At 44.0% G+C, this 72,089-nt stretch overlaps 1 protein-coding gene across 4 annotated transcripts; it reads left to right on the top strand.

Annotated features, from left to right (window-relative positions):
* Positions 1 to 33,469: 33,469 nt before the first annotated feature.
* LOC138768941 (galactoside alpha-(1,2)-fucosyltransferase 2-like) lies at positions 33,470 to 66,293 on the top strand. Of its 4 annotated transcripts, none has more exons than XR_011359185.1 (2): positions 33,470 to 33,706; positions 44,955 to 45,037. XR_011359185.1 is itself a non-coding variant. In XM_069947019.1 (2 exons), the coding sequence occupies exon 2, from the start codon at positions 63,038 to 63,040 to the stop codon at positions 64,178 to 64,180; it is 1,143 nt and encodes a 380-aa protein (XP_069803120.1). In that variant the 5' UTR covers positions 33,470 to 33,654; positions 63,021 to 63,037; the 3' UTR covers positions 64,181 to 66,293. The 4 variants fall into 4 exon arrangements, 3 of the variants coding, with proteins under 3 accessions (XP_069803120.1, XP_069803118.1, XP_069803117.1); XM_069947019.1 differs by lacking the exon at positions 44,955 to 45,037 and adding an exon at positions 63,021 to 66,293 and having other exon boundaries at positions 33,470 to 33,654; XM_069947017.1 differs by lacking the exon at positions 44,955 to 45,037 and adding an exon at positions 63,021 to 66,293.
* Positions 66,294 to 72,089: the final 5,796 nt, after the last annotated feature.

The following is a 72,089-nucleotide window of genomic DNA, read 5'->3' as shown; positions in this document are numbered from 1 at the left end:
CCACCTAGAAACCCACATGACCCCTTATTTCTTGCGTCACTAATTGTACTTTGCAATTACAGGCTGAATTTTTGCATAAAGTACACTGCGAAACCAGAAAAAAATTCAAAGTGTGGTGAAATTGAAAAAAAAAACGCATTTCTTTTATTTGGGGGAAATGTGTTTTTACGCCATTCGCCCTGGGGTAAAACTGACTTGTTATGCATGTTCCTCAAGTCGTTACGATTAAAACGATATATAACATGTATAACTTATATTGTATCTGATGGCCTGTAAAAAATTCAAACCGTTGTTAACCAATATACATTCCTTAAAATCGCTCCATTCCCAGGCTTATAGCGCTTTTATCCTTTGGTCTATGGGGCTGTGCGAGGTGTCATTTTTTGCGCCATGATGTGATCTTTCTATCGGTACCTTGATTGCGCATATACGACTTTTTGATCGCTTTTTATTACATTTTTTCTGGATTTGATGCGACCAAAAATGCGCAATTTTGCACTTTGGGATTTTTTTGCGCTGACGCCGTTTACCGTACGAGATCAGGAATGTGATTAATTAATAGTTCGGGCGATTACGCACGCGGCGATACCAAACATGTTTATTTATTTATTTATTTGTTTACTTTTATTTAAAACCTGGGAAAAGGGGGGTGATTCAGACTTTTATTAGGGGAGGGGGATTTTTACTATTAACAACACGTTTTTTTTTTTTTTTACACATATACTAGAAGTCCCCCAGGGGGGCTTCTAGTATATACACTTGGATCTCTCATTGAGATCTCTGCAGCATAGATATGCTGCAGAGATCCATGAGATCGGCACTCGTTTACTTTCGGCTGCTGCAGCCGGAAACAAACGAGTGCCGAGCCGAGGACGGCGCCATCTTGGACGCGTCCCCGGCCGGCATCAGTAACAGAGATCGCTCCTCCGGGACAAGGTCCCGGAGGAGCGATCTCCCCCACTAGACACCAGGGAAACGTTGCCTCCGGTAATCGGAGGCAGCTGTCAACTTTGACAGCTGCCTCCGATTAGCTAATTAGCGGGCACGGCGCGCGGCCCCGCTTTGAAGTGCTAATGAGGACATAGGACGTACCGGTACGTCCTATGTCCTTAAGAGGTTAAAGAGAACCAATCATGAGCAAAAATGAATTTTTTTTTTGCTAATTAGATGTCAATTGTGATTTTATTAATATTTGTAAATATAATTAATCATTTTTATTGCTTCGTTTTTGTACTGTACTCTTTTTCATTTCCTGTCTCGAGCCGGCTCTTTTCAAAAGAGGCGGCTCGAGACAGGAAACTCCCGGCATGCCAAGTGGCGGGAAGGGCTCCCATGAGCCTTTGCCCGCCGCTCTGTGAATACACAGTGATCTCACGCTATACAGCGTGAGATCGCTGTGTATGTCTGTCCTGACTCACCCTGTTAGTGTAACTATGAAGATACAGACTGCCTTTGCAGTCTGTATCTTATACTTTACCTGATCTTCTTGTTCGCTGCAGTAAGGTCGGCGCCGCCATCTTGATTACGTCACTTGCTTTCCAGCGGTGGAACGCAAGTATTGTAATCAAGATGGCGGCGCCGGCCTTACTGCCGCGAACAACAGGATCAGGTAAAGTATAGGATACAGACTGCAAAGGCAGTCTGTATCTTCATAGATACACAAAATGAAGTGACGTAATCAAGATGGCGGTGCCTGGCCTTGCTGCACCGAAAACCAGGAATTGGGTAAAGTATAAGATACAGACTGCAAAGGCAGCCTGTATCTTCATAGATAGACTTAGGAAGAGATGTACTTTGATAATAGGGAAAGTGATTTTTAGGTGATAGGTTCTCTTTAATTTACTAGATCAGGGATACTTCGATTTCTCAGAAATACCGTGACTTCACGAACCAGGGTGTAATTGACTTCTGTATATAGTGCGCCCCTGCTGGACACTCTATTGATTTAATGGATGTGTATGTAAAAATGTTATGTACAGTGCGTTTTTTGATTGAATACATTTATGGAATACTTTGGGGAGCAAGTGTCCTTGCTCCCCAAAGTAATCCATAAATGTATTCAATCAGTACATTTGGAGGGCACCGAGCAGGGAGGGAGAGAGGTGCCTGTGCATCTACCTCCCCCCTCCCCCTCTGCTCGGTGCTGGACACATATACACAGTTTTACTCCTCCCAGCATCTGCTGATAGTATGAACAGATGATGGGGGAGTAGTACATGTGCTATCCCCATCACCAGCACCCCCTGCCGCGCCGCTCCTTACACAAGGGCTTCAGCATGCTCCCTCCACCGCTCCCCCTCCTTCTCCCAGCTTCAAACATCAAACTATCCCGCCGCCGACTCGCGCCCGGCCGCACTGACCGACTCGCCGCCCGGCCACACTGAGCCACTCACCACCCAGCTGCACTGACCCACTCACCGCCCGGCCGCACTGACCCACTCACCGCCCAACCGCCGCTCTCTGCTTACATGCATGCCAGCCGGGGACACCGGAAAGCATCGGGAGCGTCAGCCCTCCCCCACCCCGCAGGAAGCACGGCGCTTCCGATGCTTTCCGGTGTCCCCATCCAGCATGCATGTAAGCAGAGAGTGGCGGCCGGGCGGTGAGTGGGGCTGGGCGCGAGTCGTCGTCGGGATAATTTGAAGTTTAAAGCTGGGAGGAGGGGGAGCGGCGCAGGGGACATGCTGAAGCCCTTGTGTAAGGAGCGGTTACACCCTGGTTCATGACGTCACCATATTTCAGAGAATTTGAAGTCGATGATCTACTAAATTAAGGGAAGTAGCAGTATATGTGCATTTCCCATAATTAATGTACATTAGAAATTTGTCTAACTTTCCATAAGTAATAACATATTAAAAAATACTTTTGGCCAGAGTTGTCCTTTAAGCAGGTGTGTAGGAGAGGCCGGACACAGGGCTTTGTCTGGTGGTCCCTAGAAGAGTACTGTAAGCAGAGATGCCCTGGGGGTCATCCTCTTTGCCACCTAATGGGAAGACTGGAGAAGTTCTGCCCCTCTATGCCATCATAGGAAAGGGTCTTGTCATGACTTGACATTTTTGGGCTGTTCAGCAATTGTTTGATGTGGAAAAGTTGACAGGGCGACAGGAGACAAACAGCCCAAATAGGAACCAGTAGAACAAGAACTGTCAGTAGAACAAAAATCGGCTGCTTGCAATTTAACTAAACTGCAATTCCAACTATGTAATTTACTTAATAGAATGCACTTACAGTTTACAATGTTTATATTACATGGTTACAGAAAAGACTTTATAAACATGGGTGGTTTGCCCCGGGTGATCCGGTGCTCAACCGCCGGGATGATGTTATGTCGGTGGTTGAAATATGGCTCAGCCAGTTAAGATGTAGTCGTGACTAGGGATGAGCGAACCAGCCAAGGTTCGGGTTCGTTTGAACCTGAACTATGAATTTTTGATTCCCGCTTTCCAGGGGCGTAACTAGGATTCATGGGGCCCCATAGCAAAAAACTGTATGGGGCCCCCCAACATATTACCTGTACCAGTGATATGGTGCTGTCCCCCCTTCAGCTGCTCTCAGATGCTGTGTCCTGGGGTTGGGGTTGAGGAGTAGCAGGCTGCTTGGAGTTTATGGGCTGCTCTGAGTCCTGGGGTGGGGTGGGACAAGTTGCTAGGAAAGCTGGGTGACCTCCAGATACCAACTACTAAACAAGATGCTGGGAAAGCTGGGTGACCGCCATTATACTGACTACTATACAAGATGCTAGGAAAGCTGGGTGACCTCCATATACTGACTACTATACAAGATGCTAGGAAAGCTGGGTGACCGCTATTACACTGACTACAAGATGCTGAGAAAGCTTGGTGACCGCCATTGTACTGCCTACTATACAAGATGCTGGGAAAGCTGAGTGACCGCCATTATACTGACTACTATACAAGATGCAAGGAAAGCTGAGTGACCCCATTATACAGGATGCTAGGGAAGCTGAGTGACCCCGTTATACAGGATGCAAGGAAAGCTGAGTGACCCCATTATACAAGATGCTAGGAAGGCGGAGTGACCCCATTATACAGGATGCAAGGAAAGCTGAGTAACCCCAGGGCCGGTTTTAGACAAAATGTGGCCCTGGGCAAAGTTGAAGGTGGGTCCCCAAATGCTAAAACATTGTAGCAGCAATTTCAGGTCCCCATACACTTTATTTTTTGTCAGCGGTTGGCGCGCTGCTCGAGGTGGGGTGATCTTCTGTGACCTTAAATAAGACCCCTCTGTGCCCCATATAGTAGGTAGGTCCCTCTGTGCCTCCATAGTACATATAGTCGTTATCCCTCTGTAGGTAATTCCCCTGGTAGTTACCTCCACCACCCAGTATGTAGTATCCACCAATATAGGAGGCATCTCACTGTAGGTTATACACCTGTTAGCTAGCCCCCCCCCCCCCCAGTACATAGCATCTCCCCAGCTAGTTACCTCCCCAGCAGATAGCATCTCCCCTCATAGTTACCCCCCCAGCACATAACATCACCCCTGATAGTTACCCCCTCAGCAGATAGCAGCTCCCCTGATAGTTATACCCCAGTACATAGCCTCTCCCCTGATAGTTACCTCCCCAGCGCATAGCATCTCCCCTGATAGTCACCCCCCAGCACATAACATCACCCCTGATAGTTACCCCCTTAGAAGATAGCAGCTCCCCTGATAGTTACACCACCCCCAGCACATAGCATCTCAACTGATAGTTACCTCCCCAGCGCATAGCATCTCCCCTGATAGTTATACCCCAGCACATAGCATCTCCCCAGCTAGTTACCTCCCCAGCAGATAGCATCTCCCCTAATAGTTACCCCCCCCAGCACATAACATCACCCCTGATAGTTACCCCCTCAGCAGATAGCAGCTCCCCTGATAGTTATACCCCAGCACATAGCATCTCCCCAGCTAGTTACCTCCCCAGCAGATAGCATCTCCCCTCATAGTTACCCCCCCCCCAGCACATAACATCACCCTGATAGTTACCCCCTCAGCAGATAGCAGCTCCCCTGATAGTTACACCCCCCCCCCTCCCAGCACATAGCATCTCAACTGATAGTTACCCCCCAGCACATAGCATCTTCTAAGGCTGGAGCGATATGGGCAAAAAATTTAATCTCTTTTTTTCTCAATTTTTTTTTAATTTATTTTTTGCTAGTTAGGATGGGTGTAGTAGTATATGCATAGTGGGTAAGTGGTGTAGTAACAGTAGAAGCATAGAAGATGAGGGGTGTAGTAGTAGATAAGGGGAGTAGCAGTTTTGGGAGTAGTAGTATCAGGAGTGGGGGTAATAGTAGCAATGGTAGTGAGAGCAGTATTGGGGGTAGTAGAGCAGTATTAGGAGTAGTATTGGGGGTAGTAGTAGTGCAATATTGAAGGTGGTAATAGAGCAGTATTGGGGTAATAGTAGAGCAGTATTAGGAGTAGTATTGGGGGTAGTAGAGCAGTATTAGGAGTAGTATTGGGGGTAGTAGAGCAGTATTAGGAGTAGTATTGGGGGTAGTAGAGCAGTATTAGGAGTAGTATTGGGGGTAGTAGAGCAGTATTAGGAGTAGTATTGGGGGTAGTAGAGCAGTATTAGGAGTAGTATTGGGGATAGTAGTAGAGCAGTATTGGGGTAGTAGAAGAGCAGTATTAGGGGGTAGTAGTAGAGCTGTATTGGGGGTAGTAGTAGAGCAGTATTAGGAGTAGTATTGGGGATAGTAGTAGAGCAGTATGGGGGTAGTAGTAGAGCAGTATTGGGGGTAGTAGTAGAGCAGTATTAGGAGTAGTATTGGGGACAGTAGTAGAGCAGTATGGGGGCAGTAGTAGAGCAGTTTTGGGGGTAGTAGTAGAGCAGTATTAGGAGTAGTATTGGGGACAGTAGTAGAGCAGTATGGGGGTAGTAGTAGAGCAGTTTTGGGGGTAGTAGTAGAGCAGTATTAGGAGTAGTATTGGGGATAGTAGTAGAGCAGTATTGGGGTAGTAGAAGAGCAGTATTGGGGTAGTAGTAGATCTGTATTGGGGGTAGTAGTAGAGCAGTATTAGGAGTAGTATTGGGGATAGTAGTAGAGCAGTATTGGGGTAGTAGTAGAGCAGTATTGGGGGTAGAAGTAGAGCAGTATTAGGAGTAGTATTGGGGATAGTAGTAGAGCAGTATGGGGGTAGTAGTAGAGCAGTATTGGGGGTAGTAGTAGAGCAGTATTAGGAGTAGTATTGGGGACAGTAGTAGAGCAGTATGGGGGTAGTAGTAGAGCAGTTTTGGGGGTAGTAGTAGAGCAGTATTAGGAGTAGTATTGGGGATAGTAGTAGAGCAGTATTGGGGTAGTAGAAGAGCAGTATTGGGGTAGTAGTAGATCTGTATTGGGGGTAGTAGTAGAGCAGTATTAGGAGTAGTATTGGGGATAGTAGTAGAGCAGTATTGGGGTAGTAGTAGAGCAGTATTGGGGGTAGAAGTAGAGCAGTATTAGGAGTAGTATTGGGGATAGTAGTAGAGCAGTATGGGGGTAGTAGTAGAGCAGTATTGGGGGTAGTAGTAGAGCAGTATTAGGAGTAGTATTGGGGACAGTAGTAGAGCAGTATGGGGGTAGTAGTAGAGCAGTTTTGGGGGTAGTAGTAGAGCAGTATTAGGAGTAGTATTGGGGATAGTAGTAGAGCAGTATTGGGGTAGTAGAAGAGCAGTATTGGGGTAGTAGTAGAGCTGTATTGGGGGTAGTAGTAGAGCAGTATTAGGAGTAGTATTGGGGATAGTAGTAGAGCTGTATGGGGGTAGTAGTAGAGCAGTATTGGGGGTAGTAGTAGAGCAGTATTAGGAGTAGTATTGGGGATAGTAGTAGAGCAGTATTGGGGGTAGAAGTAGAGCAGTATTAGGAGTAGTATTGGGGGTAGTAGTAGAGCAGTATTAGGAGTAGTATTGGGGGTAGTAGTAGATCAGTATGGGGGGCAGTAGTAGAGCAGTATTGGGGTGGTAGTAGAGCAGTATTGGGGGTAGTAGTAGAGCAGTATTAGGAGTAGTATTGGGGTAATAGTAGAGCAGTATTAGGAGTAGTATTGGGGGTAGTAGTAGAGCAGTAATGGGTTAGTATTAGGAGTAGTATTGGGGGTAGTAGTAGAATAGTATTGGGGGTAGTAGTAGAGCAGTATTGGGGGTAGTAGTAGAGTAGTATTAGGAGTAGTATTGGGGTAGTAGTAGAGCAGTATTAGGAGTAGTATTGGGGGTAGTAGTAGAGCAGTATTAGGAGTAGTATTGGGGTAGTAGAGCAGTATTAGGAGTAGTATTGGGGGTAGTAGTAGAGTAGTATTAGGAGTAGTATTGGGGTAGTAGTAGAGCAGTATTAGGAGTAATATTGGGGATAGTAGTAGAGCAGTATTGGGGATAGTAGAAGAGCAGTATTGTGGTAGTAGTAGAGCAGTATTAGGAGTAGTATTAGGGGTTGTAGTAGAGCAGTATTAGGGGTAGTATTGGGGGTAGTAGACCAGTATTGGGGTAGTAGTAGAGCAGTATTGGGGGTATTAGGACAGCAGTATTAGAAGTAGTATTAAGGGTAGTAGAGCAGTATTGGGGTAGTAGTAGAGCAGTATTAGAAATAGTATTGGGGGTAGTAGTAGAGCAGTATTGGGGGTAGTAGTAGAGCAGTATTAGGAGTAGTATTGGGGGTAGTAGTAGAGCAGTATTAGGAGTAGTATTGGGGGTAGTAGTAGAGCAGTATTAGGAGTAGTATTGGGGGTAGTAGTAGATCAGTATGGGGGGCAGTAGTAGAGCAGTATTGGGGTGGTAGTAGAGCAGTATTGGGGGTAGTAGTAGAGCAGTATTAGGAGTAGTATTGGGGTAATAGTAGAGCAGTATTAGGAGTAGTATTGGGGGTAGTAGTAGAGCAGTAATGGGTTAGTATTAGGAGTAGTATTGGGGGTAGTAGTAGAATAGTATTGGGGGTAGTAGTAGAGCAGTATTGGGGGTAGTAGTAGAGTAGTATTAGGAGTAGTATTGGGGTAGTAGTAGAGCAGTATTAGGAGTAGTATTGGGGGTAGTAGTAGAGCAGTATTAGGAGTAGTATTGGGGTAGTAGAGCAGTATTAGGAGTAGTATTGGGGGTAGTAGTAGAGTAGTATTAGGAGTAGTATTGGGGTAGTTTGAGCAGTATTAGGAGTAATATTGGGGATAGTAGTAGAGCAGTATTGGGGATAGTAGAAGAACAGTATTGTGGTAGTAGTAGAGCAGTATTAGGAGTAGTATTAGGGGTAGTAGTAGAGCAGTATTAGGGGTAGTATTGGGGGTAGTAGACCAGTATTGGGGTAGTAGTAGAGCAGTATTGGGGGTATTAGGACAGCAGTATTAGAAGTAGTATTAAGGGTAGTAGAGCAGTATTGGGGTAGTAGTAGAGCAGTATTAGAAATAGTATTGGGGGTAGTAGTAGAGCAGTATTGGGGGTAGTAGTAGAGCTGTATTAGGAGTAGTATTGGGGGTGGTAGTAGAGCAGTATTAGGAGTAGTATTGGGGGTAGTAGTAGAGCAGTATTAGGAGTAGTATTGGGGGTAGTAGTAGAGCAGTATTAGGAGTAGTATTGGGGGTAGTAGTAGGGCAGTATTAGTAGTAGTATTGGGGATAGTAGTAGAGCAGGGGAGAGATGTGGGGGTACTGTATCATACAGAATCCCCTCCCCATATACTGTTCACTAGGCCCTGAATGGGGGAGAAGATCCTGTGGGATTCAGCAACCACCTCCATCATGTACTGCGTACTGCTCAGGGCCTGGTGCCCATAGATACAGAGGGAGTAGGGCCCTGAACAGTGTATGGTTGAAGGGGGGACTGCACCATACAAGATCCCCTGTCCCCTTCCTGTATACTGTTCGCTAGGCTCTAAAGAGTATATGGGGATGGGGTTACTGTTTTATAAAGACCCCCGAGGCTCTGCCCACCCACTACCGTAAGATCCGCCCCTTGGTCGCAAGTCCCGCCCCCAGCCTCCGCAACCCTCTACCCCCCAAACACACCCCCGCCTTTTTTTCTTTACCTGGGATTGCCGTTCCTCCTCTTCTCTAGGGCACAGTCAGCCCTGCAAGAGGGGTGGTCCGTCTTCTCCCTCTTCCTCTGTGGTCCTCACAGCTCAGCTCATTCGTTCATTAGTGGAGCAGGGGAGCTGCTTGTGCTGCTCTGCTTCCTGCTCAACTAATGAAGGAAGGAGCTAGGGGGCCCCAGGGGGATGGGGGCCCAGGGCAAGTGCCCAGTTTGCCCCCCCTAACGCTGGCCCTGATTGACCCCATTATACAGGAAGCCAGGGAAGCTGAGTGACCCCATTATCCAGGATGCAGGGAAGCTGGGTGACCCCATTATACAGGATGCCTGGGAAACTGGTGACCCCATTATACAGGATGCCAGGGAAGCTGGTGACCCCATTATACAGGATGCTAGGGAGGCTGAGTGACCCCATTATACAGGATGCCTGGGAAGGTGTATGACCTCTAGCTGGCACGGATAGTTACCATCCTTTCTGCTGTCCATGGCTCTCTCCTCAGGCCCTCTGCACTCTGACCAGAATCACCCAAACGCTCAAGGGGCGGGGCTTGCCGTGATGGGGCCGGGCTTACCTGACATACCAGCAACTAAGGAGAGGGAACATCCCTGCCAGTGGCTGTCGGACAATGTGTCCGAGGGAGGTGTGGGGACTTGAGGGGGGATTGCCGCTGCTCCCTTCAGGCCTCTGGCGAACAGCGTGTGTGGAGGAGAGGAAGGAGGGAGGAGGAGGAGGGTGGGGGCTCGGACAGTACTGACAGTGCTGTAGCACCATGGAGACAGGCCACGCTTTGCCAGGGCCCCATAGCAACTGCCTTCCCTGCCTCCATGGTATCTACGCCACTTCCACTGTCTGCCCGCTCCGTGGAGAGGGTGGATACAACCTTGAGGACCGCCTGGAAAACTGGGATACAGCCATAGCCATAGGCTGTATCCCAGTTTTCTAGGCGGTCCTTAGGTTGTATCCACCCTCTCCACAGAGCGGGCAGACAGCGGGAATCAGAAGCCGAACCTCGGCCGGTTTGCTCATCCCTAGTCGTGACGCCAGTGCTAACTCAGCACACAGGTGTGATGTTATACCTGCTTTTAGTGTGTGGCTGCCTATATTGATCCCCAATTGTCGGTGACCTGGCGGGCTGTGATGGGTCCCTTGGGCTCTTATCACGGTGGTCCAGAGTGGGGAGATGACCCACCCAGACTGTCGGTACTGCCACCCACAGAAAGGGGAAAATGACCCCCACAGAAAGGGGAAAATGACCCAAGGACAGTGTAGCCTGTGTATGTAGGTGCTGGTGCAATTATCAATGAGTCCCAGTATAATAAAAAAGCTGATCTTTACTGACTCTCTTGCAATACAGGATAATAAGGCAACGAGTGACTCCCAAGATACAAACTTAAGTTTACTGAATCTGTGCTGAGAGATGCTGACTTGCTGAGGTAGAATTAGAGAGTTCTGGTTCAGTTGAGTGCTGAGTAAAAAAGAAGAGTTCAGAGAAGTGGAAAGGAGTTTGTTGGGATAGCTCCAACCCAGTATAGTACTGTGCTCTGCTGGAACTTTGTGAGAAGAAATACTTGAGAGAAAAATACTTGTGCCCTTGTGTCGACCTGAGTGTCGCTAAACCACCTTCTGCCCTGCAGTGTCCGGTTACCTGTCCTACGAGAGTGACACAAGCCCCAGTCTTGGTGTCCGAGCATGCCCGGTGTCACCTGCACTGCAAGATAGAGTACGTAGGCCTTGGACACGGCTGCTTTGCTCTATTCAGGTCAGTTCCTCTGCTTTAGGATACCTCCCTGCACTGTATAGAAAGGTTCACGTGGTTGGGTTGTTCTCTGACTTGTCCTCCTTAAATGTTAAGCACTGCATCTTGACTGAAAGTGTAGCTGTTAGAAAAAGAGTCTCTGTGTTCTCCATACATGTGTCCACTATCACAGCTGGTCTGGCCCGGACAGGGAACCGGGCAGAGCCAGGCTCCTGGCTATGTACAGCAGGGATGCCTGATCTGTGTGTGTCCTGCTCCACTGAGAATCAGAGAAGAACTAACTAAAGGTGACCTTACACTTCTCCTCATGTAGAACAGTCCCTGTGAGTGGTGGAGAAGAGAGTGTACAGAAGAAAAGAAAATAGAGATAGGTAGGAAGAAAAGAGCATCTTTCATTGGTGCACAGAATTACATAAGACAGTAACCCTTGACTACAGATTTACAATACATACAAAGTGATACATAGTGACATCTAATGGCGAAACTTACATACTCCATCATCACCACATTACTCTAAAGAACAAGGCTTTTGTGACAGGGACACCAAAAGGGTTAAATACAGTGTTTCAAGGCACTGCACTATGGTTCAGATAGGGATTGTAAATGTATATTGCAGGTTGCTAGTACTGTGCCATGTTTATGAAACTACACTGCAGGGAGGATCCTTATGACTTCTAGCTATGAGACAGACCATCGCTTTCTCTTAAGACAACTATAATAAAAAATAAACAACTTTTTGGGTGTCAAAATGGCCACAGCTTCAGGCCTGAAACAATCACAGAAGTCAGAAGAGAATACTGTGAGATCCCCAGCTGTCTGAAATCCATGGATTTCCATGACCCTATAGAGTTTACCTTAACAGTGTCCTATAATATTAAAAAGGTTTTACAATCCAGGGTGGTGGACATATCATGATGGTTATAACATGTATGTAGTAGTGGAGTCGCGGCACTATCTCCCCACTTGCAGCAGTCAAATGGATGCGGCTCACCTGGACACGTGTGATGGACTCCGCGGTGCTCAGCATCAATGAAAGGATAGATTTCCAGCGAATATCAGTGAGAGGAAATACGATGCGGCACTCGCTCCAATTCCACTGTACTTTATTAAGCCAAACACATAACACTGATGCACATGATACTAGTAGGCGACGATCGTTTCACGCTTTACAGTGCTTCGTCACAGCCCTACGTCCTTTCCTTCACCTGGTCCATTTATACAGACCTCTTAAAGATATATACACCCATTTGTTGCGTGCAATTTTAAAAACAACTGTATACATTTCAAATTTGTGACACAAGGATCAACATAAACTGATCCACCAATCTCCTCCAATAGGGTGTTTTTACAGATTTTTTAACTACATGAGCAGTACAGTCAAATCTACACTTTAATTTATAACATTTATATCAGACCTTTCATTAAGACCTAATGGTCCGATTGCCCCCGTTGTTATGATGAGCTCTGTTTCTTTCTGCAAAAGTAGTCTATGTTAATCTCACCCTTTCCTTGATGGTTCTATCTTGTACAATCCCATAAATTCCATGACGGATACATCCCCAGCATGGGTTGTCTGAATGTGATTTATGAGTCGCGGGCACCCCTTGCCTGTTCTAATAGATCGCCGGTGTTCTACAAATCTTCTCCCCATCGGTCTTATGGTCTTCTCTATATAGAAAAAACCACATGTGCAATTTAGTGCATACACCACATATGCCGTTCTACAGGTAATGACTCCTTTTACAATGATTTCACAATTCCCTAGGCGTATCCATTTCACATTTTGAAGATAATTACAATATTTACAGCAACCACATTTATAATTACCTGGTGGGAGACTATCACTGAGCCACGTCTCTCTACTTACTTGCGCCTCTACCATGTACCAACTGATCCCGCAGGTTAGTACATCTCTTAAAGGTAACTAGAGGACGTTCATGTGTAAACTGATTTAATATGTCATCATTTTGCAGTATGTGCCAGTTCTTATTAAGAGCAATTTTCAACATCTGATTAATTGGACTATGTTTGAAACTGAACACAAATCTATCCGTATTTTTCTTCTTCCTATTTGGACCTATCAGACTCTGTCTTGTAAGGTTCCTAGCTCTTTCTAGGGCTCTGTTCACATTCTCCGGCAGGTAATCTCTTGCTAATAATCACTTAGGTCCCTGGCTTGTATCTCAAACTGATTAGTACTATTGATTCTCCGTAACCGGACAAACTGTCCGTACGGAACCGCATCTTTTATATGTTGAGGGTGATAGCTACTGTAACTGAGTAATGAATTTGTTGCTGTGGATTTCCTGAAGGCACTAGTTCTCAAAGAATAATTTATCACTTCTCATTTCACATCTAAAAATTCTAGCCTAGACCCACCAAACACGTGGGTAAAACGCATGTTGTGTGAATTAGTATTGAGATGTTCTACAAACTGCAAAAAACTGTCTTCATCACCTGACCAAACAATTAAAATATCGTCTATGTACCTTAAAAACAGGAAAATGTTGTTTGCAAACGGATTGTCACTACTGAAAACTTTTTCATCTTCCAAGTCTGCCAAAAAAATATTAGAAAAAGTTGGTGCCACTGGTGTCCCCATTGCAGTCCCAGCTCGCTGGCAATACCATCTGCCAGCGAACTGGAACGCATTATGGGATATGAGCGCTTGACCATCATGCAGGATTAGTGACAATTTTTTTTAAAAATTGCACGCAACAAATGGGTGTATATATCTTTAAGAGGTGAACCAGGTGAAGGAAATGACGTAGGGCTGTGACGAAGCGCTGTGACAAAGTGTGAAACAATGGTCGCCTACTAGTATCATGTGCATCGGTGTTATGTGTTTGGCTTAATAAAGTACAGTGGAATTGGAGCGAGTGCCGCATCGTATTTCTTTTCACTGATATTCATGATGGATATTTGCACGCGAGGGAGCCATAACTGAGGGTGAATAGACAATGAACAAAACACATACCAGGTCCCGCCTATAATTTTTTTTTATGCTGTTATAGATGTAGAGGACCCCCCTATAATGAGTCTAAATCAGAACTTTTGGATGCGTTTCCATGTGGCTTCTTCCTAATGAAATCAATGAAAACATAAAGTGGATCTGTAACCACTCACCCATCCCCCTCCAAAAACACTGCCACGATTGCCGTCCTCAAACTATGTCCTGTCCTGGGGTCTGTTTGGGTGCTGTTACGGTTATTTGCATAAAACATATTTTCATTACAACAGCACAGGGTCAAAGAGGCGGGGCCTAGAGCTTCTGTGACCTATGCCTAAAGCTCCTCTCCAGTCTTTCTTCCTGTCCTCCTTCCCTCTAGCGATGCCCAATGGGCAGGATTATCCTCTCTGGCTCTGACACAACCAGACAACCAGAAAGTTGCACCTTTGGGCTTCGGCATAGAAGCTCTAGGCAACGCCTTGACACTACACTGCCGGAATAAAAGCCAAAAACGGCGTCAGCAGCCTAATAGACCCCGGGACAGGACATGGATTGAGGACGGCTATGCAATGGTATCAGCAGTTTGGGGGTAGCGGGTGCATTCAAATTCACTTTAAGTTCTTATTGATTTTAGTAGGAAAAAAAAACATGGAAACCCATCCAAAAGTTCTGCTTTGGCCTCCCCATCTACAACAGCATAAAATTAGCTTAGTGGAGCTTAACATGTAATTTTATAGGCAGGACCTGGTATGTGTTCCATTCATTGTCTATTCACACTACTAATGTCACTTTCATCTCTCAAAATGAACTTCTTTTCATCCTGCCTCAGGACCCTACAGGCATGTTACAGCTTAGCCACCAACGTGCGTTGTTGTGTAGCCGCCGGCAAGCATCATGGAAACTACAGAAACCAGTCTGCGTCTGTTATTTGGCTGGTATTTTTTGTGCCCTAATAGTCTCCTGTTGCTATGACTGTCAATTCCTCCTGTCATTATCCTCCTCATCTTAGTTGTCATGCTTCAGAATGTTAAGAGACTAATAATAATCCAAGTTAACAAAAAAACTGGACGTACAGTATTAGAGCACTAGAAGACAAGATCGGAGAATAATTATTTGACAGCCCCCTATTTGTATTCTCTTCATTTACCCAATATAAATTTCATTTCAGCTTTTTGTTTTTTTTTAATTGTTTTATGTCCCTTTTCTTTTTTATTTATTTTTTTGAACAATCACATTTTTTGTAGTTTCTTTTCCATATATATTTTTTTATATATATTATTTTTATTGCTATGCTGTGTTGCACCTTTTGAATGTCTTGAATTTTGAGAATAAACCACTAAGCTTTTTCACTTGATTGGTATGCCACGGATCATTTACCCTATTATTTTTATTCAAAATATGCAAATGCTAATTACTACAATCTTCCTGGATCCACTGACTGCTTGGGTCCCCACCTTGGCAGAAATCCACACCCCTCAGAGAACCAGGCACCTTAATTGCAGGATAGCCCTTACATTTTAGTATTACCATCACACTTGTTTTAATACTAGGATCTCTGCTTTTATTTCCTTTATTCTTGTTTTACATTTTTCTTCCAAAAATGGGACTAACTCACCAACATTACGTCTCATAAAATACTTCCAGGGAATGGCATATAATGCAATGTGTCTGGGTCCCTAGAGCAGTAGTATTTACAGATTGAGGTGTCAGTAAAGTTCATCCCGGCCGATACTGCAGTGCCAGCTGGATGAACTTCATTTCTTTAGTTTTGGAATGAGGATGTGTTCCGATGTGCCCGCATCTCAAATCACCATAGCCGGAGCCGCACTTTACATTGTCTGAACTGTCAGTGTTGTGTGGCCACTATTAAATGAATAGCGGTCACACAAAAATGACACATCAGTTTTTTGTGCAGCCGCTTGGAATCAAGGCCAGAGTGTATACAGAGTGTGTATACTCCGGACGGGATTCCATAGACTTTAATGTGATCGGTAATGTAACTAAATACCGTAGATGGTTACAAAACTGCAACTACAGCCGTTGTTTAATGAAATTATACGTTGTGTGAACTTAGCCTGAGGACATGTGAACTGTGGCAACATCCTTACTAGAGATGAGCGAACCGGTTCGCCGGTATGGGATCCGGTTCGGATTTTCCCAAAAATCCGAGTCCGATCGGATTCAGATTTTTGGAAATCCGCTCCGATTTTGTTTTTTCTTGTTTTCTAAAATGGCAGCCTCCATTCTAGAAAGCAGGAAGTGTTCTGGGCGGGAAAAGCGCTTTCCCATGATGCCCGGAACACATCCAATCAGCAGGGATCTTGTACTAGCCCACCCCCTGTGTGACGTCGGTATTGCTTTAAGAGGAGCGGTCACATGACCGCACCACGCAGTGTGTAGAGGGATAGAGAGAGGAAGCAAGCTGCTGTTTTGTACTACAGACTACTGAGAAGATATTGTGGGAAAGGAAAGATTAGGAAAGCGGAGAGGAGAAACATCTAGCGATTGAGAGAGAAATATAGAGAGGGTGAAAGATAGATTAGGCATTGGACAGAAAAGGGTGCACGGAACCAAAACGTGCAGTACAGATATACAAGTCCTATACTTCTGATAGTGTGTATATCACATCCGTCTTATCCTGAGAGACTAAAATACCTGGTTCATGGGTGTAGCATTGTATCTTAAAAAAAGTGCTATATACCCAATTTCTATACTTGGACCCTTCTGAATGAAAGTGTGTATATCACATCCGTCTTATCCTGAGAGACTAAAATACCTGGTTCAGGTGTATAGCATTATATCTTTAAAAAAGTGCTATATACCCAGTTGTTGACTACTGTTGCTCCTGCCTGGCCTCCATGTTGGCTACTGCTGATCCTGCCTGCCCTCTATGTTGGCTACTGCTGCTCCTGCCTGGCCTCCATGTTGGCTACTACTGCTCCTGCCTGGCCTCCATGTTGACTACTGCTGCTCCTGTACTGGCCTCAAGTGACTATTGCTGGACCTCCACTGGCCTCCAATGACTACTGCTGCTTCTTCACTGCATTTGTGACCTTTTCCCTGCATAGACCCTGTAATGGTGAATTTCCTGCATAGACCCTGTGATGGTGAGTTTCCTGCATAGACCCTGTAATAGTGAATTTCCTGCATAGACCCTGTAATGGTGAGTTTCCTGCATAGACCCTGTAATAGTGAATATTGTCTTAAAAAAAAATTGACTTTGAGATATCGAAAAGATAATGATGTTACTGACTTGTAAAGTCCTAAATTCAACCAAATACACTACCCCCGTATCATATAGATGCTTTAAACTATGAAATCCGAAGAAATCCGAAAATTCGGTCGGACAGAACTTTCCGAAAAAATCTGAAAGTCGGGTCATCTCTAATCCTTACCCATACATTTACTACACTTCCCAGATTCATGTAACTTCATATAATATAACTTGATGTATAATGTGTTCTATAAATAATGAATAGTTGGGATATCCTGTGATTCAGCACTGCACTGTGTCCCAGTCAATTCTCTCACTTCCTAAGTCCCTCTCCCACTTTTAACCAGTTGATCATTAGCCCTGAATATGTACCAAATTCTTCTATGAGTTTATCTGTTTGCTTTTGTTTTTATATATATCTTATATCCCTATTGCAAAATGTGCTCCATGCTTGACATTACGGTCTAATTCACATTTTGTGCAATCCTTGAACAACCGTTTGAGGGTGCATACCATCGAGTGAGATGTATGCATGTTGCTGGTTTAGAAGCCCAGATACCGGATCTAAATGAGCCACTGGAAAGGAGTTTTCTGCTCACAGAGCAAACGGAGGGTGATAGTATGGAGGTGAAGGAGTATGGGGCAGCTAGTTGGGTGACAGAAGACAGGGTAGAGGAAACAGTGCCAGGGAGGCTAGTCCTCATCTGGGTCACCCAAACAAGTTTGCCAAGTTGGCAGAAGAGGGGATGTTTGCTCAGGAGTGGCACTTCTGCAGCAGGACACTGCCTCTGACAGCCAGAGGGGTGTCTGCTAAAGTAAGGTGGGGAATAGGAGTGCAGGGCAGGCCAGGTACTCAAGTTCATTACATTGCGGATCTGATTGGTAGATTACTGGGAGGGGCTGGCAAAGACACAAATCACTGCCAACAATGATGTCAAATTTCCACCTCTAAACAAGTCACAGAAACAGAGATTAAAACATAACATTAACAATAACCATAAAAAGCCGACTTACATCAGTAGTCCTACCCAAACCAAATACGATTAAAAAGCAGTGTCAACAATAAACATGTCACATACTACCAGCAAATGGTGATATGTGTAATGCAGCAACCTACACTCAATGGACCATAATAGCATAAACCTAAAATGTGTGTGGTCAGGGGCGCAGGGTGGGGGCAGTAGGGGGTATATAGGGGGTTGCCTACCTGTCGCTCAAGTTTGTCACATTGCGGATCGGGTTGACAGATTACTGGGAGGGGCTGGCGAAGACCCAGTGGTCATGGTGCACCAATGATAAAACTAGAGGTAGGTCGAGGGTCCTTGAAGGGAATCTGTCAGCTCCCGGGCACTACCTAAGGTGCTGACAGTGTGCTGTAGCTGGCAGTCCCCCAGTAAGCATGGTGCCTTTTTGGTAATTTTCCGTGCAGCGGATTATGTACAATCTTATGTCTCCTACTGTCACAGAGCTGTTGTTCGTGCCACACTTGTCATGCATCCTCCTCCCTCTTCATGAATAATCAATGCTGCCCGGCCTCCTGCTGGCTCAGCTGTTAGATTGCAGATCAGTGCTCTGTAGGCAGGTTATGTTATGAAAGAATCTTTCCTCTGTAATGTGTTGGAGCTGTGGTCTAGGGGTAACTCACCTGTCTAGAGACCTGACAGCAGTTCATTCTCTGGTTTGAATCCCCTGATGGAAATTAAATAGATATCTTTTTTTTTTTTTTTCCTCATTATTGTATCATTTTTAAGGCTATGTTCACACACACAGTATTTTTGCTCAGTATTTTGGTCAGTATTTTGCAACCAAAACCAGAAGTGGATTGAAAACACTGGAAGGCTATGTTCACACACTGTTGAAATTGAGTGGATGGCTGTCATTTAATGGCAAATAATTACTGTTTTTTTTAAAACAATGTCCGATATTTGCCATTAAATGATGGCCATCCGCTCAATTTAACAGTGTAAGAACATAGCCTTTCTGTGTTCTCAATCCACTCCTGGTTTTGGTTGCAAAATACTGCCCAAAATACTGTGCAAAAATACTGTGTGTGAACATAGCCTTAAAAATTATACAATAATGAGAAAAAAACAGAGAATGAACTGCTGGCAGGTCTCTAGACAGGTGAGTTACCCCTAGACCACAGCTCCAACACATTAGGGAGGAGAGATTCTTTCAGAGATAACCTGCCTACAGAGGACTGATCTGCAATCTGACAGCCAAGCGAGAAGGAGGCCAGCCAGCATAGATTATTCATGAAGAGGGAGGAGGATGCATGACAAGTGTGGCACGAACAACAGCTCTGTGACAGTAGGAGACATAAGATTGTACATAATCCGCTGCACGGAAAATTACCAAAAAGGCACCATGCTCACTGGGGGACTGCCAGCTACAGCCCACTGTCAACACCTTAGGTAGTGCCCGGGAGCTGACGGATTCCCTTTAAAACGATTTCAGGAGGCTAGACAAATCTGAGGAGTAAGGTATGTCTCTTACCTTCCCCCACAGCACTGTTCAGTGTAATCCTAGGTCCAGAGCCCCGTTAGGGGCACCGCCCCGACCCCAGAGCTTGAGATGGCCTGCCAGCTTCATTGAGTATCATTAGAGGGAGCAGGTTGGCTCACTCTATGGGGGCGGGGCAGTGCTCCTAGTGGTGCTCCGGACCTAGGATTACACTGAACAGTGCTGAGGGGGAAGGTAAGAGACATACCTTATGCTCAGAGCCCTATGCGCAATAAGGGGATATCAGCAGGTTAGATTTGTCTAACCTCCTGATAGTTCCCCTTTAAAGGACAACTCCCACGGGACCCCCCCAAAAAAGACAAAACACAGACACACACAGACACCATACTCACCATCCCTCCGGTGACGATCGCCACTCCATTCGCCCGCCGTCCGCCTCACCGTCACCTGCGTCCGCCGTCCAGCGATGTCTCTTACTTCCGGGTCCATGGGAGAGAAAAGGCTGCCAGTGCACTTGCGCACCGGCAGCCTTTTCATTGGCTGGAGCGCATCACATGGCTTCCAGCAAGCTCAGCCAATCAGGGCTGAGCAAGCTGAAAGCCATGTGATGCGCTCCAGCCAATGAAAAGGCTGCTGGTGCGCATGTGCACCATCAGCCTTTTCTCCCCTATTCACTTTCAATGAAGACGCCGAGGAGGAAGAAGACCCGGACCGCCCCCCAGCTCTGACGTCGTCGTCACCAGATGCTGTAAACCACAATGGACAATAAAAGGATATGTCAAGAAGTCAATAGCCATGATAGCCATGATATTACCTCATGTCACCTGCATGTGCAGATACCCCCAAGGTGCGTTTCGCCCTTGCTTGTTCAAGCATGAAGTCCATACTGTACATTGAGAAGTAGTCATAGTTAAGAATTGTCACCTACTCGACATGTACAGACTATATAAGAGCTAACAGAAATGTCACTTAAAGGAAGTAGGAACACCTCAAAAATGGATATTTATATCACCAAGAGGAAAAAGAGCTGTTTTGAGCAGAGAGACTGAACTGTTCAGGTTCTGCAACATTTTTCGAACCTGAACACTTGGCAATTGACTCCCTGCGGGTAGCCCTGAAATGCATGGATACAGCCTATGGCCCCTCTGCTCAACACTAAAGAAGAGTTATTTTGCCCTGTATACCATGGGGGAGATTTATAAAACATAGGGGGACATGTATCATCTGGCGTTCCAGGGATTTTCAGTGGAAATTGCCGATTTGCTCAATATTTTATTTGCAAATGGCCCATTTGCAAATAAAATATTCGCAAATGGGCACTTTCCGATGGGTATGATAGGGGGCAGGGAGGGGGTGTGAAGGGGGCGGAACGGAGGGCGTGATTCACCATCCGTTCCGCAAAAAGATACGCCGAAAACCTACTCCAGTCCTCAGCTAGCGTAGGTTTTCGGCAGTGCGCACCAGAGCGCACGGGATTTATGTAGAGGCAGTCCGCCTCTACATAAATCCCCGTAGCGCCGGAGATGCGGGGACATTTATAAGTCCGTCATAAAAAACGCCAGACTTAATAAATGTCCCCCATAGTGTAAAGTGAAACTGCCTCAGTTGCCCCTAGCAACCAATCAGATTCCACCTTCTAATTTTCAAAGAGTCTGTGAGAAATGAAAAGTGGAATCTGATTGGTTGCTAGGGGGAACTGAGCCAGTTTCACGTCACACTATGTTTGATAAATCTTCCCCAATGTGTTCTTTACCACTTTCTTCATTATACCTGTCAGTATCAAATGGCCCATGCCATTGACTAAAGTGGGCCAGCCACAGATTAGCCAACAAATCTACTTGGAGGTCAAAAGGAGAGACAACAAGGACATGACCCCAATATACAATCAACCTGAATAATCTAGGAATGGATTCTGCACCAAGCAAGGACACTGTGAAGTCAGATGTGGTTGGAGATTATTGGCAAAGATTGATGGCTCATAATACCTAGCGCAAACTAAGTCCATTCCATGTCGGGTCATCATTACCATTTGTGCTGAGCTTAAAACAATACATTGCTATAGTGCGTGCCGGCATGTAAGCACCAATGACTGTAGTTAAACATATAAACTACACTCTTTACTACATGGTTTAAATGAGGATAACCATGCCAACAATGTACTGTACATGTAAAATAAATAACAGCGGTTCAACCAGTGGCGTAGCTGCCATAGAGGCAGGGTAGGCAGTTGCTATGGGGCCCGTGCAGGAGGGGGGCCCAGGGGAGTAGATAAAAACCTGTGTCCTTCTGCTTAACCCCTTATGTACTGCAGTGTGTAACAAGCAGAGGACAGAGATATCTGCTTCACTATATGTATATATATATATATATATATATATATATATATATATATATATATATATACACACACACGCACACACACACACACATAGGGCTTTGTGTAGAAGAGGGGGGCCCCTTAGAAATTTTTGCTATGGGGCCCCGGGAATCCAAGCTTCGCCCGTTCAACAGTTGTTGAAGGGTTGGGGAAACATGGCTGCTTTCTTTCAAAAGCAGCGCCACCCCTGTCCTCAGGTTTTGTGTAGTGTTAGAACTCAGCTCCATTGCCTCTAATGGAACTAAGCTGCAAAACCACACCCAAACTGAGGACAAAGTGCTGCTGTTTTTAGAAGAAGGCAGCTATGTTTTCTATTCCTATTCTATTCAAAAGCCAGTAGACCAAAGCATTATCCTTCCCTGTCAGTGTTACAGCTTTTTTGTTAGGCCACTGACGGCCATGTGCTGACAGGTGATAGAGGAAGCTTCCTCTGTCAAGTCCCTTACATGCTGCAGTCACTTTGGACTTTGGCATATAAGGGTTTAAAGTCCTAGAAATGGACTCTCCACTCCTGGCAGGTATAGCAGGGTCATGACTGTGTAGGCCATGTTGTCCTCTGCTATAACATGCCTTTCTGCATCTACCTTTGCTACATTTTATCGTTCTTGTACTATTTAAAGGGCCCTTTACAGTTCACACTATCACCCCTGAGGAAGCCACATTCTTCTTGGTGAAAGGCGTGTGAGAATAGAGATTGGACTCATCCACATTATTGGTGATGAGTCCAATAATTGGTGCAGTCTTTTTCTCTGTTACAGATACTATGCACTGATATTGCACTTTGTATAGGTGTATTGATACCTTGGCAAATTCACTCAGCAGAAAATGGTGGACACACAGAGGGCTGTGACGAAGCACGCTGTGATGTGTGAAACAGCTGTTGCCTATTGCTCATCCGCTACCCATGTGTGTTGCCTGATGATGGAATTAAAAGAAATTCATATTTGGCTAAAATCGGTGAGTGCCTCAGCTATTTTCTGCTGAGTGGATTTGCTGACGACATTGTCTCATCTTGTAGGGGAGCACCTCCGGTGGCAACAGGTCAAAGAGATGGTACGGGATACACATATATATGGTCGAGTTCAGACCAAGGGGAGTGCCGAGGTAAATCTCTATGTGGAAGTATTGGTACCTTGTATGCACTTTATCTTGTTGTTTCTTGCATACTCTTTGGAGTAAGTCTTCCCATTGCTTAGCCACCTGTTTTCTTTTACATATTTCTAGGGTCCTGGCTATGTTCACACAACATTTTTTCTTTCTTTTATTTTTTAAAATTACGTCTGCCATTTTAAGATCCAAATGACGTTATTTTGCATTTTAGGCACCCATCATTACAATGACGGCTGTTGTTACATTATCCTAGTTCAGGGCATTGCGGGTTTAATTGAAAAGTCCATTAAATTTAATAGTAAAGACGATGAAAGGATGGTGAAAAAAGAAAAAAATTGTCTGAACAACTAAAAAAGAACGTCTGCTGTTTGCAAAAGATGTCCGCAAATAATTGACATGATCATTATTTTGACGTCTACACATACAATATCCGTTATTTAATAACACTGTGTGCATTAGGCGGCCATCATTCCATTGACTTCAATGCATTCCAATGAGATCAATTGAAATGCTGTAATAATGGATTTCTTAAAAAAAAAAAAAAAAAGAGGATGTCTTTTCTTTCTCTTTTTCTTACTTAGTGTAAACATAGCCTTTTACTGTGCGTATCCTGTTACTCAATCAGAGCATATCAGGTTGGTCAGTGACAGTCAGTCAATCTGTCACACTTTTTACTTTTAAAGAGTTAAGGCCCTATTACACAAAATTATTATCGGCCGTTTTTGTGTAGTAGAAGACAACAATCAGCCGACTTCAACGATGTTGGCTGATTGTTGTCTGTCGTTTTTTTTCAACATGTTTAAAGACAAATGAATAAGATATTAACCATCTGCTGCTGTTGCACTGTGCCATAGGAGCGGCGGCAGCAAACCACTGCTATCTTTTATGTGCTGTCCAGACAACCTAGCGATCACCCAGGCAGCTTCCTGTGGCCCCCCGGCTTTTACCCACTCGCTGCCCGAGTGTGTAATAGCGCCAGCAGCAAGCGGAGAACGAGGAGCAAGCGAGTGCTGACAGCACTCGTTTGCTCCTCTGCATCGCCCCGTGTTTAGGCTATGTTCACATACCATCAAAATGACGGCTGTTTTTATTGGGCGCCCATCATTTAACAGCAGTCATTTTGAGCGCCATTCATATAATAATAAAATAATGCCTGTTATTTGCCGTTACATGACAGACGTAAAATAAAACAGCCATCATTTTAACGGTGTGTGAACATAGCCTTAAACTGCTGGCTTTGGACTTTACACCTACTTAGGGCCAGTTCACAAGGAGTAAAACTGGCGAAATTCCGCGGTGGAATCCTGCCAGCCTTCTTTCTCCACGTGGAAGAAATGACATGTCAGACAAGCAGAAAGGCATGGAGAGAGGAGGCGTGCGAGCCCTCCCATAGACTGCCGGTATGACATGGAGGCTGTCGGGATTCCGCCGTGGAATTACGCCAGTTTTACTACGTGTAAACTGGCCCTTACAATGGGAATTCTGCCACCTGATTGTGACAGTGATCATGAGACTGATCCCAAGATTTGCTCAAGCTGAATTATTAAAGGGGAACTCCGGATAAGAAAAACTAGTTTTCTATTAAAAGTACATTAAAAGTTAAATATATGTGTCTATACAATTTATTACCATATCTGTGCGGTTCTGCCACACTGGTAGCTGATAGAAATCCAGGAAGTGAAAAAAATTACCTCTGTGCAAATCCACATTGTCTCCTGCTCCCACTGCTCTCCCCCCTTAGGAGACAAATCTTCCATGCCTCTGTCTCACATTGTGTGTGTTTGCTGAGATCAGGCTGATGATGCAGACAGGGGACAGAGCGTGATGTCACAGGAGGCTTGGCTGGATCCCCCGATCCCCTGAGTGATTCACCATCTCTGACCATCCAGAAGCAGGTGCAGCACTGATTTCTCTAATTGTGCAGAAGTGTGCAGTGAAATTAGGGCTGTGTTCACATATGTTGGAGTGTCATTGCAGTACTGCTGCTTATTCACAAAAATGATACAGTAACACAAGTAAATGATGCTAAACGGCAGAGAGGATCAGGGCCTTAGTGTGGGGCTCAAGTTCAAAGATAAAAGATGCTTGATCATAATATGTGCGAGGAAATGAAAAGAAAAAAAAACGTAAAGAAGTTCTTTACTTTATTCCAATATCAGCGTCACAGGTAGAGAATACAGCGTGCTGTGAGGTGTTACAGGTAGAGAATACAGCGTGCTGTGTGGTGTTACAAGTAGAGAATACAGCGTGCTGTGTGGTGTTACAGGTAGAGAATACAGCGTGCTGTGTGGTGTTACAGGTAGAGAATACAGTGTGCTGTGTGGTGTTACAGGTAGAGAATACAGTGCTGTGTGGTGTTACAGGTAGAGAATACAGCGTGCTGTGTGGTGTTACAGGTAGAGAATACAGTGTGCTGTGTGGTGTTACAGGTAGAGAATACAGCACTGTGTGGTGTTACAGGTAGAGAATACAGCGTACTGTGTGGTGTTACAGGTAGAGAATACAGCGTGCTGTGTGGTGTTACAGGTAGAGAATACAGCGTGCTTTGTGGTGTTACAGGTAAAGAATACAGTGTGCTGTGTGGTGTTACAGGTAGAGAATACAATGTGCTGTGTGGTGTTACACGTAGAGAATACAGCGTGCTGTGTGGTGTTACAGGTAGAGAATACAGCGTGCTGTGTGGTGTCACAGGTAGAGAATACAGCGTGCTGTGTGGTGTTACAGGTAGAGAATACAGTGCTGTGTGGTGTCACAGATAGAGAATACAGTGCTGCGTGGTGTTACAGGTAGAGAATACAGTGTGCTGTGTTGTGTTACAGGTAGAGAATACAGTGTGCTGTGTGGTGTTACAGGTAGAGAATACAGCGTGCTGTGTGGTGTTACAGGTAGAGAATACAGCGTGCTGTGTGGTGTTACAGGAAGAGAATACAGTGTGCTGTGTGGTGTTACAGGTAGAGAATACAGTCTGCTGTGTGGTGTTACAGGAAGAGAATACAGTGTGCTGTTTGGTGTTACAGGAAGAGAATACAGTGTGCTGTGTGGTGTTACAGGTAGAGAATACAGCGTGCTGTGTGGTGTTAAAGGAAGAGAATACAGTGCGCTGTTTGGTGTTACAGGTAGAGAATACAGTGTGCTGTGTGGTGTTAAAGGAAGAGAATACAGTGTGCTGTGTGGTGTTACAGGTAGAGAATACAGTGTGCTGTGTGGTGTTACAGGAAGAGAATACAGTGTGCTGTGTGGTGTTACAGTTAGAGAATACAGTGTGCTGTGTGGTGTTACAGGAAGAGAATACAGTGTGCTGTGTGGTGTTACAGGTAGAGAATACAGCATGCTGTGTGGTGTTACAGGTAAAGAATACAGCGTGCTGTGTGGTGTTACAGGTAGAGAATACAGCGTGCTGTGTGGTGTTACAGGTAGAGAATACAGTGTGCTGTGTGGTGTTACAGGTAGAGAATACAGTGCTGTGTGGTGTTACAGATAGAGAATACAGCGTGCTGTGTGGTGTTACAAGTAGAGAATACAGCGTGCTGTGTGGTGTTACAGGTAGAGAATACAGCGTGCTGTGAGGTGTTACAGGTAGAGAATACAGCGTGCTGTGTGGTGTTACAGGTAGAGAATACAGCGTGCTGTGTGGTGTTACAGGTAGAGAATACAGGGTGCTGTGTGGTGTTACAGGTAGAGAATACAGTGTGCTGTGTGGTGTTACAGGTAGAGAATACAGTGTGCTGTGTGGTGTTACAGGTAGAGAATACAGCGTGCTGTGTGGTGTTACAGGTAGAGAATACAGTGTGCTGTGTGGTGTTACAGGTAGAGAATACCTAAGTGATTTTTGTTTTGTGCTTTTTGTTTTTGTTGTTATGTTATGGTAGCATACATTTTGCATAATAACCTATGTCCAGGTTACCACATGGTAATCATATTTCAAAAATTTTGCTTTAATAAAATCAGAGTAGTCATGAAGAGAAGTATAGAATGGGCTCAGAAGCTGAGTCTGCTCTAAACCCCTGCTATCTTTACGTCACACCTAGTGTCTGCAACCAACTGTTTGTTTAACCCCTAAATAACCCCTTCTATATTGACTGTGCATCCAGAGAATTAGAACAGGTGTCATCCCTCTATGGTTTTTAAAGGTTGGGCAGACAGCGCAGGGCCCAGGGTGCGTTTAATCCTCCACTGACTGCAACAGGTACAGTACTTGTATAAGTGCCCTTGGGGAACTAAGAATGTTTAATTTTTCTAATTTTTTAACATAATAAAGAATCTTTTCCTAATAAAAATTCAAATTAAGCCTACCTTCCAATAGTTTTTTTAATACAAAATTCTAAAATAAAAAACACTACAAAACATGAAAAATTTGATATGAGCGCAAATTGAGCATGCTCGAGTCCGATCGTTTGGCATTTGAATACAAGTGGCTGAAGAAGCCATAGGCTGTATCCATGATTTCCAGGACTCCCTAGGTCTGCATCCATCCTCAGCAATTGCAGGGAGTCAAATGCAGAGCGTTCAGCTTCAGGGTAGCTTCACACATCCCGGATCTGCAGCGGATTTCACGCTGCGAGTTTGCAGCGAAATCCGCTGCGGATCCCGTACTGTGAGGCTGAATGGGTCCCATACATGCAGCACACCCGCTGCGTTCATGGGACCCGGCCCCTTTAACCCCCCCCCCCCCCCGCCCACAGCCCCGAGCATACATTACCTGCTTGGCGCTGCGGCTGTGTGAAGCTCCCGGCTCCCCTGCGTCTATGGGACCCATTCAGCATTACACGTACTGAATCCGCAGCGGATTTCACTGCAAGCTCACAGCGTGAAATCCGCTGCGGATCCAGTACGTGTGAAGCTACCCTCAGTTTGGCTTCTCTGATTAACACTACCAACAGATGTGCACATGTAAATATACCCTAAGGGTTGTATTACATGCAGGCCTGTATTTAGAGTTCATGCCACCCTAGGCACTTTGCACGCAGAGGCGCCCCCCCCCCCCCCCCCCCCGCCATTACTGTACATGCATGGTATATACCCTGGCACTTGGGTGCCGCTCTGCTTGATGCCCGCTGTTCTCATCAAACAGATGTGATGGAGGAAGGAAGTAGGCCGGGGACGTCTTAGTTTGGGGACTGGTTCTGTCCAGTGTTGGACTGGAGTTCCTGGAGCCCACCAATATAGAACCAGTGAGACACGACATGCTGACCCGCTCCTTTCCTTAATTCATCTGTATCTGTGACAAATCTCAGAACACCCTCCATTTATACAGCTCTCAGGCTATGCTGGGAGTTGTAGTCTCTGAGAGGACAACCCTGTAATAAATCACTGTGTGCAGAGGCTCCTGGTGGCTGCAATCTGTGGGTGACAACCATCAGCCCTGAAGGTCCAGTAATACATCTGTCTACAGCGGCAGTTATCAGAGGATTGTACTACTGTACTACAACTCCCAGCATATCCTGAGGGCTGCAGACTGTCAGTACATGCTGGGAGTTGTAGTGCCTGCAGCTGTTGTAGTTGGGTCCTATACGCTGAATGCTTTGTGGCATATAAGAATACATAGATCTGTGGGGGCTCAGTGCAGGGAAGTGACCCCAGAACAGCACTAATAGGGGATAGAACAAAAACATCTCCCCCTATCCTCTATTAGTACTGTTCTGGGGTCACTTCCCTGCACTGAGCCCCCACAGATCTATGTATACTTATATGCCATAAAGCATCCAGTGTATGATGCACCTAGGACCCAACTACAACAGCTGCATGCACTACAACTCCCAGCATATCCTGAGGGCTGCAGACTGTTCTGGGAGTTGTAGTGCCTGCAGCTGTTGTAGTTGGGTCCTGGAGGCGTTGTGGGAGATCAGAATACATAGATCTGTGGGGGCTCAGTGCAGGGACGTGACCCCAGAACATCACTAATAGGGATAGGAGGAGATGTTTTTGTTCTATCCCCTATTAGTGATGTTCTGGGGTCACTTCCACACACTGAGCCCCCACAGATCTCTGTATTCTGATCTCCCACAAAGCCTCCAGTGTATAATGCACCTAGGACCCAACTACAACAGCTGCAGGCACTACAACTCCCAGCATTTACTGACAGTCTGCAGCCCTCAGGATATGCTGGGAGTTGTAGTGCCTGCAGCTCTTGTAGTTGGGTCCTAGTTTAAAAGTTTGCGCTAGTGTACTGTAGTGACCGCAGGGCTGTGTCAGTACACTACCGCAAACAATACACTGACCCATTGAGACCCCAATGGTACACAGGCTCTGCACACTATAGAAGTGATTACAGTGCAGTTACTAATGCGGTAGGGGGGCGGGGGAGAGGCTGGGGGCAGGGGGAGAGGCTGGGGGCAGGGGGAGAGGCTGGGGGTCAGAGGGAGAAGCTGGGGGTCGGGGAGGGGCTGGGAGGCAGGGGAGCAGCTGAGAATGCAGGGGAGAGAGGCTGGGGCAGGGGAGAGGCTGGGGACCAGGGGAGAGGCTGGGGGTCAGGGGGAGAGGCTAAGGGGCAGGGGAGACGCTGGGGTCAGGGGAGACGCTGGGGGGCAGGGAAGAGGCTGAGGGTTAGGGGGAGAAGCTGAGGGTTAGGGGGAGAGGCTGGGGGGCAGGGGAGAGGCTGGGGGGGAGGCTCGGGGGCAGGGGAGAGGCTGGGGCTCAGGGGGAGAGGCTGGGGTCAGGGGAGACGCTGGGGGGCAGGGGAGAGGCTGAGGGTTACGGGGAGAGGCTGAGAGTTAGGGGGAGAGGCTGGGGGCAGGGGAGAGTCTGGGGGGCAGGGGAGAGTCTGGGGGGGCAGGGGAGAGTCTGGGGGGGCAGGGGGAGAGTCTGGGGGGCAGAGGGAGAGGCTGGGGGTAGGGGGAGAGTCTGGGGGGGGTAGGGGGAGAGTCTGGGGGGCAGGGGAGAGTCTGGGGGGGCAGGGGAGAGTCTGGGGGGCAGGGAGGAGGCTGGGGGTAGGGGGAGAGTCTGGGGGGGTAGGGGGAGAGTCTGGGGGGGGGCAGGGGAGAGGCTGGGGGGCAGGGGAGACCTTGTTATAGGTCCCTAGGGCTAGGATCACACTGTGTTTTGTGTATAAATGTATATTAAATCAATGCTGCTGCTTGTTATACAGCAGGATCCATTTTCCTTTGACTTACATTATAAGGCAATGTTCCAACTTTGTAAGTCAGAGATCATCCCCACCGGTACTGTAGTACCTGCCAGATAATCTTCATTCCTGATTTATTGGGATGCGGGCGTATATGTGCACGCCCGCATCACAATTCACTGCCGCACGCTCCATATTAATTGAATAGCGGCTGCAGAAAGCTGACATGTCTTTTTTTTGCGGCCCACTAGGGATCCCGGCTGGAGTGTATACTATGTGTATACACTCCGGAAAGGATTCCATAGACGGCAGCACTACGTAAGTTTCGTAGTAATCACATCCGTTATTGCAAATCGGCAACAACAGCCATGAATATTACGTAACTTATGTAGTGTGAACATAGCCTAAAGAAGCAAACGTCCTTTTTTTATTTGCTGGATACAAGAACATGGTCAGTCACATTTTTGTATACAGCTAAAAGAAAAACTTATTAAGGGTGCGTTTACACTTCAAGGATCCGTAGCAGATTTGACATCAATATAACTGAACACAGCATCAAATCTGCTGCAGATCCTGTAGATGTGAATGCACCCTAAGGCTATGTTCACACAACGTCAAAAATTGAGAAAAGGCGCCCGATTTGATATTTTAAAAAACGTCAGTTTTTGGCGCGATCTAACTGACTGCAATGGCAGTGCATTGAAGTCAATGGGAAGACGGACGTCCAATGCACACAGTGTATTAAATAACTGACGTTTTTACCGCGGACGTCAAAATAATATACATGATCATTATTTTTGGACGTCTTTTGCCAAAAGCGGACGTTTTTTATTAGTTGTTCACACACAGTTTTTGTTTTGTCACCGTTCTTTTTTTCACTGGACCTTTCAATTAATCCACACCCAAAGTCCAATTAGTAACCCAAACTAGAATAATGTACAAACACCAGTCATTGCAGGGGAGGCCAGGTTGCTAAATGACGTCCGTTATTTTAGATTCAACATGATGGATGTTATTTTAAACAGAGCTGAAAAAACGTTGTGTGAACGTAGCCTAAGGGGCCTATTCCACGGAGCGATAATTGGCTAAATCGGCCCGATTCGGCCGATTATCACTCCATGGAATAAAGAGAACGATCAGCCGATGATTGTGTCATCGGCTGATCGTTTATTTAGGTTTAAATCTAAAATCATCGGTCGCCACCCGCGCATCGCTACGTGGGCGGGGCGCGGTGGGCGACCAACGATTTCACAAACATCATACATTACCTGTCCAGGCTGCAGGTCTTCTCCTTCTCTCCGGGTCCCGCGCGGCAGCATCAGCTTCGGAGCGGCCTGTCTGAGCTGACAGAGTGCTCAGCCAATCACTGTTCAGGACCGCCGTGGCCAGTGATTCGCTGAGCGTTCTGTCAGTTCAGTCAGGCCGCTCCAAAGCTGATGCTGCCGCACGAGACCAGGAGAAGGAGAAGACCTGCGCCTGGACAGGTAATGTATGAAACAAGGGCTGCAAGGACATCATTAACGATGTCCCTGCAGCCCTCGCTAATGATTGTCGGGCCGTGGAATAGGCCCAGTAAACGAGCGCCGATCTAGCAGATCGGCGCTCGTTTACATCTTTGATTGGGCCCTGCTCGGCCCGTGGAATAGGACACTAAGGGTACGTTCATACATACAGGATCCGCAGCAGATTTGAGGTCAATGTAGCTACATAACACTCCATCACATCTGCACCATCAGATCTGCTGCGGATCCTGTATGTGTGAATGCGCCCTAAAGCTCATATGACAGGTAGCGACTATGGTTTAACGAGTCGCTATACCGATTGATCGCTAGTGAAAATGATTTTGATGCGAACGATTCTGAGGTTATTACATTCACTGATTACTGTTATGAACAATTGTTTTCACGCTGTTTAATGGTCATAAATTGTTTCTCAGGACAGCCCACACAACATGTTTTATTGGCAAACGACTTATTACACAAACAGTGCGAGTTCACAAAAACACAGTGTGAACTAAGCCTTATGCTAGATTCACACAGGACAGATCCGCAGCAGACTTTAAGCTGCGTATTCGCAGCGAAATCCGCTGCGGATCCTATGCTGATGACTTTCAATGAGCATACATACTCGAAGTGGAATTTACTCCACTGCGAGTATGTACGTGACAGCGCCATTAACCCCCCGCCGGTGCATAAATTACTTGCTCCATGCTCCGGTTTGCTTCGAGGGCTCCCGGCATCTTCACGTCCCGCTCAGCCAATCAGTGGCTGCGCCGGGGCAGCGCACTGATTGGCTGAGCGGGATGTCAAGCTGAGAACCCCCAGCAAGCTGGAGCGTGGAGCAGGTAATGTATGCTCAGGCCGGCGGGAGGGTTTATGGCGCTGTCACGTACATACTCGCAGTGGGATGTAAATGTATTCTCATTGAAAATCATCGCCGTAATATCCGCTGCAGATCCGACCAGTGTGAATCTAGCCTCAGTGTTTTTCTGTTCTGCCTTTGTTCCAGCACTCCACCCTTTTAGCCCAGACATTTTTAATTAGCTGGAGACTGTATAAGGGTTAATACTAAGCTTCTCTCAGTCTCCAGGTAGTGAACACACAAAAAGGTGAGTTAGGGGACCTGTTCACACTGCTGTGGTGGTGGTGTGTGTGCTGGCAGCCATTGTTTCTGCCGTATAGTGGCATGGCCCAAAGCCAGGGAACTTGATCTGGTGACAGCGCGGTCGTCACGCTATGGGCGCTGGTATTGTGGTGATGGTGGTTGCCACTCACGCCATTTAACTACAGTTGGATAAAGATGTATACTAGCTACCTGGTGCTAGCTGACATTTTGTTGAGAGGCAGTAGTGATAAGCGAATCGCCCGTCTAAACGAAACGCTTTGTTTGATCAGCAAGCAGCTTATCAGCCTGCTGCCTTTCAACTCTGTTCCGCTCACTGCCGCTCCTTCCCAGGTGCTGGGAAAAGATGGATCCAGTCCTAGGAAACTTCTCCCAGTTTCCCCCCCATCACTGGATCCAGCTTTTCCCAGCAGCCAGGGAGGAGCAGCATTCAGTTATAAGGCAGCTGGATTTCAGAGGTAACAAAGCGCTTTGTTTCCCTATTACTGTAAGTTTGCTCATCTCCACAATGTACAATGTATAGTGTATGGAACCATGGCCATTTCTTCCTTTTTTTTAAATGTGTAATCTAAATAATAATTTCTATAAGGTATATAATAGAATGCATTTATACTTGAATATAAAATAAAATAAAGGGGGCCATTAACCAACTTTAAGTTAACCAACAAGATGTCTGAATGTCAGACTGTTGTTTTATGGGGAGTTAATTTCCCTCTATTTCCCTACACCTTGCCTCTTTCAGGGTGCTGTCTCCTTAAAAGCCTAGTATCTGTATGTGTTTTTGCTTACGCCCTGTCTATGAATCAAACTGAAACCTGCTTTTCCAGAACTTGGCCCTGGGGCTCCAGAATTGTTTTTTTTTTTTTTTTTTTACTCCCTCTCTGTGCACACTTGTCTAATCAGGTAACTGAATACATGACTATCAGTAAGTGTTGGCTGAAGTGGTGGGCAAGGACAAGTGGTGTCGTCCTCGTGTGGGGAGGGTGTAGCATCAAACACCTGAAGCCGCCCCTAATGCCATAGCCAGGTTCCCTGTGTCTCGTGAGCTCACACCCTGGGAAGGTGACAATGATGTTGAGCTGCAGGGGATTCACTCTTACCGTGTAAGTGTTTTATCAGTAGAGGAGATAAACCGAGAGCAATCTCTACCAACAGGTAAGTCCATACGTCTGTGCTAAGCCTCTGTACTATTATTTATATACTGATTTATAGAAAGGTAATGGGATTGCGTTTGTTTGTACGTCTATCACTACGTATAACATGCGACTACAGGCAGGTTATCTTTAGATACCTGTTTAGAACCTGTAAGGGAGAAGTTATAAGAAGGGGGTCCCCATTCAGGACCCTCAACTAGAGATGGACTGCAAAGAGTATCTCTAGCTCTGGAGGACCCACCTCACCTATGCGTTACACTCAGCCCATTGATGTCGGTAATATGAGTAGAATTCAAAACATTTCCTCTTCCTCACCTTTTTACATCTGCAGAGGGCTCCATATGAGGGTGTCCTATTTTTTTATTTTTTTTTTGTGGGACCAGCTGTACTTTGTAATGACACCCTTCTTTTTACCATAGAATACACTGTAAACTGAAATAAGCATGAGCATTTGAGGGTTTGGGGTGGGTTTACCATCCAATAAAACTGACATGTTATCTGTACTCTTCAGGTCAGTACGATTACAATGATGTCCAACTTGTATATTTATATTTATTTCATATGCTTCTTCATGTGTGTTTTTTTTTTTAGTTGATTGTATTCATGGTATTTCCATCAAACTGATAGGGCTGTATGGTGAGCGTTCACCGGAGTTGGCGTGTGTCTCATCTGCCGCACAATGTTTCAGTGGAGGAGCCCCCCACTCATGCACACTATACATCCCTATCTGTTTGATAGATACCATGAATACAATTAATTAAAAAAAATAATAACCGTGAGTCTGTCTCTGGTCTGTTTGTATATGGTATACTGTGATACATTGTAGGGCTCCAGCTAAATGTTGTGAAGCAAGTTACAGAGCGGCAAGTGGAAGCCGTGCAGCTGTACAGCATGTGAGCATCGTCAAGACTGTGAATTAATCACAAACAAAAAAATACTGAATTGTTTTTAGAATATTTTTATTTATGTTTCACAACTTTTACAAAATTTGAAAACTTTAAAAAAAAAAGTATCTATTCTGATATAACTTTTTTCCCCCCTCATGTGTGGAGCTCACTTTTTGCACCAGGATCTGTAGTTATCAGTATTTATTTTTGCACCTCTGGGCCTTGTATGAGAAATGAACTGCTTATACAATTCAGTGCAATACAATTGCTTTGCATTAAATTGTCTAATCTACCTACGGTAGAGGCCTCCGTACACTTTAGGGTGCCTTTACACAGAAAGATTTATCTGATAGATTTTTGAAGCCAAAGCCAGGAATGGATTTGAAAAGAGGAGATTTCACTCGTTCCTTTATGGCCTGTTCTCTGTTTATAGTCTGTTCCTGGCTTTGGCTTCAAAAATCAGTCAAATCGCTCTGTGTAAGGGTGGGTGAATCGTGAATGCACTGGCAATGTCAGAGCAGTGTGCGTTGTAGCCAGCCCTCCCCCATAGTCTCTTGTATAGTAGCCAGCCCTCTCCCATAGTCTCACATTTAGTAGCCAGTCCTCCCCAACAATCTCATATAGTAGCCAGTCCTCCCCAATGGTCCCATATAGTAGCCAGCCCTCCCCTATAGTCTCTTATATAGTAGCCAGCCCTCCCCAATAGTCTTATATATAGTAGCCAGCCCTCCGCCATAGTCTCTTACATAGCAGCCATGACGGGCCAGATGTAATTAAAACTCTGAATTGCCTGGCGGGCCAAAAATTATTGCATCACGGGCCAGATTTGGCCCGCGGGCCAGAGTTTGACATGACTGCTCTATACGGAGAACAAACCCTCTTTGGCACTGCTCAGAAACGTCTGTAACTAGAAACCTGCCAACAGTATGTTCTAAGCCAAGGAGGTTTATTGAGATTAATGATAATGGCTAAGAATGTTATTAGATCTCCGGTAACATAAATAGTGACAAAGGGGTTGAATCGCTCTACAGTCTTTTAATTCTGTAAATCAATGGAGTTGAAGACTTCGCCCATGCCGCCTTCTCTCCAGGGATGTTTCTACAGTAGATGCTGCCCTAGGCACTGGAAAAAAGAGCCATTACAATTTAACCTTAACAATATGATACACAATACGACACGGGCCAGAAAGCCAAAAAAAAAAAAAATCACCAACAGCTTACTAAAGCTGAAGCATTCTTGTTTGTGTCTATGCTGTGTTTGGCATTAAAGCGAACCTGTCACCTACTGAGCTGGTGACACTGCAGAACATACAGAACATACTTTTGTAGGCTGTGTCTAAATTTTAATTTTCTTTAAAAAAAAAAACAACAAAACTTCAGGCTGTGAATAGTTAACAAAAGAGCGTCATAAATAATAAAATATTATCCCACTCAACAATTGCAAAACCTCCAAAAAAGAAAAAAAGTGTTTCAAGGGATAGTAATAATTTTATTAAAATCAACAATTTAAAGGGGGAACTATCAGCAGGTTAGACAAACCTAACCTGCTGATAGCCCCTATTTTGCACGGGGTGCCGAGGAGGAAGGTATGTGTCTTATCGTCCTCCTTGGCACCGTCCCTGTGCTGTAAGAAGTGTAATCCTCATTCCGCAGCGCTATTGCACAACCCATTCAATGGAGCAGGTGGGCCAGATCGGCACTTTGGGCCCGTACGCAATAGGCAGGTTACATTTGTCTAACATGCTGATATCCTTTAAGAAACAAAAATGACAATGCACCCACTGTATACAACAAAACGTATGATGCCTGGTGCTCACAACACAGTACAGAAAACGGGACTCACACGGTAGCAAACCCCTGTGTAGAAATGACTTGCTGTACGTGTGCAGAGAGGGTTGCAGTAGGTAACACTGTCTCACACTGATTATGCCTAGAGATAAGTGAATTTACAGAATTAGGGTGCGTTCACAGCACGTACAGAATCTGCATAAGATTTGATGCATGCGCCCTCTCCTTCACTTACTGTAGGGCACTGAGCACAGAGGGATTGCGCCATATTTGCTCAGTGTGAACATACCCTAATACAGGGCTGGCCCAGACGGGTAAAAGAGGTGTGTGTGTGTTGTGTTTTTTGTTTTTTTTTTTTTTTTTTTTTTTTCACAGTGCCATATCTTTCTTCTTTTTTTCCCCCCAAACGCCTGCAGCTTGCTCTGCCCTTCATACGGTCGCCGCATATGGCAGAGACGTGGACGTCTTTTTTAGCACTCCCGTCCCACTGTATGCAGCGACCGCAGATTCTCTAGTCCGGTTCCAAAGTTTTTCAGCACCCACCCTATAAGATGACACCCGGTGAATAAGACGACCTCTGACTCCTGAGAAGATTTCCCTGGGTTAAAAAGTAGTCTTATGCGGTAATAAATAATATGGTAATAAAAATAAAAGGTATAGAGCAATTAACTTTAAAAAATCGCAAGTATCAATTTATTCCTAAGTGGAACATAAAAATATTGCATCATGAAGTAGTACAAAGATAAATTAAATACATTTCATTCCTACACTTTATTCCGACTAATATAAAACCATCAATATATTTATGTAGACAATAGATCAATGTGGTTTCTGAATTGTCCCTGTAGAAAAAAGCAGGAAAAAGGATGGAGTATCTTGGTTCTGAATGTGACTAAATGGGGCACCGGGGGATCAATACCGGAGTCCGTCATCACACTGATGGCAGCCTTGCAGATGACGAACTGTGGAAAAGGTCCCCAGGGCTGAGGTCTATACAAAGCCAAAAATTTTGAGCTCTTCATTGAGGCCTCAAGGAGCTATGGACAGAAAATTATAGATAAATCTTGATTCCGCTCTTGACATTGTTGAGATCTAATCGCCACCTCTCCAACAACGTCTGATAAATTGTAGGGCAGTGAATGTGATGCCAGAAGTACTCTTATTATGAAATTACTTGAAATGTGTGGAGAGCGGGTGTTTTTTGTTACCCTTCTTGATGTTATAGAAGTGTTCTTGGAGTCGGCAAAGAAACAAAAGTACCAGCAGCACCAGACAAAAAATAAATATATGTATGTGCGGGTGCATGTCTCAGCAAATCGGGTAGTATAGTAATCCAAAAAAGTACATAGGAGACCGCACTTCCTAACAAATCTACACTTTTTTTTTAACTTTTTTTTAATCGCAAATTTAGTTGTGAATAATCAATCAAGTAATACCGAAAATTTAAACAAAGTAAATATACAGCCATCAAACATACAACTGTGGTAACAACATATGCATAGCATAAGTATAGTGAATACATATCAGTGGTCATCCTATGTGCTCTAATATTTTATGAACTAGTAAGACATGTCCCTACATAATGAGGCATGACAAAGTGCCTCTAAAACTCAAGTGGATCTAATTACAATAAAAACATATAAACAAGGCACAACCCATAAGGTAATACATACATATCGTCATAGCTGGAGAATCCATATGGAGAGTGACATGTCTGGCATCGCCCACCGATGACGTCACACGCTGGGCATGCATCGGAGGAGCCATCAGCCAAGTCACATGACCAGGCCTGCATCACGTGACAGCGGTCCCTCCGAATGTATGCGCCGCACGGCCACCTAGCTGACAGTGACGCAGACATTACCGATACAGTCCTGAGTAAGACATCGCCATGATGTTTAAGGGCAAAGTTGCCCTCACATCATGTTAAGTCCCTCGATGTACAGATTAACATATAATAGGGGGCAAAAATACATGATTCTGGGTAAGTTTAGGGGCAAAGAAAATAATTTAGCACAAACATGATTATGTAAAAGTATAAGGACAAAGAAAGTAATAATAAAAGGAGGCACAAAGAATGTGCCATTTCATGGCATACATATGTGTGGTGTCCCACCACATGTGTTGCTATTGGTTACACCCTTCGCAAAAGTCTGTACTTCTAAGTGTAAGTGGCAATGTAGAAGTACCTGAATTTTGCCACTAGATGTCGTTGTTATAGGTGTGTATGTCTAGATATTGCACAGCTGTAGAAGCTTAAAGCGTAACTGTCATTTCAGGGCCATTTTTCTGAAAACATTAAATATCAACAGTACAAGCGATTTTTAAGAAACTCTGTAATAGGTTTTATGTACTAAAAGAGTTTCCTTCTGTAGTGAAAAAGCAATCTCCCAGCCTCCCCCCTCGCATCAAATGAAGCAGGATTTCTGTCTCCATTATGTGGCTATGGAGAGGGGAGGGGCTGTGAGGAGTGACTGAGCACGGAGCAGTCCTGCACAGCACAACACCCTGCAATCTTCTCTCAGTAAGTTCATAGATAAGCACTGACCTTTCTGAAACCTGAATCCAGCGTTTTAGGTGCCCAGAGAGTCTACAAACAGCTGTCCTTCATGTCACCTCTTCCTGCTCCCTCATCTCCCTCAGCCCCTCCCCCCTTCATAGGCTTACAATGGAGAGAGCAGAGCCCGTCTTCACTGGCTTCTCTGTAATGAAGACGTGTTTGCCTGATAATGCACAGATAAGAAGTCAGGGGGGGAGGCTGGGAGATTGCTTCTTGAGTACAGAAGGAGGCTTTTTTGGTTGATGAAACCTATTACAGAGTTTCTTAAAATCGCTTTTACTACTGATTTCTGCAATAAAAAAAAAAAAACATGACGGTTACGCTTTAAGGGTTGTTGTTTCTCTTATGTGCCACATTGATCTGTACACCAATGAGAGTTCTTTCTTTTTCTCTCCTATCATCTTTCTCTTTACATCTTTCACACGCACTCCTCTCACCCACTCACAGCACAGCTTACATGCGCTGTAGGAAGGAAGTCTCATGGGTAGAGGAAATGTAAAGGTCTTTGACTTTGGATTCTGTAGAGGAAGGACACAAGCTAGGACACTCCCTACAGCTCTCAAGTTGGGACCTGGCTCCTGCCAGGCCCCCAGTGTGTGTGGTCTAGAAGTTGAGCAGAGCACATGTACTGTATATGCAAGACCTAGACACAGTTTTCCCTCAATCAACACTATTAAACACTATGCACTAAGTCACTACTAAAAAGGATAAGTCAGGGATCATCCCAGCCCACGCTGAGAACCAGGAACACAGTGCAGGACAGTATCCATAGGAAGTAAAGAAACTGATCTTGATAGAGCAAAGTTGCCGACACTGGTGGGCAATAATTTGTGCAAAGACCAAAGAGTCAAAACACAGGCACAAGTATTCTCCCTACTTTCAAGTATTCTACTTATTCTATCTCTAAAGTTCCAGCAGAGCACAGTACTACTTGGGTTGGGACTCTCGACATCCTCCTCTCTACGCTTCTGAACTTTTTTTACTTCTCAGCACGCAACCCAGCCAGCACAGCAGTATCACCTTCTTCATTGGGTCATCTCCCCTTTCTGTGGATGACAGTACCAATAGTCCGGGTGGGTCACTATTCCACTCCGGACCACTGTGATACTTGCCCGAGGGACCCTCAAACAGCCCGGTAGGTCACTGTTCCCAGAGGAAAAGGCGTAGCCAGCCCGCCTAAAATAAAAGAAGGTGTTCTAGCATAACTGTGTGCCCAACCGCCACTGGCGTCACGACAAACCATCATCAGGCAGGGCAGCGTACAACACCACCGGCTGCATCACCACATATGAATTCTATAAATGCTTAAAGCACTAGAGTAGGATACTGGTCTTTAGCTACTAGAGGTATACAAGGCACATTCAGATGCCTATAATGTGTACCTATAGAGTGAGTCCATGACTCCTGGGCATGAGTTAGAGAGCGAACACTGAACCTATAGATGTACCACCTAGATGTACTAGGGTACCAGCTTCAGGAAAACCACACAATGTGCATGTGTTCTGGGTCAGTATTATGGCTAAATCCACATCTGACCTCTTAACATAATGCAACCATGGCACTGGCCCATCACCATTCTCTATGGTATTGACCTAAGGCGCCCTACAGTGTGTAGCAGAAACCACAAAGTAAAGTGTAACAATGGCACTAGACAAAGACAACAGGCATCCAAACAAAAAAAAAAAGGGAAGAGGTGGTAAACGGGAACAATTTCATGTCTAGACTCATGTCTGCAGCAGCTTGATTCTGGGTTATGTTCCATATTCATCCAGAAAAGATTATTTTATTCTGAAAAAGATGCAGGAGAAATGAGTGTGTATTAATACGTAAATTCCAAATAAAACAAGTTTCATATAGATAATAACATATTACAAGAATGATTATAGAGTAAAACACATAATAACCTGCATCTCAAGCTATGATGATATGTATGTATTACCTGATGGGTTCTGCCTTGTTTATATATATTGATTGTAATTAGATCCACCTGAGGTTTAGTTACACTTTGTCATGCCTCATTATGTAGGGACATGTCTTACTAGTTCATAAAATATTAGGGCACATAGGGTGACCACTGATATGTATTCACTATACACCAGGGGCGTAGCTAGGGGTTCAGCCTAGGGGGGGCGAGCAAGTCTGAGTGGGCCCCCAACCGATTATGTTACCCAAAGGGAAACTCGCTTGACAACAATGCTTTCTAAATAATAAAGGGTATATTCTGCTCCATTACTCATAGTGAATTAACAGCAGTGTTAGAGGCTTCTACATTTACATATATAGACACATAAAATGAAACAGTGACTTACAAGGGGTGTCTTCTCATCGGAGTCGCTCACTATCCCAATGTCATGGATGTATGGGCAGTATAACAGGTTCACCTGAGATCTGTAGTTTAGGCTGGGTTCACACACAGTATATTTCAGGCAGTATTTGGTCCTCATGTCAGGTCCTCATAGCAACCAAAACCAGGAGTGGATTGAAAACACAGAAAGGATCTGTTCACACAATGTTGAAATTGAGTGGATGGCCGCCATATAACAGTAAATAACGGCCATTATTTCAATACCACAGCCGTTGTTTTAAAATAACAGCAAATATTTGCCATTAAATGACGGCCATCCACTCAATTACAACATTATGTGAACAGAGACTTTCTGTGTTTTCAATCCACTCCTGGTTTTGGTTGCTATACAGCCTCACAAATACAGCCTCAAATATACATAGTGTGAACCCAGCCTAAAACTGTAAAAAAAAGTTAAATCCATTATGCAAAGACTATTATTTTCCCTATACACTGACTGACCCATATACCATAGAGGTAGATAATTTGCATTCTGCCTAAGACAGGTGCATCACTCGCAGGGAGGTACCGCAGGCTCAATCACTAGCTAACTCGGGCAGCCACTACAATAGAGCTCAGGCTGCTGCACCCTGCTCTCTGTGATCCGAATCACAGCTTTCTGATTTAAACATACTTGTCCCTTATCCTGTAAGAGACTGGGGTGGGGGGGTCGGACCTCTGCCCCCATTCCCCCCAGGATCTCCAGATCAGCCCCCAGCTCCTCTATGAAGCTGCCAGAGAGAACTGGGCCAAATAGGGTTAAATCAGAAAACCACTGTTTTCCACATGTCCAGCTCCCCCTGTTTTCCACATGTCCAGCTCCCCCTGGTTTCCACATGTCCAGCTCCCCCTGGTTTCCACATGTCCAGCTCCCCCTGTTTACCAGCTCCCTCCTCTGTTTCCACATGTCCAGCTCCCCCTGTTTCCACATGTCCAGCTCCCCATGGTTTCCACATGTCCAGCTCCCCCTGTTTCCACATGTCCAGCTCCCCCTGTTTCCACATGTCCAGCTCCCCCTGTTTCTACATGTCCAGCTCCCCCTGTTTCTACATGTCCAGCTCCCCCTGTTTCCACATGTCCAGCTCCCCCTGTGTCCACATGTCCAGCTCCCCCTGTTTCTACATGTCCAGCTCCCCCTGTTTCTACATGTCCAGCTCCCCCTGTTTCTACATGTCCAGCTCCCCCTGTTTCCACATGTCCAGCTCCCCCTGTTTCTACATGTCCAGCTCCCCCTGTTTCCACATGTCCAGCTCCCCCTGTTTCCACATGTCCAGCTCCCCCTGTTTCCACATGTCCAGCTCCCCCTGTTTCTACATGTCCAGCTCCCCCTGTTTCTACATGTCCAGCTCCCCCTGTTTCTACATGTCCAGCTCCCCCTGTTTCTACATGTCCAGCTCCCCCTGCGTCCACACGTCCAGCTCCCCCTGTTTACCAGCTCCCCCTGCGTCCACACGTCCAGCTCCCCCTGCGTCCACACGTCCAGCTCCCCCTGCGTCCACACGTCCAGCTCCCCCTGCGTCCACACGTCCAGCTCCCCCTGTCCAGGTCGGCCTGTTTACCAGCTGGGTTGTCTGTGTGCGGCCGTCCGGCACTGACCTGGTGCGAGCGCGGGAGACGGAACAGCGCGGCGCCAGAGGTGATTGGCAGGTGGGCGGGCCAGGGCGGCGCACGCACCAGCAGCGGTGCGCTGAGGCGGCCGTACGCATCAGATTAAGATGGCGGCGGCCGGGGGAGCTGTGGCAGCAGTGCAGCACTTAAGATGGCGGGCGGCTGAAAAAAATTCAATAGCGATCTGAGTGGGCCCCTGCCAGAGTGGGCCCGGGGGCGGCTGCCCCCCCTGCCCCCCATCAAATTTCGCTACTGCTATACACTATACTTATGCTATGAATATGTTATCAGTTATATATTAGATGACTATATTTACTTTGTTTTTGTTATTGTTATTACTTGATTGATTATTTACAATTCTATACACATGTATTTATACTGAGGTGGTGTGAGTGTATGGTATCAATTATTGTATGTGTGTATATATATATATATATATATATATATATATATATATATATATATATATATATATATATATATATATATATATATATATATATATATATATATAATATATATCTATCCCCTCTTACTGGGTCTAGATTCGAGGTTGGGCCAGTAAATGAAATACGAGAGCGAGTGTAAAATAAATCACATATTGTCAGAGTGGAATTTTGCCTTTATTTGTTAAACAATAATTACAAACGATAACACAACAATAATTACAAAAATACAATACAAATCAACAATAACTGAATGAACATTACATCAATTCCAACAACAGAAATTTTAGGCATAGTTACCACACACTATGAGCTCTTACCCACAGAGGTCTCCATTTCCTTCAGGTCTGGTCTCCCCTTCCTTACCTCCTCCTTCCTCTCTCCCCCAACGAGCCGTACATGGTGCTTTAATACCAACATGGCCATTGTTACCCCTGTTCTCGCAGACATCCCGTCTCTACTTCGTTGTCCCAGAACCCTTTGATCATGGCAGGGGCATACTATCATTTGATATCACGTTGTTATCTTGTATATATAAACACTCTATCAAGTGACCATCTAATGGGAGAAACTAGGCAAACAATGGGTATTTCCCATGCATGTTTGGGGAAAAATGCAACAATATACATATAGATGTAGCCTGTGTTAGCTTGATCACAATGACACGTTTAATTAAACTAATTGACTTAACAAAGCTCTCTTTTTATTTGACCTATATACTGTTTGGAACAAGGGCATTGTATTAAGTGGTGCGTATGACTCCTTTACTTTGGCACGTATGTCATTTTGTTGATGGACCATGCGTAGTCATTTGACAGTAGTAGGTTTTTTTTTTATTTTTCTCTTAGTACTCTTTTCTACAAAAAAAGTTTAGACATGGCGAGGTTTTGCACATTTGAGTTTTGAATGATATTCTCAGGATACTTTTTAATTTGAATTGTTCTCATAGTTCTTGTACTTCCTGGATTAAGGCTTCTTCTGTTTGTACAGTTTCCGAATGGACTAGTGGGCATGTTTAAAAGCCAACGTGGTAGATGACAACTAGCGGATAAAATAAATAATGTATATTCTGTTACAAGAAACCAACTGGCAATTGGTTCCTTGTATGTTTTGGCAAATTTAGTCTATTCTCTTGTGAAGTGATGTATAAATAAAAAAAAAAAAAACTGATATGGTGAGAAGTTTTGAGATTGTATTGGTTAACATTGAGTTTGGACACGTATACTTCTAAATCTGTATTGGAGCTTTGCCAAATGAGGATGTCATCAATGTATCGTTTCCAACAGAGTAGTTTTTTTCCTAAATGTGTTATAGTGGTGTTTTCCCAGTAGGCCATGAACAAGTTTGCATAGCTAGGTGCAAATCTAGTGCCCATGCCCGTCCTGGAAATTTGGTTGTAATATTCACCTTCAAAACAGTTGTGTGTCAAGATGAAGTGGATAGCTTGGAGGTTGAAATCTATTTGTTCTGTTGGCATCTGTGTGTTGACGAAAGTGGCGGCCCCGTGGCTGATACGTGCCGCGAGCTGCACACCAGCTTTATACTGTGTTCCAGGGAACCAAATCAGTGCAATTGGGCAATTGATATTATTATTTTTTTTGTCTTTATCTATTTTAGGACTTGTGTGATAGTTGTAGATATGATAGTTCCAAAAATATGGAAACTTTAGAAAGGTTCTCAAACCTCCCTGTATGTGGCCCGCAGAGGGAGCAGTGCTCCACAGGACATGTTTGGTACTTGTTTCCTGGAAGCTCATGTGTACAGACTTCACAGACTGCATGGCCGTTCATTACGTGAGAATTACCACACCTGTTGGACCTGAAGAGATGGCTACCAAACCACGTGAGTGATCAATTATATAAAGACCTCATGCAGTGTTATACAGGGAACAGTGCAGGGCTTGATGTGTCCATACAGGGCAGGGTTTTCTTCTGCAGCAGTCAAAGTAAGAGGGGCTTTGGGCAAGGATACATCATTATTGTGTTTAAAGGATATACCCAGCTCAACTAATATAGTTTTATGTTTATAGGGGATGTCACATTAAAGATTTTTAACATACATTCATTCAGCAAAGGTGCCTCCTTCTATTGATCTGCTGCTCTTTCCCTCCCATTGTTAACAGCTCGTTGCCTAGGTCAGTGCTTCGAGCTGTAATAATACCTAATACACTGAGTATAATATAACCTGTGGAATACTAAGGAAATCCTCAAAACTTGACCTGTTGGTGGGCCATGAGGACTGGAATTGAGAAGCAGTGGTCTAGCTTACAGACCACCACTCTGCTCTAAAAGCCGTGGTCTGGCTGTCAGAGAAGAGAAAAACTTGAGTTCAGTTGTTTGGCATTTAAATACTGGTGGCTGAAGAAGTTGGATGCAGCACTAGGAAACAATCATACTCTAGTGTGCGCACATCGCTAGCTGTCATCAAAGGGGGGGGGGGAGAACGGCAATATTGGGAGAAGGCAAATTTACTAAGCGAATGCATTAACAAAAATATTTAAGTCTTAACAAAAATATTTAAGTCTATCTTATAAGTTTAACTATATTAGTTGAGATGGGATTGACCCTTAAACAGATGGTTCTGATCTTTTGGAACCTTCTTAACTTAAGTCACTCATAAGTGATCTAAGTACCTTTAAATGCAGCTCTTCTCCCATGTACGGTAGATAGTTGGGTAAGCTGCTGTATCCTTCAGTACTTCATGGTGGATTTAAGTCTGTGTGCAGCCTGGCTGGTGGTGCTACTTGTGGATGGATATTTTGAAGTTTAGTTGAATCTTCTTAGTGGCTACGGGTGTATTCACATGTACCGTATCGCTGTGGTATCCTGTAATGTTATGGCCTATGGCTCTGCATTCTTGCAGCTGATTTTCATTCCACTGAGAGAATTTAGCCACTAACTATTTGGCTGCTAGGTTTTAAAGGGAATGTGTCATCAGAAAATAACCTAATGTTTTTTTTTTTTTTTTACAAGTTTTTGGTGAATTTTTTATTTTTTTTTTTATTTTAGATTTTTCTATCAATATTATAAAATAATCCTGAAATCTTGCAGTTTTCATTCTCACCGCTAGGACAATTAAGCTGAAACTTCCTGTTGCTTCTGTGGTGATAGGAGGAGAGGGGAGTCTCCGGCTCACATCAAATACACAATTCTTTATTATAAATTCATTTAAAAGGCCGACATGTTTCGGCGTAGTCGTCCTTAATCATGGCTCTGTGAATACAGATAACACATTTCAAAAATAATATATATGCGGGAAATTTCACAAGGTGGTAAAATTCTCATAGTATAGGTCCCCTGTTTGTGTCTGGTATCATCCTCCCACACAGACTTGTAGTCTCAGAGACCACACATCTGTGTGGGAGAATGATACCATTCTGGCACAACTGGCACCAGTTGATTTTATTTTTATTTTTTATTTTTTTTACATCAGAGTGAAATGAGAGGAAAAGCCTTTAAGTTCCATCTTTTGTGGTTTTGCTTACAGACTATTGGACCGTTCCTACACAAGACAACACTTCTGCATAGTTCCTCCTACACAAGATGTTGATAGGGGTCTGGCTGTCTGACAACATTTCTTCTCTTTATATACGTGTACGGTTATGGCCTGTCTCTAGATTTATTTATTTTTTCAGATGTGAGACAAGCTATGATTTTATTTTTATTTTTCCCATGCTCTCCGGAACTACACTATGGCCCGGATCAGCCTGTCTAAGAAAAATTGTGTGCTTTTTTTTAATTTTTTTTTTAATACCAACTCACACATGAAAGGGATATTCCTGATCCATGTCTTAGAAGGCATACTGCTAAGGTGTGGCCTCAAAAAAAAAAAAAAAACCTCATGTGACAGTACGAAGGTCACAGTCACTGTACACCCTTCCCAAGGGTGCGGTGCAGTTGGCACACAATAAGGTTGCATTGCTTATCATGTATATTTGGCATGACCCCTTTCAAAGTCTAAGGGCTGTATTACATGGCCTAATCACTTTAGGAAGCAAGCACAAATCTGCTAGATTGACTGAGCTGTCTGTCATTTCAGACTGGCTCTGAAGCTGTACCGGTGGTTGCGGGGAGTGTCGACAAGTATGTATATACTTAATTATTATACGTAGTGATGAGCATCCGCTGGGTTATGATTTTAGGTTAGTGTGATGTGTACAGCTGTGATGATGATGTGACAGCTCAGCCAAAGATGTAAGTGTCATGATGCCAGTGCTAGTCCAGCACACAGGTGTGAGGTTGGTACATGCTTTGTATAGTGAATGACTGTAATCCCCAAATGGTCGGTGACCTGCCAGGTTGTAATGGGTCCCTTGGGCTCTTGTCACGGTAGTCCTGAGTGGCAATTGACCCACCTGTACTATCAGTACCGCCACCCACAGAAAGGGGAAAGGATGACTTAGTCCCAGTGATATAAAAATAGAACCGCTATACTGTTCAGTCTCTGATACTACAAAACACTTTTGCAGCAAATAGATAAACCTTTACATGGACTTTGGTGCTTGAACTCGTTTGTTCTAAGGAGATGCCTGAAGGAGTAGAGATAGTTGTAGTGGTGCTTGGAGAGTTTAGAATAGAGGAGACAAGAGGAGTTTGTCAACGGAGTCCCAACCAAATGTAGCAATGTACTCTGCCAGAACTTGACAGAATATTTGAGAATAAGGAGTTACTGTCTGATCACCTTCTGCCCTACAGTGTCGAGGGACACTAATAAGGTGATACAAGCCTCAGCCATGGTCTTTCTGCACTGTGAGATAAGTTACGCAGACCCTCTGGTAGCTTTTTCCTATCCAGGCTAATTCCTCTTGTGAATCAGGATACTGCCCAGCACCTTTTAGACTAGTTCACGGCATGAGCTAGAATACTCCCAGACTCTTCTCCCTCTATAGTGTCTATAGTAGATATTGAAGTAATACTGAAAGAGCGGAGTGTCTCTAGTGGCATCTGCATACACGCGTGTCTTAGAATAGACTCACTAAACACACTGTCTTGTCCCGGACAAGGCTCCTGGCAGAACCAGGCCCTGGCTTTGCTACAGCAGGGACGTCTGCACTGTGTCCTTCTCCCACGAGAATCTGGGTAAGAACTGACTCTACACCTCCTCCCACCAAGTAACTTCCTTCAGGGGTTAAGCAAGGTACCCTGTGAGTGGTGGAAAAGAATGTGAGCAAAAGAAAGAAGAGTGATAGGCTAAAAATAAAGAGCATCTCCTATAGGTCAGCAACAGCACATGGCACACACAAAACAGTAACCCTTTGCTAACTTCAGCTGTGGAATACATAAGAGCAAACATATAGAAAATACTGACATCTAGTGGTGAAACTATAGAATACTACCTTCATCACCACTTACATAGTTACATAGTTAATACGGTTGAAAAAAGACACATGTCCATCAAGTTCAACCAAGGAGGGGATGGATACAGGGAAGGGGGAGGGGTGATAGGTTCTATACATATGCATTTATATTATTTTGCTCTAAGAACTTGTCTAGCCCTGTTTTGAAGCCCTCTACTGTTTTTGCTGTGACCAGATCCTGTGGTAGACTGTTACACAGATTCACAGTTTTCATGGTAAAGAAGGCTTGTCGCCTCCGGAGATTGAACCTTTTTTTTCTCCAGGCGGAGGCAGTGCCCTCTTGTCCTTTGAGGTGGTTTTACCTGGAAGATCTTTTCCCCATATTTCTTGTAGGGGCCATTTATATATTTAAATAAATTAATCATATCTCCCCTTAAACGTCTCTTCTCCAGACTAAACTAATTTAATTCTTTTAATCTCTCCTCATAACTAAGATGCTCCATTCCCCTTATTAGTTTAGTTGCCCGTCTTTGTACCCTCTCCAGCTCTAGAACATCCTTTTTGTGAATCGGGTTCCAAAACTGGACAGCATACTCCAGATGGGGCCGCACCAAAGCTTTATAAAGCGGTAATATTATATCCCTGTCCCGAGAGTCCATGCCTGTTTTAATGCATGACAATATCCTGCTGGCCTTAGAAGCAGCTGACTGACATTGTGTACTGTTCTGTAGTCTATTATCTACAAGTACACCCAGATCCTTCTCCATCAGTGACTCTCCCAGAGTAACCTAGAGTAAGAAGCTTTTTGCGACAGATGTAAGGGAGAAACACAAAACACCCGTGGTGGAACACCACATTCGGACCTAAAGATGCGATCAGCTGATCATTGTCATCTGTTGATTGTCTTTATTACAGAAAGTGATGATCTCCTGCTTAGGTCCTTTTTAGACCATTGTATGCAGTGTGATATTCAAAGAGTTATAAGAGACACAAAAAGGCGAGAAGGATGGAGCCTCGTGTAATCCTGTATATATGAGGTGTATGAATAAACAAAAGTGTAGAAGGACTCTCACCTTTTAGCACCTTGTGCTTTGTGCATTATCACCCTGCTGTGGGGTAGCTCGAAGTGTCCGATGATGATCTCCCAATGTCCGATGCCGTAGAAACATGTAGTACGAAAAAAATTTCACAACGATTGTAAAATAAAGACTGTTCAGGGAAGAAAAAGAGTCCCGCACCTCACACCTATGGCTGATACTAGTACCTCTCGGCTGCATAAAAAACATAAGAATTCTGTATGTGAATTGATCAAGCCACACTGCCTCATGTACCGCGTGCAGGTATCTGATACACATGGGTCCCTACACTAAGTCCACACTGTGCCGGTCAGCGACCCCCCGCCCCCCCCCGCAGGCGTGCACAGTCAGGGAAGGGAGGCCATGGAACGGCCCTGCAACCCCCATGCCACAGGACCAGACCCAAAATTGCCACACCAAAACCCAGCCAGCACCACCAGCGGAGGAAGCTGCCCCCAAACAACAGCACAAGTCTGGATAAGGTATTGCACTCACCATAGGTATCAAAGATAGAATGGGACAGACAGGAGGGATTAAAACCATGTGCACTCAGGTGTCTCCTGCTAATTGCGGTCATGTGGGTCTCACCAGGAGGAGTGCAATACACGGAGAAAAGAGAAACAAAATGCGGTTCAGGGAAGAAAGAGTGCTGCACCTCACACCTATGGCTGATACTAGTGCCTCTCGGCTGCATAAAAAAAATTTCACGATTGTAAAATAAAGAAGTTGATTTATTGATAAAAACCAGTATAAAATCATGCATAAAAATGGCAATAATGTGTTTCAGGAGTCTTAAAGGAGATGTCCGGCGAAAATTTTTATAAGAGTATTATATTGCGCCTCAAAATTTATACAAATCACCAATGTACACTTATTACGGTAAATGCTTATAAAATGTTTTTTCCCCGCACTTACTACTGTATCAAGGCTTCACTTCCTGGATAACATGGTGATGTCACAACCCTGGCCCCCAGAGCTGTGCGGACTGTGGCTGTTGGAGATGATGATGGCAGAGGGACACAGGACACTGGAGGGACAATGAGCATCCACCTGCCATCATCCTTTCCGGCAGCCACAGCCCGCACAGCTCTGGGAGTCGGGGCATGACATCACCATGTTATCCAGGAAGTGAAGCCTTGATGCAGTAGTACAATACTTTAATAAATTTTTTTTTTTACCAGACTTCAGATTGCAATCAGATGAAGGGAGTTAAGACTCCCGAAACGCGTTATTGCCATTTTATGAATGAATTTATACTATTTTTCTTACAAATAAATCAGGTTCTTTATTATACAATCGTTGTGAAAGAGTTTGGAAGATCCAGGGATCCTTTTTTCCTCCTTGTACTAAAATATTCAAAGAGTGAATCTTAGAATGACAGTACATGCTGGGACACGCAGTATCACATCTGCCTGAACACCCATGTCATGGTCTAGGGTGCGCTCTCCTATTATTGGGTGTTGACTTCTTTTACAGCTTGTACGTGCACCTGGAGGGAAAATCTCCTGATTAGAGTTCAGCGCAGTTCCAGCATGATTGTATCTGAACATTTGGCATTTGAATACCAGTGGCTGAAGAAGCCAGTGGCTTTATCCATGTTTTCCCAGACTCCCTAGAGGTTGTGCTGGATGTCTAACCATGGGCTCAACCACCCATAGATTAACATGGGATCCGTCTTGCGAATTCAGTATAGGCTGAGGGTGACCTATTTGTCCTCTGAGGGGTGATGAATGCCACTGTTCAACAAATCCATCACCTATAGACTATAATAGTATTTTTTTATTGGTTATATCATGAAAGATTATTAAACCTAACAAAGTATATGTTAAAATGAATGCCAGTGACTGATGCCATACAGTGGTGTCCAATCCACTTTCTGTCTCCAGCTGATTTGAAAGAAAATAACTCATTGATAGTATAAACTACAGGAAAATTTATGTGCATGGCGAAATTGCCTAAAAAAAAAATCCCTGTACAGCTAAGCCTCAGATAAAAAAACAACAACAAAAAAACAAAGAAATAAAAAAAAAACCAAATATATCCACTCTTTAAACCAAAGCAAATTTTCCCATAAGAAATCATTGATATGCCGACAATTGGTTCCACACCCCAAAAATAATAATTTTATATTCTGAATAACATGTAAAACAAATGAAACAATGAGAAACAGCTGAATATGTGATATTATAAGTTACTGTACAGTATAGCAATCAGCATGTGGAGTATAGTAACTGCATAAATCAGGAAATACAGCAGCAGTTTGTAGATACAGGATGGAATTGCAGATACCCATAATGCAGTAGCGTAGTACAACAGGCTAGAATAGAGAAGCAGGGCTGCTGTCAGAGATCTGTGTGGTCACATGACAGTACTGGGGAAGGGCCATGTGTTCAGCATGGACCAATCAGGACGAGCTGTGCAGGAGGACAGTGACAGGAACTTTTCTATACAGCAGTGTGAATGGCTGCGTGTGAAGTAATGAGCATGGTATATGTGGGCACTCTATAGCAGCGCTCTCTGTCCGGCGAGAGAGGGGTTACAGCTATGAAGAGATTACCACCTCAGTCCTGTCCTCTGATGTAAGCCCCAGCCTGAAGTGGATCTGCTGTGATTTGGAAGGTGAGGGAGACTTCCCGGGTTCAGAGTACAGGGCTGTAGAAGACTCCGCTATGCAGACCATGCCCCTCCTCTTCCCACCTAGTACAGGGAGCTCTTAAACCAAAGCTATGCTCTTAATCCAAGTTACAATTTTGAAAAACTGTGAGCTCTTCTTGCAAAACGCTCTCAATCCAAGTTACTTTTAAACTGAGGTACCACTATGTGTGTATGTACAGTCATGGCCAAAAGTTTTGAGAATAATACAAATATTAATTTTTACAAAGTCTACTGCTTCAGTTTTTAAAATAGCAATTTGCATATACTCCAGAATGTTATAAAGATTGATCGGCTTAACAGCAATTACTTGCAAAGTCAATGTTTGCCTAGAAAATGAACTTTATCCCCCAAAACACATTTCAACATCATTGCAGCCCTGCCTTAAAAGGACCAGCTAACATTGTTTCAGTGATTGCTCCATTAACACAGGTGTGGGTGTTGATGAGGACAGGGCTGGAGATCAATCTGGCATGATTAAGTAAGAATGACACCACTGGACACTTTAAAAGTAGGCTGGTGCTTGGAATGATTGTTTCTCTTCTGTTAACCATGGTTATCTCTAAAGAAACATGTGCAGTTATCTTTGCACTGCAAAAAAATTGCCTAACAGGGAAGAGTATTGCAGCTAGAAAGATTGCACCTAAGTCAACAATCTATGGCATCATCAAAAACTACAAGGAGAGAGGTTCGATTGTTGCCAAAAAGGCTTCAGGGTGCCCAAGAAAGACCAGCAGCTGATTTTCAGCTGCGGGATCGGGCTACCAGCAGTGCAGAGCTTGCTCAGGAATGGCAGCAGGCAGGTGTGAGTGCATCTGCACGCACTGTGAGGCGGAGACTCTTGGAGCAAGGCCTGGTCTCAAGGAGGGCAGCAAAGAAGCCACTTCTCTCCAGAAAAAACATTAGGGACAGACTGATATTCTGCAAAAGGTACCGGGAGTGGACTGCTGAGGACTGGGGTAAAGTAATTTTCTGTGATGAATGCCCTTTCCAATTGTTTGGGGATGTGGAAAACAGCTTATTTGGAGAAGATGAGGTGAGCGCTACCACCAGTCTTGTCTCATGCCAACTGTAAAGCATCCTGAAACCATTCATGTGTGGGGTTGCTTCTCAGCCAAGGGAATCGGCTCTCACAGTCTTGCCTAAAAACACAGCCAGGAATAAAGAATGGTACCAGAATGTCCTCCAAGAGCAACTTCTCCCAACCGTCCAAGAGCAGTTTGGCCACCAACAATGCCTTTTCCAGCATGATGGAGCACCTTGCCATAAAGCAAAGGTGATAACTAAATGTCTCGGGGAACAAAACATAGAAATTTTGGGTCCATGGCCTGAAAACTTCCCAGATCTTAATCCCATTGAGAACATTGTGTTACTCATAATATGATTGTAATTATATTTCTGTATGTGAAAAAAACATCTGACAAACACACATAAAAACCAGAGGGCAGCAGATCATGTGAAAATATAATATTTGTGTCATTCTCAACTTGTGTGTGTGTGTGTCAGAAGGGAAGATTAAAAAATCATAACTAAGCATGTACAGCACCCACCTACTCCAGTAATGAAATGACTGTATGAGGAACTTGGTGATGAATAGATATTATACTGAGAAATTTACATGGGTTTTTTCCCTTTCAGAAAATAAATCACCGCAAATGTCTGCATACTTTTTATTGAAAAATCCACACACCCCGGAAACATTAAAGGGGTTATCCAGCGCTACTAAAACATGGCCACTTTCCCCCTACTGTTGTCTCCAGTTTGGGTGGGGTTTTGAAACTCAGTTCCATTGAAGTAAATGGAGCTTAAAGGGGTACTCAAGCAGGGGGGCCCTTTTTTGCTAGTGGCTGAGGGAAAAGACGTCCACTCACCTCCCCGGTTCCAGCGGCGGGTCCTGCATCACGGCGCTCCGGTCCCCGGCCACTTCCTGGTGTCTGACGCCCGAGACTTGACTTCTCAGGTCCGCTCAGCCAGTCAGTGACAGAGGCGGGATCGGAGAGGGCTTGAAACGGATCCCGCCTCCTGACTGGCTGAGCGGACCTGAGACATCAAGTCTGCCCGCGCCAGACACCAGGAAGCGGCCGGGTGCTGGAGCGCTGCGATGGAGGTGGGGAGGTGAGTGGACGTCTTTTCCCTCAGCCACCTCCTCCCTGGTCCCAGCAAAAAAGTGCCCCCCCCCCCTGCTGCAGTACCCCTTTAATTGCAAACTGCACCTGAACTGGAGACAACAGTAGGGGGAAAAATGGCCATGTTTTTGTAGCGCTGGATAACCCCTTAGAGCAAAGACCATGACAATATGACTGGGTAGATGAAAGTTGAGGCCCACTGTGACCCTATCTCCCAAGGCTTCTATACACCTGAAGTCGACAATTCTATTGACCACTTTTAATGTGTCACATAGAGATGTGCAAAGCGAATCTGTCAAATCAAGATTCACTGCGAATTGTGATGTCAATTCGCTGCATTCTGTGAAACGGATTCCCGCCAATTCTTAAAGGAAATTCATAAAAAACCAAACTGGCATCTGCATATGCTGTCTGGAGTGTCACTGGGCGGGAGAAAGGGATTAACTATAATCTCTAGCACCCATCCAATCAGCTGCAGGCCCTTTTGTGATGTCAGCACCTCCCCCTCTATATAAGGCGGTTTGGAAATAGAGGTGGCCAATTTGCTGTGTGTGGAGAGCAGGATGGCAGCAGGCAGTTACAGCAGAGCAGGGAGAGACTAACAGAGCGATATAGGGACAGAGGGGAGAGGAATGGCTAAAATTGGATGATTAACTGGTTGGCTTTTTTTTTTTTTTTTTAATTGTGACTTTCAGCTTTTTGACACTTTTACAACAACATTCTTTCACAAATTTGTCCTTCTGTAATAGCCCCAGTATTGTAGTTACCATAGTTTTGGCTGTTTTAATGAAATCTGTTTAAGAGTTGTTTTGCGCGGCTCAAAAACTAATTTCCAGCTGCTTTACTCATCTGTAATAACATACTCCACCCATTACCGGCTTTGTGAATCTCTTTCATTTCTATTTCCTTTCGTTCCTGGTACAAGTTGTTAGTAGTTTGTTTGTTCCCTTTCTACGTACATTGTGCAGAGAATTGAGGCTTTAGGGACAGAGCCAATTTTCGTTTTTTGCACTTCTGTTTTTTCCTCCTCGTATTTAAAAGGCCATATCTCTTGCAAATAAACCGGAGATTTTTTTTCTATGTTAAATCAATGCTCCAAGTATGAACAGTAACACAGATTCCTCAATGTACTACATACTGTATGGTGCTGCCACACACTGCACTCTACTGAAGTTCATTATAATACATTGTGCACTCAAAATTAACTCTCTTACATTTTGCCCCTTTAGTTCACAATTCTCTCTCTCTCTCTGTCTCTCTCTCTCTGTCTCTGTCTCTCTCTCTCTCTCTGTCTCTCTCTCTCTGTCTCTCTGTCTCTCTCTCGTCTCACACCATGCTCTCTGCTGCCACCTCTGTCCGTGTCCGGAACTGTCCCGAGCAGTAGCAATTAGATAAAAAATCCCCTTCTCTAGACAGTTCCTGACATGGAGAGAGGTGGCAGCAGAGAGCACTGTGTCAGACTGGAAAGAATACATCACTTCCTGCAGGACATACAGCAGCTGATAACTACTGAAAGACTGGAGATTTTTAAATAGAAGTAAAGTACAAATTGGTATAACTTTCTGGTTCTGATCCGCTGCTGATCCTTCCCTGTCACTTTTAATGATTGTCGTCCCTCTGCGAGTATGTTAAAGTCAGCTCCCAGCCTGGTACATACATTCCCCTGAAGCAAGCCAAAGGGCGGAGCGGTAATGTATGTATGTTATCTTATTGAAAGTGACAGTGGAGGGATCCGCAGCAGATTTTGCTGTGAAATCCGCTGTGTACCCGTTAATTGTGAACCCACCCATAAGTATCTAGGATGGGCTGAAAGTCACTATTTTCGGTTCCTAGAAGTATTCAAAGTTCCTTGCTCAACTGTCCCTTTGAATCCCAGAAAGAGACAGTTCAGTGGCTCAAATTACCTCTGTTACCCAATATACTTAAGTCCACTTGCTTAGCGTTTCTATCCTGGGGATTTCCACTAACAATACACTACTCCTGAAGAACTCTCTCAGGCTGCACTCAAATGAACTTTGTGTACTGTGTGGAACATAATAGCAAGCTCCACCTACCTTCTAGTAGGTTCTATAAAAGCTGAAAGTTTCTACACTACCTAAAGCAGCTCCTACTACAGACTGGGATTCAGTGTAGTGAGACAATGTTATCCATTATTCTTTTTGCTTTTTACATCTTCTCTTTTTGCTGTCCAATTGTCCTTCTTTTGCTGTCCAAATGTCTTATTATCTTCTAGAAATTGTCATACATGTGTGATCCGTGATCTAGATAACTATGCCACCATGACCCCTTAAAGGGATGGTCTGAATTATAAAAAATTACAAAAAATAACAAAAACAAAAACAGGAGGTTGTTGTCCGAAAATAAAATATGGCATCTTCTCCTGTTATATCTTCCAGTGCTGTGGCTCCTCTCTGTCACCTTTGTTCACTTCCCTGCAGAGATGATGTTCCTGTGTGTCCTGTAGATGGCACATGCCATGCTCTGGTCCTCCATGTCTCCCTTCAGAGCCACAGGGGGATGTACAGGCTGGGATACACAGCCCATATAAGCCCCCTCCCCTGTCCAGACACCTGTTGTCCTCTGGCCTCTTCTGGTCAGGTCTGGATGCTGTGTAATGTAGGTGGAGCTAATTGCTCTGCTCCTCATTACACAGCAAGAGGCAGGACAGGGATCGCAGTGGTCCCTGGTTCCTGACAGCACTCTATTTCGTTGTATTAGTGATGTGCTGATACAAATGACTAGAACAGCCTGTAGGCTTGCTCACTGTAATTCTTCTTAACCGGCTCTCATTTTCACCGCTGATTTGAGAGAACTGCAGAATAACAGGATGTGGTGGTGGGAGTGGGGGTGGCAGCAGGTGACCCTAGCATGCAGGCCCGGTGGCAATGACGATTCTTGTAACCCTTGTACCAATGCTTAAAAACCTCTTCAAGGCCAAGAATGTAACTGTACGTCCTGGGTTGGGTAGGGGGGCTGTGTGGCGACCCCGCTCTTAACGGGCGCGATCCCGGCTGCTATTAGTAGCCCGGGACCGCGGCAGTTAGTGGGCACGCGCCCGCTAAATAACTATTTAGATGCAGCTGTCAAAGCTGACAGCTGTATTTAAATAGCTATTGTCACCAATCTGTGGCGGTCTAGCAGGGGGTGGGTGATTTTCAATCCGTACAATTTAGCTTGCCGGGCATCAGCGTCAAAATGACAATGATACAGGCTAGGTCCTTGACAGATCTGGTCTGCAGCAGACCAGAGAAATACAGCACTGATCTAATCTATCAGTTCTGTATTATATACACAGCATTGATCTATATTAGAGACTTCTAATTACCATGTAAAAAAAAGTTTTTTTCTTCCATTTTGTTAAATAAACAATATTTGGTATCACCACATGTGTAATCGCCCGAACTATTAAATTATCACATTCATGATCTCACATGATAAGCAGCGTAAGCGCAAAAACCTGCCAAAGTGCAAAATTCTAATCCAGAAAAATTGTAATAAAAAGCCATCAAAAAGTTGCATATATGCAGCCAAGGTACAAATAGAAAGGACAGATCATGGCGCAAAAAATGACACCTCACACAGCCCCATAGACCAAAGGGTAAAAGTGTAAGAAGAAGGCGAATAGAGCAATTTTAAGGAACATTTAGATTTTTAAAAAGGTTTTAATTTTCTAAAAGCCATCAAATAAAATAATACAGTAATACAAGTTACACATCGTTGTAATTGTACTAATATTGCAAAGTTATAATAGTTCTCCCTTTCTTGCTATAAAGCTTCTAGGGGGCAGGGTATGTGCTCTTAAGATTTGCAGTTTTGCTATGAATTTCCTACCTATTCAACAGATCATTGACTAGTACAACTAATCAAACAAATAGTTGAACCTTTTATATTATAGGAATCGGGGAGGGGGGGGGGGTTGTAGCAAGAAAGTTAATGAATAACGGAGTATACATGTAAAGCTGTGAATACAGTAGGAACTAGACCATTACGTAGCAGGAATGTGACTTCACAACCGTGAACCTTGCTCACATAGCTTTTAAGGGATTGTCCAGGGAGGAGAAAAGATCTGACTTCCCAAGATGGCCCGAGGCAGCAAGTAAAGCGCCGGGAAGCAGAATAGGTAAGATCTGCCCTGCTCCCCAGACAACCCATTAAAACAGCTAGGGGCTTGCAGGGCATGCTGGGACTTATGGAACCCCAGTTATCATGGGGGTGGAACAGACTGTGCACTGTAGAAAATCAAATTTAATTGAATACAATTAAATCTACTAATTGTAAAGTCAGATTAACACACTATAGATGTTTTTTAAATGTGATGATATAGCCGCCAGTGAGACGAGTTCTGTAAAGGAGAAGTCCGGACGTTTGGAAATCTAGCAGCCGTCAGGGGCAAGGGGGAATTTGATTACAAGTACTAACTAACCTGACTAAACTAACCCCATGCCCACAGTGAGTGGCGGGACCAGCACTGGGACCCCCGCCGGAAGGGGGGGGGCCTGCCCTGGCTGATGGACTGGCCGCTAAACCTATCAGTGACTGGAGTGTCATCTCACCCCAATCACTGACTGGCTGAGCGGCCAGTCCATTAGCTGGGTTGTGACGTGTCGGTGCTGGAGATCCTGGTGCCCAGTGGGGTGCTGCGGCCACTCCTGTCACACATCGCTGACATAGGGAGAGATAAGTTCCTACTTGTTATCAAATTCATACCTGCCGGCTGCTGGATTTTCAAAACGGCCAGACGTCTCCTTTAAAGTACCCTCATACTGCCCTCTTGAGTTTTATAAAATTCATTCTTAGGCTATGCTCACGCTTTGTACAATTAACGATTGTTTAAAAAATAGAGGTTGTTGTTGGCACAACGGACGTTGTTATAAAATATGGCTGCTGTTTTTACATAGTTGAATTCATATGTACTGCACTTGCAGTGGATTTCATGCTGTGAGTAGAGATGAGCGAACCTGGAGCATGCTTGAGTCCATCCGAACCCGAACTTTCGGCATGTGATTAGCGGGGGCTGCTGAAGTTGGATAAAGCCCTAAGGCTATGTGGAAAACATGGATATAGTCATTGGCTGTATCCATGTTTTCCAGACAACCTTAGAGCTTTATCCAACTTCAGCAGCCCCAGCTAATCTAATGCTGAACGTTCGGATGGACTTGAATCCGAACCCGGTTTGCTCATCTCTAGCTGAGAGTTTTTCTGTGAAATCCACTGGGATTCTGAGTCCCATTAAAGTCTATGGCATTGCTGTCAGAATGTAATGACTACTTAACTGTCATCACATTAAAAATAATGAAGACACCATGCTTACCTGTCCATGCTCCCCTGCAGCTTTCACTGCAGAACTTGCGGCGGATTTACATGGTACATGTGAATCCACCCTAATAAGCTAAGTGCAATCTGAATTAATTCAAATATAATGTGCCCTATTTAATTTTTATAGTGTGTCCTCTGATGCTACCCCAACAGAGTCCCTCTCAATTAATTTTAAGGGTCAGGTACCCCAAGGTGATACTGCATGTAGACAAAGCCAGAAATTGTGTTGCCATTGGCCAACACATGGGCAATGGATGGCTTCATACACAGACATAAAGAAATGCACATTACCTTTATGCATATATAGTACACACACGTGTCATACATACGTACATATATACATCATATACAGATATAAACAAATGCACATTACATATATACATACATTAGGTAATATATGCACATGCACCATACACACAGACATACTCATACATAAGACATATGTACACACACATTTACCTTTGGTACAGGAAAGCACATGCTGTCAGATCTGGAGATCCAGGAGCCTTTCCAAGGCCATGCTGTGCAGGCTGCAGCCTCCCTCTCCCCTACTTCTGTGTCCTGACTGCCAGCAGCAGCACATAGAGCAGATGGAGGCAGCCTGAAAGGAGGAGGTGGGGAAGGGTCCCAGAGGAGAGGGGTTGTACTAACTCTGCACATTACATGCTGCTGCCTGTCATCCTGATCACTTTCTGCCTCTATATAATTATATGAAACTTCAGCTTACTATATAGTGGCAGTGAGTGACTGGGTGACAGGCATGTGCAGCAGTGCTGGGGGATTATATGTCATCCTAGAGCTCAGCCCACCTCCTGCTCAGGGCCCCACCAAGGGATAGGGCCCATCTGGGGATTCACCTGCTCCCATGTGGATCAGTCCAAGCTTAGACCTTGCCCTCATACACTGTGCCCACAGGTTAACTTTAATACTAAAAAGAAAAGTATAAGTACTTAATACTGTACGTACACTCAGACGCAATCATCCATGTGCACAAATGATAATGTGACAGCATATGGAAAAAAAAATTGGATCAAGATATGAGACATCTGTCTTCCCTTACGTGTGTTGTTCCCTATCTCCTCTTTTAACTGGATCAAGAAAGGATTTGCAATACAAGAACCGTGGTGCTAGACATTGCTATCTCCAACAGTGGATCAGTGCACAGGCTGTTTCTTCACTCCTATGGTGAGCTGGCATATCCACTTGTAGGCTGGGTTCACACTACGTATATTTCAGTCAGTACTGTGGTCCTCATATTGCAACCAAAACCAGGAGTGGATTAAAAACACAGAAAGGCTCTGTTCACACAGTGTTGAAATTGAGTGGATGGCCGCCATATAACAGTAAATAACTTCCATTATTTCAATATAACAGCCGTTGTTTTAAAATAACAGCAATATTTGCCATTAAATGGCGGCCATCCACTCAATTACAACATTGTGTGAACAGAGCCTTTCTGTGTTTTCAATCCACTCCTGGTTTTGTTTGCAATATGAGGACCACAATACTGACTGAAATAGACGTAGTGTGAACCCAGCCGTAGGGTGGTGTGTTGTGTGTGTGTTTTTTTTTTTTATACATGATCATTTACACACACAGTTACTTACAGTCCTCTTGCACCATCAGAAAAAGGCAGCCTAAGAATAGTTTATATTTATCTTTTTTTTTTTTTTTTTTTTAATTTACACTGGCATTGGAGTTGTGCCCAAGTATACATACAGTATTCAATTCTTTAGTTTTTACCTTGCTATCCTGGGACGACTGATAAGTTTGCCTACTCAGAGCGGCACCTGTACACATTCAGTCATTTATTTTAGAGGTGTGGTGCAGGTGATTATAACAGATTGTTCACCTGTGTTATTGTAATTTTATATCTGTGCTGTACTATTCAATGTGAACAATTTGCTAGTTCTTAACCCAATGAGCTTGCTATGAGTTTTGCTAACTTTTTGAAAATTGAACCCATTACGGCAGGTTCATTCTCGGCCCCCATTGTAAATAGTGTTGAATGTGCTATATCCATATTTTCCTAGCTGCCCTAGGGCGGCCTCCAACTTCTGTAGTCACCAGGAGTGAAATGCAGAGAGCTCAAGTTTGGAGAATGTTGTTGAACCACAGTCAAACATCTCCAAATTCTAAACCATCAATGGCTGATTTGTGATCCGCCTAATTACTGATGTCTATAATATAACAATCCATTCACTATAAAGAATGTAAATTGTTTATCATTTTCTTATGGAATATAGATGTGTTGTTGTGTGTGTGTGTGTGTTTTTTTTTTTTTTTTAACCTCTGTCTTTGAGCTTAATGGTTACCATGAGATTACCCTGAGTTATAAGTCGCATACTGTACTGTGTATTCTCAAAGCAGCAATGCAATTGGAATAGAATAAGTTGGGTTCTACTTTTTCAACCCTAAGGGCCCTATTACACCAACAGATTATCTAACAGATTTTTTCGGAGCCAAAGCCAGGAATGGACTATAAACCGAGAACAGGTAACAAAGGAAAGACTGAGATTTTTCCTCTTTTCAAATTAATTCCTGGCTTTGTCTTAAAAAAAATCTGCCAGATAATCTGTTGGTGTACTAGGGCCCTACGAATCCCAGACAACCCTTTAAAAAAATGAAGACCCTATGGCCACATTTAAATATACTTGGAAAATGATCAACTATCCAGTAGAATAAGGACCAACCAAATACCCACTAACTAACTGAGCCACACTAGCTTCGACAAATATATTTAGCCATTAGCTGTGTAGACCTCTAAATGTCCTATTAAAAACAAAAAAATCCTATTCCATTAAATGGGGTGTTCATGATACTTACCTACCTTGATTCCCCCACAGCTGCTCTTTAGTTGTCTCCCAGTCCCCACATGAAATTCTCACAGGAACTGCCCCATTCACCCAATTACTGGCCAAGGCAGGACACTACTAAGCCCAGTGACTGGCTGAGTTAGGTGGGACTAACGTGTCACAGGAACCTGAATTCCGCTTCTTTCAAACAGCAGCTGAGGAGAATGGAGGCAGGTGACTATCACTACTTTAATCCCCCCGACAACTCTTTTAAAGTGACACTGTCAAAATCCCCCATGGTTGAAGTTTTAGAATAAAATATTGTTACATTGAATTTATGTATATGCAACTAGAAGCCTTAGTAATTTTGTGACTACACCACTATGTACATAACTTATCCTTTGTCTCCATTTCTTTTGTAGCTGGGACCTGTGAAAAAATGAGAAAACGTTATTTTATGTCCTTCGGTATAACCCTACTCTTTTTTACCATTGGGTTTTCCTTCATTTTCCATGCCAACCTGGCTGCTAACATATTCAAGATGAAAAGAAGGATTTGGCACAGGACATCTCAGAAAAATATCTATGCCGTGGAATTTGAGCCCAGACTGCCTGGTATGTGGACTATATATGCGACTGGACGTTTGGGAAACTTAATGGGCGAGTATGCTACGCTATATGCCCTTGCCAAGATGAATGGCCACCAAGCCTACATTTCACCAGAGATGTACAACCAGCTGTCAAAGATCTTCAAAATTAGGTTACCTATTCTTGATGAAGATGACATTTCTTCATTCCAATGGAGAGATTATGAACTTCACGACTGGATGTCTGATGAGTACCGACACATTGAAGGTGATTTTGTCAGACTTACTGGTTGGCCTTGTTCGTATACGTTCTACCACCATATAAGAGATGAGATTCTTCGAGAATTTACCTTCCATGACTTTATCAAAGAGGAGTCTTACGCTTACCTAGAAAAAATTAGAGGGGACCGGAAAAACGTTACATTTGTTGGGGTTCATGTTCGGAGAGGAGACTATGTGCGTGTGATGCCAAATACATGGAAAGGGGTGGTCGCTGACAAGGGTTACTTGCAAAAAGCCATGGACTATTTCAGAAACAAGTATAAGAACCCTCTCTTTGTGGTGACCAGTAATGGGATGAATTGGTGTAAAGCAAATATAAACAATTCATTGGGTGATGTCCACTTTGCTGGAGATGGCCAGGAAGGCTCACCCAGTCGGGATTTTGCCTTGTTGGCTCATTGTAACCACACCATCATGACCATAGGGACGTTTGGTATCTGGGTTGGTTACTTGGTAGGAGGAGAAACCATCTACCTGTCAAACTACACTTTACCTGACTCTCCTTTTCTTAAACTTTTTAAGTATGAAGCTGCTTTTCTTCCAGAATGGATCGGGATTCCAGCGGATCTCTCGCCACTTCTTAACCCCTCTGAAGTCTGTTTGAAAGATATCATTTTTCATAAAAACACTGTGTGTTTTGTGACTATTTCCCTAATATTTTTTATTGCATTTTGGTTATACCAAAAACGTCACAGGCTAAGAGGCAGATATTAAATGCACTACAAACAGTGCCTTTTCGGTGAGTTTTTTTTTTTTTTTGTCCCCCTTACTGATGCCTACTGTAGGTATGGAGATTTTATATAGGCTCCTCTATAGTACATCAAAGGGTCAAACTGCCTGCTTGATGGTGCTTCATACATAGCGTTTTGTGGCAGTTTCTCGAGACGTGGATTTAAACGTAACGGGAAGTATAGAGGGAGGGCTTACACATTGCCTTCATGCTGGATCCATTGACATTGGCTCAAATTGAATGAAAAACTGCTAGAAAATCTGTGTACAAAACCCATTTCAGTATATCTGACATTATGAATCTTCTCCCAAACAGTGGGCAATCGGAAGATTGGGTAACCATGAAATACATTCTTGCTGGGTGAGTTCCATGCACAAGCCCTATTCTGATGAAATAGGGCTGTTGCATAGAACTCGCCTGGTGTGAAAGTATCCATGATTACCCAATCTTTCAGTGGCAGGAGCAACTGTATGCTGACTGGGAAAAGCTACATCAATGCAGGTACTCTTTGAAAACAAAAAGTATGAAGGGGCATTAAAGGGGTACTCCAAACAACAACAACAAATTGATTTGTGGATTACTTAAACTCATTACTTATCAGCTGCTGTATGTCCTGCAGGAAGTTGTTTATTCTTTCCAGTCTCACACAGTGCTCTCTGCTGTCCAGAACTGTCCAGAGCAGGAGAGGTTTTCTATGAAGACTTTTTACTACCCTGGACAGTTCCTGTCATGAACGGAGGTGGCAGCAGAGAGCACTGTCTCAGAATGGAAAGAATAGACCACTTCCTGCAGGACTTGCAACAGCTCATAAGTACTGGAAGACTTTCATTGTTTAACATAAAATTAATTTACAAATCTGTATAACTTTCTGGTACTAGTTGGTTTTAAAACCATGTTTTGTTCTTTGGAGTACCGCTTTAGATGCCCGTATGATTCTCTGGTTAGGACTGTAAGTACATTAAGGGGATACTCCAGCATGGGACAACTTTTTATATAGAATGCACAAGCCTGGAGAACAAGAAAATGACTGCACATCCCATGTTTCATACTAAAGCTTATTCAGATGTGCAGCCATTTTCGTGTTCTCCGGGCTTGTGCAACTTTTTATATAGTGCTGTAGTTATAAGGAAAATGATAAGGAAGCTATTCTTCCCACTCCACTGCAGGTATCCTCCTGTGTGTCTCTGGGTCCCCCACTGACCGTTGGTGCCATCAGCACTTCCAAGACGGACTCATTTCGGCAGTGACTGCTCGCTCAGCCAATCACAAGAATTGGCTCTTTATTATTTTTATTATAGCAGAGGCACTATACAAAAAGTTGTCTCAACTTTTATTTCTTGTCCAGGCATAAATTTATGACAGAACCGAGCTCCTGTCATTCTTCCGGACCAGGCGCATTGAGTACCAACTTTAGCCACAGTATCGGAAGCTTCACTGCACCTGTGCAAACAGTAGATTACATGTATTTAAAGTGTCACTGTCGTTATAACTTTCAAAAATTTAAATCAACAGTAGATGTGATATAAAGCAAGTTTGCAATATACATTCATTATTATTTTTTTGTTCTCATGCTGTAAAACAAAGCTGTACTTACCAGAAATTCAGGTCCAGTCTCCAGAAGGCAGATTTTCTGACTTGTGCTGGTTGAAAAAAACAGACTAAACACTGAAATTTCAGCTGGTACAGAGAGTCACGGCTCAATGTTTCCATCAGTCACTTGACTACCTTCTCTCTGTGAGCGCTCAGATGGCCTGGGGAACACGGGACTTTCTGTTTTCTGTTTCCTGTTTTTTGAGCAAACAGAAAACAGGAAGTGCCGTGTTTTCCATGATAACTAAAAAAAAATAATGAATGTATATCGCAAACTTGCTTTATATCACATCTACTGTTGATTTAGATTTTGAAAGTTATAACAATAGTGAAACTTTAAAGTATCCAGTATTACCAATATCTCTATAGGGATGATGGTTATTGTTATAAGAGACTATATGTGTTCAGGATGTAAAGTTTATTTATTATATAAAATATTTTATACATGGGGCATTAAAGGGAACCAATCAGTTTGGGCTGATATGGTTCCGTTGAGCATTGTATAAAGCACCTGTAGCGGCCCCGGCACGTACCGGCCGCGGCCGCAGCAGGTGCTTTATAACGGAGAAAATGACTTTTATTCCCCAGCTCGTGACTAGATACGAGCGGGGAAGTAGCCATGGTGGGCGGCTCCCCGCTCGTATCTAGTCACTGCGCTCTGACTGTCAGCGCGCTCAGAGGGGATGATTGACAGGCAGAGAGGTCAGTTACTGGCCTCTCTGCCTGTCAATCAACCCGCCCAGTGCGCTGACAGTCAGAGCGCAGTGACTAGATACGAGCGGGGAGCCGCCCACCATGACTACTTCCCCACTCGTATCTAGTCACGAACCGGGGAAAAAAAGTCATTTTCTCCGTTATAAAGCACCTGCTGCGGCCGCGGCCGGTACGTGTCGGGCCGCTCCAGGTGCTTTATACAATGCTCAAGGGAACCATATCAACCCAAACGGGCTGATTGGTTCCCTCTAACAACAGCAACCAGTCAGTTGATGCTAAGCTGCATTTCTTAGTGAAATATTACAGACAATTCTAGTGTTATGATGCTCTATAATTAAAGGTTTTCCTCTTCTTCTTTTTTTTTTTTTTTTTTTTTTTTTACAAAAATTATGATGTCTCAGCCCTCACCAGCCTGTTTGTTACCACTAGGAGGCTGAAAACTATAAAGTAGGCTGTCTTACTTAATTTGAGTAACTCCCATTGATGATGATAGGATTTACAAAAATGGCGTAGCTTTGCTGCTTATGTTACTCCTGGAGCTATATAAGCAGTATAACTCCCGGTGCTGGCTTACCCAAATTGCATAAGACAGTTGATATGGCTTTCCCAACCTTCTCTGGTGGCTTAGAGGTGGCCAGGAAGCAATTATTTTTTATAGATGTGGAAACCCCTTTTAAAGAGTTGAAGTTGCATATTTGTATATGACTTATAATATTAGTTAAAAGGAATCTGACAGCTTTGTGTCATGCTTAGATGTCAGAGAGGGGGTGCCGAGCCATAGTATGCATGCCTACCCCTTCCCAGCCTTGACTAATTTGTAAAAAGCTCAATGCTGGAAGCCAAGCTCTGTAGTCATTCAGTCAAGGTAGGGGGAGGGAGGAGGTAGCATGCTGTGGCTTGGCACCAGTCCCTTGCCACCTGATAGCTAAGCATAATGTAGGCTGTGTTCACACAGAGAGATTTATCTGACAGATTTTTTAAGCCAAAGCCAGGAACAAACTATATACAGAGAACAGGTCATAAAGGAAAGACTGAGATTTCTCTTCTTTTCAAATCCATTCCTAGCTTTGGTTTAAAAAATCTGTCAGATAAATCTCTCTATGTAAACGCACCAATAAAGACTGACAGATTTTTTTTGTGCTACCTATATTTTTACATAACAATCCTTGAGATGGTACAGCCAAGGCAACAATCTTTATAGCACTAGGAATACACTCAGCATTCCTGTTGTATTCTTAAAATGGAGACCAGAAGCCAACATGAGCTGCTTAAAGGGGTATTCTGATTGGTAAAAAGAAAATACTACCAGTCTAAACCACCAAAAATCTATTTTGTGTTTTTTTGGGCCAGATAATAACTGTAGTTCCTGGTTGAGTTGTTGCTCAGTACTACAATTCCCAGAGTTCATGACAACCCACTACCCTCTAATAGCACTCCAGACAGTTTCCCTTCCAGAGCTACTGCAGAACGTTGTTTTATATAGAAGACCCTCTCTCCATACAATTTTGCAAAAGCTGCTGTATCTGTTCCCTGTCTGCTCCTCTGCTTGTGGTATTATTCAGAACAAGGCAGCATGCTGTAAGCACACCTCATTTTTCCCACTAAATGGCCCAATGAAGATATTAATAAACATCAAGATAATGTTGACCTACACAACCTCCTGTCAGGGGTAAATCGACACTTTAAAAACCAATTATCTGATCTTGGGGTACCACTTTAATATGTTTCCATTTAACAGTCATGGCAGCTAACAGAAAAAGTCTGCTCTATTGCTTGTCTGGCCTCTATAACGGTGCACTATAGAATGTGGCATTTGATATAGAATATAGGGGATATCTATTCCACAGAACCAACTATTGGCATTGGACCCACTAAGGCAGTCAGGGCATTCCAGAATCTAGCTCAGTGCCAAATTCACTTTTATTATTATTTTATTTGTTTTTTTATTTCTTTTGAACAAGAAAACTCTCTATAAACTGGAAGATATTTGTGCTGGAAAATGATCATTTACAGAGTTGCAACATAATGCTATAAATTTTATGTGACACATCCAACTGAGATAATCCAATATTAAGCATACTGATCCTGAATATTTTATTATTCCGACATGTTAAGTAAAAATGCTATTTTTTATAGAACATGAGTTTTTGTTTTATTTTGTCTTGCGATAACATCCACGTTAGACATTGAAAAAACACTAGTTCAATCATAAGAGTAAAAAAGGAAACAAACTATGCTTTTTTAGCCAGAAACAGGCTGGTATACTGCACACCTGAATAGCGAATGCTAAAGGCACGGTACTGGCTGGACGTCATAATCCAAGAAATTTCATGGTCTTCACCCTAGCCCCCCAACAATGAAGGTTTGACTTAAGCAATAGATTGAAATCATGTAGACATCTTCACCAAGAATGTACTCCATACAAATTATTCAAGGGCATTATAGGGCATTTACCTGGCAATTCCAAGGGTAACAGCAGAAAGTAGGTCGTTTCAGGAATATAGGCTAAAAGCTAGAAGAAAAATATAAGTGCCCAGGGTTCTTATAGCTACTTTGTAGAAAAAGTAAAAAAAAACTTTGGAAGTGGTGATGTCTTTGGTGAGAACTAGTCCTTAGAAACGGTAAACGTATGCTGTGTTTACACAGACAGATTTATCTGACAGATTTTTTTAAGCCGAAGTCAGTAATGGATTTGAAAAGAGGAGAAATTTGTCTTTTCTTTATGACCCGTTTCCTGCTTTATAGTCTGTTCCTGGCTTTGGCTTAAAAAAATCTGTCCTAAATCTCTCAGTGTAAACACACCATTACACTTGGTGAGTGGTGAGGACTCCTAAATGCAACACGGCCAAAAATAATCATGTATGGCTCGCTCTGATCCTCCTTGTGTGAACTTCCAGTTTTACGGTCTCCGAAATACCATAAAATAAAATGGAGAGCGGACTTTACATCATATGAAACCATAAATACGTATTATTAAAGAAAGGAGCACGGATGTTACTCATGCTAAGGTGTGGAGTTTTTGAACGCTCCCCCTCCACCACAGATGTCTGCTGAGATTTTTCTGAACAAGAACCTGGAGGTAGAGGGGAGCGTTCCAAAACTCCCCACCTTGAGCATGAGTAATATCTGTGCTCCTTTCTTTAATGATACTCATTGGTTTTATATGATGTAAAGTTTACTCTCTATTTTATTTGTTTATTGTACGGTAAAGTGACAACTGGTAAATCTTTACCTGATAACACTATTTCTGAAGATATCTACATCTGTATAAACCACAAACAATATGAAGAACACAGCCCCAATAAGTAACATAAAGCTTGATATCACCAATCAGTTGTTTTTATCAGGTTTGGGTTCCATCAGTGCCATGAGACACAAGCATTGTACATCTTTGTCCTAGGCTAGATAATACCCCGGGTATATTTTGGCCTAGGCCAATTCATACCCCCTAAGGCCATTTTATACCCCCATGAAATGAGTGATATACACAAGAAATACTTAATTTTTCAACATTTAATGGGGATTCGGCTTTGTCTGCTGAGTTAAGTAAGAAGCTACTGATGGAAATCTTAAAAATCTGAACACATAGGAGGAGATTTATCAAACATGGTGTAAAGTGAAACTGGCTCAGTTGCCCCTAGCAACCAATCAGATTCCACCTTTCATTCCTCACAGACTCTTTGGAAAATGAAAGGTGGAATCTGATTGGTTGCTAGGGGCAACTGAGATGCAGAATCCCGCCGTGCTCAGTGTCTTACTGTGAGTGAAGGAGAGGGCGCGCGCGCGTCCTCGCTTCTCCGCTCAAAAAAATGACACGTCATTTCTTTGAGCGGAGGACCGTGGCAGCGGAGGAGCGCGCACCCTCTCCTTCACTCAAAGCAGCACACTGAGCACGGCAGGATTCCGCGACTGAGCGCACCGCTGCGGAATTCCGACATTCTTGCTCAGTGTGAACGGGGCCATAGGGGACATTTATCATTGTTTTTTTTTGGCTAATAAGGATATTTTGTGCACTTCATTAATACCTGTCCAAGACTTATTAAGGGTTTTGCGCTATTTTACATCAGTTTTCAATGCCTGCACCTTTTTTCAATGTATGCAAGGGGAGAGGGGGCGGTTGTTCTATTAACTATTTTTCATTAGATTTGTCAAGTGCAAATTTTAATTTTTTTGCACAAAATCCTACCCTAGCGTAGCTTTGTAGCCAAGCTGTTTTAGACTGGGTTCACACTGTGTTACTGCAGTCCACTTTTTTTTCCCCCATTTTTCCCCAGTTTTTTGCTAAATGGATGAGAAAAAAGGAAGTGTTTGTGTGCCTCCATTTTGATCAATTTTTCCATTATCAGTTTTGCCATTCCATAATAAAAAATGGATAAAAATGCATCTTTTTTTTTAGCGTATACAAATACTGTGGTTGAACGCATTTTTGTGCGCACTAAAAAAAAATTTGTTTTGATCCGTTTTTCAATCCATTTTTTTTGTTGCAAATAAGGATGAATAAAAATGGACTGCAAAAAACACATAAATTGTGCAATAAATTTAACAAGATGTATCAAGGCACTTGCGTCTAATGATGATTTTTGCGCAACAACCGTAAAATTTTGCACAGCCCATAAAAACCTCCACCTGCTTAAATAGTGCAGATGATGCAGTGATGGGACAGCGCCACCTACTGTCAGTTCCATGTAAGCACTGTACTGTATTTCTCAACAAGGGGAAGCAGCTGTGTGTCCAAGTATGATAAAAAATAAATAAATAAATAAATAAATCTGTGCACTTTTCAACAAATTAGAAAGTGAAAAAAACAGTGAAGTGATAACATTATGACTTGGAGGGATATAATCTGGCCTAGGCTATTTTACAACCCCTGGTATAGACTGTAGCCTGGGTCAGAACTGAGAAAACCAGTGACACGATAACTTGGAGGGATATATTCTGGCCTAGGCTATGTTACACCCCCTGGTATAGAATATATCCCCTGGGGTATACTGTAGCCTGGGTCAGAACTGAGAAAACCAGTGACATGATAACTTGGAGGAATATAGTCTGGTGGGGTATATTGTGGCCTGGGCTAGACTGTCCACAGTCTCTATATTCTTATTCAATAACTCCATACTCCACATATTATGTTTCCCAGCTATCATTTTTATCCCCAAAAAACCCATGTGGAACTATGCATTTTTATTAGTGTTTTTTTCAAAGTTAACCTTCACCTATATTTTCTCGATTTATGGTCTATTCCTGGTGTCTACAGTATGTAAACATATCTTTAATCAAAGTTCTTTTTAACTACTTAGAACTTATGGTCCTGTTACACATGGTACGATGTGCACCGCAAAGCAGTGCCGATAAGCTCAGTTGCAAAGCTTTTCCAACGATCGGGCTGCACTAACCATCTCTGCGTTCCTTCGGCTCCCCTCTTCAGCGCATTGATTGGCTGAAGAGATGAGCCAGGAATTTCAAACGGCTCCCCTTCAGCCAATCAGTGCTGCCTTGAATTGATTGGCTGAAGAGGGGAGTCGGGAATTTCAAATGGCTCCCCTTCAGCCAATCAGTGCTGAAGAGGAGCACTGATTGGCTGAAGAGGAG

This window comes from Dendropsophus ebraccatus, chromosome 12 (genome assembly GCF_027789765.1).
Source record: "Dendropsophus ebraccatus isolate aDenEbr1 chromosome 12, aDenEbr1.pat, whole genome shotgun sequence".
Classification (NCBI taxonomy): Eukaryota; Metazoa; Chordata; class Amphibia; order Anura; family Hylidae; genus Dendropsophus; species Dendropsophus ebraccatus.
This window is presented reverse-complemented; position numbering and strand designations above follow the sequence as displayed.